At 43.1% G+C, this 66,075-nt stretch overlaps 2 protein-coding genes and 1 pseudogene across 2 annotated transcripts; 2 read left to right on the top strand and 1 right to left on the bottom strand.

The window, feature by feature from the left end:
* Positions 1–16,878: 16,878 nt before the first annotated feature.
* LOC113255454 (tripartite motif-containing protein 60-like) lies at positions 16,879–19,442 on the top strand. The gene is made up of 2 exons (XM_026499079.3): positions 16,879–17,971; positions 19,357–19,442. Exons 1-2 carry the CDS (start codon positions 16,879–16,881, stop codon positions 19,440–19,442), a joined length of 1,179 nt encoding a protein of 392 aa, XP_026354864.2.
* A 26,419-nt stretch (positions 19,443–45,861) lies between these two features.
* LOC113255508 (high mobility group protein B1-like) lies at positions 45,862–46,514 on the bottom strand (annotated as a pseudogene).
* A 15,765-nt stretch (positions 46,515–62,279) lies between these two features.
* Positions 62,280–63,692, top strand: LOC113255453 (tripartite motif-containing protein 75-like). Its single transcript, XM_026499078.3, has one exon. The coding sequence runs from the start codon at positions 62,280–62,282 to the stop codon at positions 63,690–63,692; it is 1,413 nt and encodes a 470-aa protein (XP_026354863.3).
* The last annotated feature ends 2,383 nt before the right edge of the window (positions 63,693–66,075 follow it).

Raw genomic sequence — 66,075 nt, 5'->3', positions numbered from 1 at the left:
TATAGTGCTGGTAATTGGGTTTTTTCCTCACCAAGAAGACTCCACAGTGAACTTCAGTTCATTTGAGCCAGTGAATATAGGAAGATCAGTAATTCTGTGGAGATCTGTGGCTCTTCTTGGAAGATTCCTCTGGAAATAAAGGAAGAGAGACAGAAGCAAACTTCAGGGACTGTATCTTCCTAGGTACTGATTTCTAAAAGGAGAAGACTGAGGATTCACCAGCTTCTCATTTTTCCTTAGCTCCTGGAGAACCAGCCCCCCGCCCCCCACCTTTTAGAAATCTTTTCCTTTGTTATTGAGAAATAATTGGCATACATGACTGTGTAAGTTTAAGGCGTGTGGCATGATGGATGGTTTGATTCACATATATTGTGAAGTCAGTCCTTTCTTAAGACAGAAACCTCAGAAAGAAACCCTTCCTGCACAATGGCTTATAAAACCAATCTAGCCAAGCTCCAAGCGGAGAGGCCAGCTGCCCCATCTGCCTGGATTACCTGAGAGACCCAATGACCCGTGACTGCAGGTGCGGTTTCTGTGGCTCCTGCTTTCCCCTGTGCTGGGAAGATCTAGAAGACATTTTCCCCTGTTCCAGCTGCCCTGACAGGGACTTAAAGAAGAGCACCCAGTTTTGTCTCATGAATGATATTGTAAGCAGCTTCCCACCATGAGGAACAGAGGGAATGACAGGAAGAGAAACTGTAAGCAGCAAGTTAGGGGTCCCTGGACAAAGAAAGAGGAGACAGAAGATTTTGAGACATAAGAAAAGTCATTTTAGGCCCCCAGCGATTTTATGATCTATGCCTGACTGACTCTAGTACCCTTCTTGCAGAACTTGCTAGGAGGTGTCGGAATTACAAAGAAATGCAAAAACCTCAGTAGTTAAGGATTTGAAGGGAAAAAAGAAAATGCAAAAACGAACAGTCTCTACCAGGCAAGGAAATAGCCTAACCCATCAGACACAATAAAGCAATGGTGAAATTTCCAGGGCAGTTTCAAAAGTAAAGATTTACCTAACACGCATTCGTGAGTTGTTTTTGCAGTATTTAAACCCCTTTGAACACTCAAATACCAGACTAACTGGAGCAGAGACTTGATGACACTGACTCTTGCTGGCCCTTGTCACATCTATCCACAAGGACCTGGCCTCTGTCAATTTAGGATAACTTTTGCCCCAATTCTATAGGAACTCTCCTTTGCCAAGCCCCATCATGAATATGCATGAACCCCTAGCTTAAAACTTCCCTGGTCTTGTTGTTGGGGAAGACACCGTTTTGGGAAACGTCCCTGATGTTCTCTTTTGCTTGTTGCAAGGAAAACCTCTTGTTTTTTTTTTTTTTTTTCCTATTCTTTGGCTTGTTTGTGTCTTTGGGCTCAACAGCCACCAAGAGGCAAACCCAGTTTCCAGTAACAAAACCCTTGTGTGAGAAGCACAGATTCTGGCCCTGCTCAGTGAGAAGGACCCAGAGCTATTATGTCCTTGGGGCGGGGTCTCACCTGACCTCTAGGATCACCCCCTCCCCCTGAGGCCCATTGGAGCAAGCTGCAGCTGGTCATGGGAGGTGGGTCAGAGGCTACATTAAGCCTCCAAAGAAGCAGGTGGAAAATGCTGAGAGGGGGTTAGAAATCCAAGCCTCAATTACTTGAATTAGGTGGATGATGGAAAAGCAGAAGGGGGGGGAACTCCACTGTGAATATGGAGAACTTCAGCATTTACTGGAAGAGGAACAGGATGCCCTTTTATAAAATTAATTTTTGATGGAAAAGAAAGATGTTGAGCAAAAACTAATTGAAAACAAAAGCCATATTTCAGATCATATTTCTATCTCCCCAAAAATGCTAAGTGAAATAGCAAAGAAGTTTGTACAGTCAGACTTAGATTTACTGATAAGTATTGAATATACGCATAACAGATATAAAAACCTAAAAAGTTCCAGGAGTCTTTTTTTAATCAATTAAAGAAAGAGAGATTTTTTTTTAAAGATTTTATTTATTTATTTGACAGAGATAGAGACAGCCAGCGAGAGAGGGAACACAAGCGGGGGAGTGGGAGAGGAAGAAGCAGGCTCCCAGCGGAGGAGCCCGATGTGGGACTCGATCCCACAACGCCGGGATCACGCCCTGAGCCTAAGGCAGACGCTTAACCGGTGTGCCACCCAGGTGCCCCAGAAAGAGAGATTTTTGTCCTGCAAAAAATTATCAGCACATTAAGGTGGATTTCAATCTAGATCCGAAAACTGCCCACCCCAAACTTATTCCATGCAAAGACAAAACAATTGTAAAATATGGAAAGATACAAACTTTCCATACAATCCCAAGACATTTACTTTTTACCCCGGTGTCCTGAGTTTTGGCGGGCTTGATGCTGGTGAGCAGACGGAAGGAGGCCCTGGTGGATTTTCCATAGGTTTGTGCAGACTCCTCCCCCAGAAATGCTTTTACTCCACCAACCAAAAGGTTGCTGCTGGCAAACTCAGCATTCAAATGGGTCATGGAGTACAGTCCAAAGCATATGAACTGGCATTTTCTGAATTATGAGTTGGGAGAGATTTCATTTTATAGTATGAGTAACAGATCTTTTATTTATATCTTCACTGGTACTTTCACAGAAACGCTTTGGCCTTACTTCTCTATTGGACCTACCTTAAACTGTCTCACTACCTGTAAAATCACAGATGAGTAGTGAAGTCCTTGGAAACCTGGGTATCGTTATGTTTTCTTTCTATAATAAGAAATGTCCTTAAAATAATGTATAATCTCTGTTAAGTTTCGGATAACACGATTTCAAGAGTTACAGTGTTTATGTTTTCAGTGGCAAGAGCCGCGTTTTGGCTTTCTGTAGCAGTAACTAACGAGAATACAAAATTTGTGTTGTTTCATGCAAGTGACATGGGAATCAATTAGTAATTGCAATTTTGCAGTTCTTTTTTTTTATTTAAGATTTTATTTATTTATTTGCCAGAGAGAGAGCAAGCACAAGTGGGGGGAGCCACAGGCAGAGGGAGAAGCAGGCTCCCCAACTGAGCAGGGAGCCCAATGTGGGACTCAGTCCCAGGTCCCTGGGATCATGACCTGAGCTGGAGGCAGACGCTTAACCCGCGGAGGCACACAGACGTCCCGCAGTTTTGCAGTTCTAAAAGTAAAGACTTCCAATTGAGCATGATTTATTTACCATTCCTGTTTTATCAACACCAATAAATGTGTTTTATGACTTTAGCTAATGCTATATATCAACATGTCCTGTAAATTCACCAGTTTCAAAAGTGTCTTGAAAGTCCATGTTTGACAATGGAAGAGATCTATTTAGACAGAAGTCTTCAGACTTCTGTGTTGTTGCAGAAATGGGAATCAGGAGGAGTTGAATACTTGGAAGTGTTTGGACCATTATTTAAAAACTCGCCATTTACAGAAGACTTCCAAAAAGAGATGAGGAGGGCGTAGTTCATGGAGTGGAAGTTGAATCAGTGGTATGGTAGTGCTGGCTGGGGTCCTCCAAAAAGAGCTGACAAAATTCTTTTTTCATACAATTAACTAAGACAGAACTGGGTAGCTAAGTTTAATAACTAGGACATTTACAGAGTTGGGTAACTAATCTTCCCAACCAATTCATAGGTGTCAGGCTTACATCCTAGCAAAATTTGTAAAATTCAAGTAAAAGAAAAATTATAATGCTGTATTTCTCCTGAAGTGTACTCTTTTTAAAAATGGCATACATTTTGGGGTGCCTGGATGGCTCAGTCAGTTAAGCAGCTGCCTTCGGCTTAGGTCACAGTCTCAGGGTCCTGGAATCCGGCCCCACTTCGGGCTCCCTGCTCAGCAGAGTCTGCTTCTCCCTCTCCCGCTCCTCCCTCCCCCTGTTGCTGCTCTCTCTCTTTCTCTCTCTAAAATAAATAAATATTTTTAAAACTAAATTCTTTAAAAAAAATAAAAATAAATGGCATACATTTTAGTATTCAGTCTACTTGTCTCATATTTTATGCATAAATATCCAGTGATTAACTCACAAAATGGCCAAACTATATTGCACACATTGTATTACACCTGCGTCGTTTCAATCACATCCTAAATTACAGGATAAATGTGTGCATTATTTTGCTATTCATAACTATTATTTTAAGAAAGCGTAGGGTAAAAAGGGTGTGAGAGTTCCTTTGATTTTTTTGAGAACTCATCTTATTACAATGTAGTTAATTTCTCTAGTAGTCACTGTATTAATCATGTTTTTCCCCCAGTTTCGGAGATTTAATTGACTTACAGTCTGTTTCAGTTTAAAGTGTACAGCATAATGACTTGACTTACATATATTGTGAACTGATCAGCACAGTAAGTTTAGTTAAGATCTATCATCTCATAGAAACTGATGTGGTTTTGGAATATAGGTAAGATTTGGTGGGGTGAGGTCCGGAGCCGACAACCAAGAAGGAATTCTTGAGACGTCTTTGGTGCAAATATGTGGTGTATTAGAGCTTGAGCCTTGGGCGGAAAGAGCTGCCGCACTGGGGTCGTGAGGGGTGGCTGATTATACACTATGGGGTTGGGGGAGGTAAGGGAAAGGGAGGTTTCAAAAGAGTTTTCATACGTTAAAGAAGACTCACAGGATACGAGCCCTTGCCTTTGTCACGTTAAGGTTGTTTTTCCCTCTAGCAAGGCATTAACATTAAGATAGTTGGGAACTTCCGGGAGGAACATTACACTCCAGGCACTTCAAGTATCAGTCAATGGGCTGCAGGTTATAAGGACAATTAATTGTATCTACATTTCCTTCTGAAAGCTAGGTTATTGATAGAAATGCTTTGTTCTTGTAGATCGCTAAGACATTTGTAAACCGAGGGAGACTCTTGTCATGCAGGACTGTGAGCTCTATAAGTTAGCTATTTGTTTTTCCTCTCCTTAGCTTTAGGGCAGTCAGGAGTGCATAAGGAAGGTCACATATATCCCATAGGAGGGGGGAGTTGTGGGGTGTCAGCTTTTGCTATGTCCTCAGCTTGCCTTCTGTTCCCTCATCATAAATGAGTAAGGAAAGGGTTAAGGTATAGGCAGGGAGAGGTGGGGGGCCCCTGGCGAGGCTCTGAAACTCTGGCAGGCAAAAGCACTAAGCCAGAGTGCACAAGAGATAAGGGAATAGACCAGATCACCTGGCCCCACATGTTAGGGAGTATTTTTCTTTGACAGATACAGCGCAATCTCGGAAAATGACCAAACCTCAAAGAAGTCAGTCATTCAGGGTGTTACCAATAGTCCTAGATCAAACCGAGATGGCCCAAGAATCTCAAGGCCACAAGTTCCCTGGTCAAGTGTTCAATAAAAGACTGGCCTAAAAACCTTCAGTGGCAACCCACTGGGAACCCTGCTCACTCTAGAGCTTTTTCTTTCCTTTCTGTTCTCACCTTCGCTTTATAAACTTTTACTTCACTTCACCCTGTGTCCCTGAGATTCATTCTTCGACTCTTTGAGACAAGAACCCCGAAATCCTGCAACATAAACACACCAAAAACAGAATTTAAAAAATGTTTTTCTTGTGATGAGAACTCTCAGAATCAACTCTCTTAACTACCCAATATATCATATAGCAGTTAACTACAGTCATCATTATGTACATTTCATCTCCACTACTTATGTATCTTATAATTGAAAGTTTGTACCCTTTGATCACCTTCTTCCACCTTCCTTCCTCACCGCCCCCCTTTTTCTGGTAACTACAAATCTGATCTCTTTTTCTAGAGTTTGGATTTTTTTTTTAAGATTTCACATACAAATGAGATCATACAGAATTTGTCTTTCTCTGTCTGATTTATTTCAGACATAGCATAATGCCCTCAAGTTTCATCCTTGTTGTCCCAAATCACAAGATTTCATTCTTTTTTTAGTGACTGAATAATATTCCAGTGTGTGTGTGTGTGTGTGTGTGTGTGTGTGTGTGTGTAAATCCCGGAAGAGACTGCCTCTCCTTTGGTTAGCTAATCCCTAGAAAGAGCAAACAATTTGCCTATGGCTACGGCTTTGATATGTAAAACAACCACTTCTAAGACCAGTCCAGCATCAGCCTGCTACTACTAGGGCTTTTGAAGTTCAGAACACTACCCCCTAAATCACCCCAGTTACCAGATAATAGAAACCACCTATCAGAACCCACCAATCCTAAATTTGTTCAGCTGCCGCAACCATTCATTCCCTTGAAAACCCCAATAAAGGTTTATGCCCATGCTTTTCTCTTGCCTCTTGACTAGCTCTGGTAATTCCTGCATAACTCTGCAGGACGTGGCACGCCCTCTATTCTTGAGAATGGTAAATAATAAGCTGTCTTTTCAATGGTAATTGTTTCCTGATGTGTTTGGCGTCACCATACCTAAATAAAGCCAAAATGTTGCATTTTTCTCAATGTAACAGCCCTGGGCCCAAGTCAGACGTACCCAGCACAGACTGAGGGAGGGTGGGGGCAGTCATCTCACTGATGGAGAATACCTCTTTAAGTCTGACTGGGAATGATATAGTCAATAACAGAGAGAAATGTAATCTCTAAGGGAAAGAATTGACACATTCTACCAAGTTAAATGTTTTTTTCATAAAAAGATATATAAAAAGTAAAAAGGGAAGCTATAAAAATCAGATGATATCAGCAGTGTATATAATTAAAGATTCATTTCTAGAATATATAAAAATGTCCTATTTGTCAATAAGGAAAAGAAACCCTATTGTAGATTGAACATTTGTTTCTCCCCAAAATTCATATGTTGAGCCCTGACTTGGAATATGATGGTACTTGGAGGTGGGGCCTTTGGAAGTTAATTAGGTTTAGATGAGGTCATGATGGTGAAGCCCTCACAATGCGATTAGTCTTCCTATAAGAGAGGAATCTCTCCTTCTTCAGGATCTTGTGCCTGGAAAGGCCATCTGAGCAGAGTGAGAAAGCGGCCATCCCCAAGCCAAGAAGAGGGCCCTCACTAAAGCCAGAACATGTTGGCGCCCTGATCTCAGATTTCTAGCCTCCAGAACTGTGAGAAATAAATGTTTAAGCCACCTGGTATATGGTATTTTGTTACAGCAGGCAGACTAAGCAAAACCCAATATGAAAATGGATATATTGTAGAAGGTGCGTCACAGTAGAGAAATCATGAATGGCCCATAAATATATAAAAAGATGGTGAAGTTTATCAGTAATCAAGACATTGTAGTTTCAAACTGTACACACTACACTTGTGACACCATAGCACACCATTCAGTTAAGTGGTAGTCAAGAGTGATAATCCCCTGTACTGATCACCAAGGGCAGCCACACAAAATGCCCTAACTGAGCTACTTAAACAACAGGCATTTATTTTCTTGCAGTCCTAGAGGCTAGAGGTCCAAACCAAGGTGTTGCAAGTTTGGTTTTTTTCTGAGGCTTCTCTCGCTGGCTTGCAAAGGGCCTGCTTTTCCCCTGATCCCCACATGGCTTTTTCTCCGTATGCGTGCATCCACAGCGCCTCTTCCTGTTCTCGTAAGAACACAACCAGATTGGACTTCGCATGCGTTACCCATTGCCAGCTCATTTCCCAATTCTGTATATTGAAGATAATAGCAATCACTGCTTTGTGGGTTAGCTACAGATTCAATTAGGTATTTAGATAAAACACTTGTAACAGTGCATATGACACGGTTACGAATTCGTAAAATGTAACTATGTCACCGAGTCCCAACCCCCCCCCCCCGCCCCCACTCACACTGCAAGACAGGCCAGTAAATCCAGAGGCAAGATGCTGGGGCCAGGAAAGTGACTTTATTTGAGAAGGCAGCAAATCTAGGAGACAGTGGACTATTGTCCCAAAGAACCATCTCCCCCCAGCATGAAATTTGAGGTTCTTTCCTGTTAGGAAGAGTTGGAAGGGGAGGAAACTGGAGTCAAAAGATGATTGACATCCGTAAATTTCTGAGGAAAGTATGTAACTTCTTTGTCATGGTCAGTTGATCTTATGATGCAGGAGTCTGGTCATATCATTTCGGTAAATCTTCAACATAGCATAGTCATTTCTATATGTACTTATCTCCTTGGGTGAGGTAGATTTCCGGTGAAAAGCAGAGTTTGCAAATCTTAGCTATAATGAGCCTATATCCAGGGTCAAGCAGAAGTTTCTACAGGTCACAGCCGCAGGGAATAGAAGCGATGTGGAGTCAGACATGCTAAGTTTCTCCCTGTTACAACGTCAGTGTTCCATTCCATTATCTTGTGGGATCTGGGACAAGGGGACATCATCTCTCATCTGACTACTTCCTGTTGGAGAGTTTCAAAGGGGGCAATTGTGGAATAGAACAATTTGACTAGACTTATGAAACATTCATTAGTGTCTCCTTTTGCCATTGAGGTCTTAGAAGTAACTATAGGGGGGCACCTGGGTGGCTTCGTTGTTAAGCGTCTGCCTTCAGCCCAGGGCGTGATCCCGGTGTTCTGGGATCGAGCCCCACATCAGGCTTCTCTGATGGGAGCCTGCTTCTTCCTCTCCCACTCCCCCTGCTTGTGTTCCCAATCTCGTTGGCTGTCTCTCTCTGTCAAATTAATAAATAAAATCTTAAAAAAAAAAAAAAAAGAAGAAGTAACCATAGGCATTTCTCCCCCTAAAATCGAATGAATTCTGTTAGGAATCCAGGAAAAGAGCCCCTACAAGCACTTACCCATTCTGATTCATGTTCCAAGTTTCGTTGGAGCCAAGTGGCTAATTTGTCTAATTTGGTCAATACAGGTTCTTACTTCCGAGGAAGAATTAATGTAAGTGTAGCAGGTGGTGTTAGCATTCATAGAGACTCTGCCGCCTTCAGCAATAGCATGGGTAATTAATAAGAGGCATTTCTAAGGTAACAAAAGAAAAACACAGGTTGGAGCAAATTATAAAACTAGGGTCTGAGTCCTGAGTGTTGACAATAAGTGGATTTTTTAAAAAGATTTTATTTATTTATTTGAGAGAGCGTGCGCGCGTGAGTGCGTGAGTAGTAGGGAGGGGTGGAGGGAGAGGGAGAGGGAAAAGCAGACTCCCTGCTAAGCAGGGAGCCCGATGTGGGACTCGATCCCAGGGATCCACAGGGATCATGACCTGAGCCGAAGGCAGACGCTTAACTGATTGAGCCACCCAGGTGCTCCCAATAAGAGGATTTTTAGATGTTGGGCTCAAAGCATCCTCAGATGGAGTGGGTGCAGGCAGCCATAATCTGATAGATTTTTCTGGTTTGTAGTTCAGTGTCTTTGGTGATCCCTTTGAGTGGCCCGTAGAGCAATGGGAGCTATTGTGACAATTTCTCTGACATTGCTCTCAAGTTGTCCATCTTCAGTTCACAGGGCTTTAGGAAAGACAGCAGTTTTAGTTCTCAATAATTTCAAGTCAAGAGAATGAGAGAAAATTGGAAACCTTAGTTTGGAGAATCATAGCCAGATATTGGAGGAAACCAGAAGAATTCAGGATCCAGCCCAGTTTTATAGGCAAACTACCAACACTCGAAGATAATTAATTAGAACTAGAATCTAACATCCACAAAGGTGTGTTTTTTGAAACATAATTTTTCTCTCTGAAATCACCCTCATATTTACCAAAGACAGCTAAATTAAGACTAATTTGTTTCTTAAATAAATCTAGTTTTAACACACTTGACCTAATTATTTACATAAGTGCAGCAAGAATAGCATTTTACCATATAGGTCTTTGCTGGAACTTTTTATAAGGAATTTCAGATTGAACTTTTAATAGCCTCTCAAGGCCAGAAGCCAAGCCAAAATAGTTGCCGTATTTGCCTGCAATACCTGTAGATCTGGGTGAATTCGTCCCTTCTAGAGGTTCCCAAAATATCCTGATGTTCCTGCACTTGCCAGGAAGTGACTTTCTTCACTCACCTGGTAAGGCTACTGGGAACTCTGTAAACAATGTATCAAGTCACAGTTTCCAAGGGGCTCTATCGACTCCTTAACCTCAAACTTAGTTCCTTAAAGCTGTCTGGTCATATCTGAGTCTATGCATGTCTCTCTCAAATATGACACTCCAGTCAAAGCCCTGGTTATATAACCAGTATTTTCAATGGTGTCCTATTACAAGGAGAATAGACTCTCCCTGAACTTATGCAAATAACCATATTGTCATGAAAGAATGAATACTCACTGAATGCTTCTGAATTTTGAATGGTTCAGGTAGGGAGAAAAGATAAATGTTTCAATTTGTTTATATATATATATATATATATATATATATATATACACACACACACACACACACACACACACACATATATAAATATACATATGTATACACACACACATATTTTTTTTACAAAGGAATATTTTATCAAATTTTTGCTAGTCATAGATATCTTGAGAAAACATTTCCTTAAACTACAAAAGCAAACATTAGAGAATCAGCAAGTTTTCAAATAAGAGTCATAAAAACTATAATCATCTTTCTCAATTCATTTAGTCTCGTGTTACTAATTCTTATTCTCTTTGTCTTTTCTCGTTCTGTTTGAATGTAGTTTTTCATTAGTTCTGGAAATTCTTAGTTTAGTTTCATGATCTTAAAGATATCAGAATCCGATATTTGTCAAAAGTCCTTTTTACGAATCTCCTTGAAGCTGAAACACATTTGTAAGAGTATCAGCATGAAATAATAACTATAAATGGCAAAAGCCTAAAAAATGGCCGTGGTTAAAAATCTAATGGGATATACACCAACAACAAGACAGAAGAAAGAGAAATTAAGGAGTCGATCCCTTTTACAATTGCACCCAAAACCATAAGATACCTAGAAATAAATCTAACCAAAGAGGCAAAGAATCTGTACTCAGAGAACTATAGCATACTCATGAAAGAAACTGAGAAGACACAAAAAAATGGAAAAACGTTCCATGCTCACGGATTGGAAGAACAAATGTTGTGAAAATGTCCATGCTCCTAGAACAATCTACACATTTAATGCAATCCCTATCAAAATACCATCAACTTTTTTCACAGAAATGGAAAAAATAATCCTAAAATGTGTATGGAACCAGAAAAGACCCTGAATAGCCAGAGGAATGTTGAAAAAGCAAAGCAAAGCTGGGGCATCACAATTCCAGACTTCAAGCTCTATTACAAATCTCTATTACACCATTACGGTACTGACCAAAAACAGACACATAGATCAATGAACAGAATAGAGAGCCCAGAAACAAACACAGTGAAGCCCAGAGTACTTCTGTGAGTATTCATTCCTCACCAAAAGTTGCACTTTCACGAACTGAACTCAATGGCTTCCTAGACAAGCTAAGAGAGCCAAACCCAAACCCCCTATCTGGAGGCAACCAAATGGAAGGAAGAAAGCCAAGAGTCACTAACAGTTGTGGACATCACAAAGGCCTAATTCCCAAATATCTCCCTTTTACAAAACAAATCTAACATGGCAGGTCTTGTCCAACACACCAAAAGCTGCAGCAACAAACCAACCAAATGCAAATGAACTGGTTCACCAACAAATCAGGTAAAATCCTAACGAGGATTCCCCTTTCCAACAGAGTACCCTGGACAAAGGCAAGCAAAGTGGCTTCTCCCGAGGAAAAGCCCAGACACCGGGGAAGGGAGTTCCTGGTTGTGTATGCAGGAACAACTTACCCTACTTTTGGGTCTGTGAACTCACAGAAGTTTGTTGAATTCTTGCCCTAACAGCTGGTCGAAGTGCAAGGGCAGCCGGTCAAAGAAGTCAAATCAAAGAGGAAGCCACTGGAACCAACTGTCCTGGTAGTTGCTAGGCACTTACCTGAAGCATCTCTGAGGCAGGCCGGCTGGCCATTAGCTGGCTTGCTAAATTCGTCATGTTGTCCAAGCTTGTAGAGAAGCAAGGAAAGCAAAGCAAACCAAGTTGATGGCAGACTACTGTTCCAAAGAACCATCTCCCCCAGTCCCCCAGCATGAAATTCAAGCTTCTTTTATGTTAGGAAGACGGGGAGGGAGGGGAGTTCTTCAGAAAACATTCATCATGTATTGAGGCTTTTCCTTAAAGATGCCAACACATTTTAAAATGTAATATATGTGTGGGGCATCTGGGTGGCTCAGTCGGAAAAGCATGCAGCTCTTGATGTCAGGGTCATGAGTTCGAGCCCCATATTGGGTGAAGAGATTGCTTAAATATTTTAAAAAATAAAATAAAAATGAAGTATATGTGCTCATTCATACAGGATAAAAACAAAAGAAAAACAGCTTTGAATATTACATTGCTCCCATTTGGAGATATACAAAGAGGAGTGTTCTGTACAAAAACACATTAAAAGCATTTAAACATTTGCTTTTATTATGTATTGACTATTTGGGAAGATTCATCAACCCCCCTAAAAGGCTCCCACCTCCTGAATGAGCACAAAGAAAGAAGATGCTGCTGAGAGTTTTCTTCGGCTTGTCAGCTTGTGGAAGTTGAGAATTACAGAATGAGCTTGTGCACCAGAAAACAGACACAAGGACAGTTTCTGGAAACACCTCCTTTAAAGGGCTGAAGATGGGGCGCCTGGGTGGCTCAGTGGGGTCCAGAGCTTCACATCGGGCTCCCTGCTCAGCGGGAGCCTGCTTCTCCCTCTGTCGCTCCCCCTGCTTGCGCTCTCTCTCTGTGTCAAATAAAAAATAAAATCTTTTAAAAATAAATAAAGAAAGGGCTGAAGATACTAAAATAGGCTAAGAAAGAACAGGCCAAGACTGCTCAGCAAGTCCTGCATCTCACGAATTGAGAAAAGCAAGATGAGGACTTTCCAAAGCATTCGGTGGAGCAAGAAACCAGATCACTGATGGAATTAGAGAGGAATTAGAGAGGAGGGTAAGTGCAGAGTGGAAAGAGGTGGGAACAAAGGATAACCAAATCTAGCCTGTGCCCAGAACCCGCAATCAGAGAGGAAGACGGGAAGTGTCAGGAGCCTGTCATTTCCCCCGAGGATGATTGCATCTGGAGTCTGTCCAATGGGACAAAGGAAAGAAAACTCCCTACAAGAGTATAAAATCAAACCGGGTCAGATTCTGAACGTAACAGTGAACAGAGAACGTAGCGGGGTTGTGTCTTCCCACCTGGATCAGAGAAGACTAAGGGCTCTGTGAGGAAGGAAGGAGCCTGCAGTCCCCGGTGGGTGGAGCCGACAGCGCCCCTGAGGCCTTAAGAACTCAGCGCAACTCTCCCCACCCAGCACAGAGCCGGGACTTGAGCCGACCGTGAGTAGCTGAGTGCGCCTGCGGCCACAGGTGAGCGAGAACTCAGGGAAGGGACCAGAATGAGGGGCGCAGTAAAGCAGGAGCAAGGGTGAGAGTGAGCAAGCGGTGGACTAGCAAGTGGGGTGACGGGGTGACCAGGTGACCGGCGCGGGCGCCTCTCCGCGGTGGGTGAGGGTGGCAATGCCAGAACCGACAAGAGTTGGACTGGTCTGGGAGGCTTCAGATAGGTCGGGCAGTGCCTGTTGGGTTCATTTGCAAAAGATTTTCTAGGCAGCAGAGGGGATAATTTAGTGGGCTCAGAGAAGGAGGAAGTACGGGGAGGGGAGGGTTCCAGCTGTGGGTGTGTATGTGACCCAACATCTGTTGCTCACCTGGACCACACCTGAGGGAGGTCTGCGAAAGTCCCAGGGGCTTCTGCGTGAGGACCTGCAGGGTGCCAGACCCCATGCTCATTGTTGTTCCATTTGCTTTCTCAATGAACTTTGGTGCTGGTTTTATATGTGTGTGATTTCTTAACTGAAGACCAGTTAGATATTTGCTGATATTTTCATATGCGCGCGCCCGCGCGCGCGCGCGCGCACACACACACACACACACACACACACAATTTCTTTTTATGTTGTGATCAGCCTGTATGCTGGGAGATTTCTGTGGAGTTAGAGGAGTGGGGACAGGGAAGGGGAGGATTTGGAGTGGAAAGAGAATGGGCAGATTTGGATCACAGAGAAGAGGACTGCAGGGACCAGAGGACTTTGAGATGGAGGAAAAGCTCAAAGGAGTTAGTAGAAGTTGCCCTGGCTAGAATGGGGAAGATGAGCCTTTAGGAAAAAAGCTTTAATTATAGAATGGTTCACTTACCTATAATAGTAGGAAGAAATTATAATGAATCCCCGTGTACCAGGACACCACCTTGTACAATTATACATTTATCTCCAATCTACCTATAGCCCCACCAACTCCCCGGAACTATTAATTTGAAGCAAATCCCTAGGCATCTTAAGATTTCATCTGCAGACAATTCCTTATATATCACCTAGAAGATTTTTTTTTGCTGTTTTTAAAAATATTTTTATTTAAATTCAATTAATATGTAATGGATTATTGTTTTTAGAGGTAGAGGTCAGTGATTCGTCAGTCTTATATAACACCCAGTGCTCATTGCATCACGTGCCCTCCTTGATGCCCATCACCCAATTACCCCATCCCTCCACCCACCTCCCCTCCAGCAACCCTCAGTTTGTTTCCTATGCTTAAGAGTCTCTTGTGGTTCGTCTCCCTCTGATTTCATCTTATTTTATTTTTTCTTCTCTTCCCTTATGATCCTGTTTTGTTTCTTCAGTTCTACATATGAGTGAAATCATGTGACAATTGTCTTTCACTGATTGACTTATTTCACTTAGCATAATACCCTCTAGTTCTATCCATGTCATTGCAAATGGCAAGATTTCATTTTTTGATGATTGTGTAATATTCCATTGTGTGTGTATGTGTATATATATATATATATATATATATATATATATATATACCACATCTTCTTTATCCATTCATCTGTCAATGGACATCTGGGCTCTTTCCATAGTTTGGCTATTGTGGACATTGCTGCTATAAACATTGGGGTGCAGGTGCCCCTTCAGATCACACTACGTTTGTATCATTGGGATAAATACCCAGTAGTGCAGTTGCTGGGCTATAGGGTAGCTCCATTTTCAACATTTTTAGGAACCTCCATACTGTTTTCCAGAGTGGCTGCACCAGCTTGCATTCCCACCAACAGTGTAGGAGGGTTCCCCTTTCTCTGCATCCTCTCCAACATCTGTCATTTCCTGACTTGTTAATTTTAGCCATTCTGACTGGTGTGAGGTGGTGTCTCGTTGTGGTTTTGATTTGTATTTCCCTGATGCCGAGAGATGTTGAGCATTTTTTCATGTGTCTGTTGGCCATTTGTATGTCTACCTAGAAGATATATTTAATTTTTAAAAATTTATTGTTTTTTAAATAGGCTCCATGCCGAACGTGGGACTTGAACTCATGACCCTGAGTTGCATGCTCTACTGAGTCAACCAGTCACCCCTAGAAGGTTTTTTAAGATGAAGATGTCTCATACCATTATTGCCACTTAAGATATTTAGCAGGGTTTTTAAAAAAATTAGATATCCACCTTGCCAAATTTAATTATATTTTCGTCCTGTATTTTAAATTGCAGACATATTACGTCAATAAATTGTAAATGGTTGATATGTCTTTTAAGTCTGCTTTAATCTCTTAAGTTTCCCTAGGAGACAGACCGAAGGGATTTGAAACCTTGAGACAGAGGGAGAGTAAGGATTGTGACTCAAAGAAGGAAGACAGAAGCTGGCTTGGCGATCAGGGGGCAGTAGCACCCTGAAAACAATGGTTAGCCTTTTTAAAAATGTTTTTATATAGAACATGCTAAGCTTATAAAACAGAAAAATAGTATAATAAACCCAAAGTATTAGTTTCCTGGGGCTGTCATAACCAAATACCATACACCAGCTGACTTAAACAACAAAATGTGTCTTGTCACAATTCTGGAGGCTGGAAGTTGAAGATAAAGGTGTGAGCAGGTTTGGTGTCTCCTGAGGCCTCCTTGGTTTACAGATGGCCTCCTACCTCTGTGTCCTCACATGGCTTTTCCTGTATGCCTGGCCATACCTGTATCTCCTTCTCGTACAAGGACACCAGTCATTTTGCATTAGGCCTCTCCTGAACAGCCTCATGTTAACTAAATCATCACTTTATAATCTTACCACAAAATAGGGGCACAGGGGTGCCTGGTTGGCTCAGTCAGAACGTGTGACTCTTGATTTCAGGGTCATTAGTCTGAGCCCCACATTGGGTGTAGAGATTAGTTAAAAATAAATAAATAAACTGAAATACTACATAACTTTTTTCAAAATAGGGTCACAGTCTGAGGTACTGGGAGTCAGGGCTTAACCATGAATTTGGGAGGGGGCACAATTCAACCAACAACATCTCATGTACACATCCAGGAAACTATGCCCCCGCTCTTCTACCCCTCATTATTGTGAAGCAAAGCCTAGATATCACAGGGTTTATATGTAAATATTATACTATGTGTCTTCCAAGGACAGAGTCTGTTCATTAACAAAATCATATTATTACCCTTTTAAAAAAATCATCAAATGTCCACTAACCCAAATAACTACAATTATCTTTTTTTAAAATGTATTCAAATACAGTAAATAAACCTGGTAAAATATTGTTAATGACATATATGCTCTTTATCTCTTTAATATATATTCTTTTTTCCCCTCCTCCTCATCTTCTTGAAGGAACCTGGTGAATTGTCTCAGATCTGGATTTTTGCTCCTTGTCCCTATACATCATTGATTTCTATTGCTACCTGGGGTTGTGCCTCTTTCCTAAGAAGAGGATTACAAAGGAAGCTTCAATTTCCAGCCACTGAGGAAAGGTTGCAAAAGTGCCAGAGAGCAGAGATTGACTGGGGGCTATCACTCCAGGCAGCTGCCGCAGAGCTGAAGGGAAAGGAGCAGAGACAGGCTTGAGTGGCCTCGGTTTCCTGCAGATACGGGAAACCCACCTCTACTGGCAGCTTTGGAAGGAACAGAGAGAAGGCTAAAGAATCAGCGGCTTACTTTTCCTAGCTCCCAGAGATCCAGGCCTTTCTGAAGGGAGTTTCCTCAGACAGAAACCCTCCCCGCACAATGCCCTTCACAGCCTCCCTGGCTGAGCTCCAGGTAGAGGCCAGCTGCCCCATCTGCCTGGAGTATCTGAGAGACCCAGTGACCACTGACTGTGGGCACAACTTCTGTGGCTCCTGCATCCACCAGTGCTGGGAGGACCTACAGGACATCCTTCCCTGTCCCGTCTGCCTCCACCACTGTCCTGACAGGAACTTGAAGAGGAACATCCGGTTAGGTCACATGACTGGTATCGTCAAGCAGCTTCTCGCCAGGAGGAGCAAGAGGAAACTGCGGGAAGAGAATGCCCTGTGTGAACAGCACAGTCAGGCTCTGGTCCTGTTCTGTGAGAAGGACCTGGAGCTGCTCTGTCCCCAGTGCAAGGTCTCCCCCGGCCACCGGGGCCACCCCCTGACGCCCATCGAGCAAGCTGCAGCTGGCCACAGGAAGAAGCTCAAAAGCTACATCGAGCCCCTGCAGAAGCAGGTTGAAGACACTGAAAAGGTGTTAAAAATGCAAATCTCAAATTTATTTGAATTGAGACGGAAGGTGGAAAATCGAAAACATAAACTGTACTCTGACTTTGAACAATTTAAGCATTTCTTGGGAAAGGAGCAGAGTGCAGTCCACATTAGGTTACTAACTGAAGAGAATCATGTTCAAGAAAAAATAATTGAAAGCAAAAACCAGATGTTAGACCACCACTCCACACTAAGGAGTCTGCTTAGTGAAATAACAGAGAAGTGTTTGCAGACAGACCTAGATTTACTGACAGGTATTGAAAGTATCCACAACACATATGAACACCTACAACCACCAGCAGCCTTTTCCTATGAATTACAGAAGGAGGTCTGCAGTCTCCCCCCACAGTATTTTGGCCTGCAGAAAATGATCAGCACGTTTCAGGTAGATTTGACGCTAGATCCCGAAACTGCTCACCACACTCTTCTTATCTCACAAGACAGGAAAACTGCAACATTTCAAAAGATGAAACCAAGTCATGCTTATAATCCCCAAGCATTTACTTCTTACCCAGCCGTCCTGAGTTGTGAGGGATTTGAGGCTGGCAGGCATTTTTGGCAGGTAGAAGTAACAGGCACAGGGGAATGGTCCTTAGGTGTGTGTAAGGAATCTTTCCCCAGAAATGCTCTTCTATCCCCGTCCCCAAACAATGGCTGCTGGCAAATTCAGTTCTGGACTAGGACATTGGGCACAGAGGATTCAGGAAACCTCAGACAGATTGGCATTTTTCTCGACTATGAGTTAGGAGAAGTTTCATTTTACAGCTTGAGTAATAGATCATATTTATATACATTCAATGAATTTTTTACAGAAAAACTTATGCCTTATTTCTCTATTGGGCCTTCTTCAGAATCACTTACAATAAGTATAGTCAAGGATGAATCCTGAACCACCTTGTAAACCATCCTATGTGGTCCATTTTCTTCCTACACGAATAGAAAATATTTCCAATAAATAGTCTGTGTTCATTTTTGATGTTTGAAGCTGATGTCTTTTTTTTTAAAAGATTTATTTATTTTAGAGAGAGAAAGTGGGGGGGAGGGGCAGAGAGAATCCCCATGCAGACTCCCCGCTGAGCTCAGAGCCCAACTCAGGGCTGGATTCCATGACCCTGAGTCCACAACCTGACCCAAACCAAAGAGTCAGACGCTCAACCGATGGAGCCACACAGGAGCTTCTGAAGCTGATGTCTTTTAACCCTCACCCCCTGGCTTCACCCTCTGCCCCACACCTGGATAAGTTGTTAGGACAGACTAGGTGTTCCTTCATTGGACTTGGTGGGGTGGTTCTAACCAAGCAAGGTCCCGCTGCGGAGGAACTCTTACCAACCCCCTGCGCCCCCCCCCCAGCCTCCCCTAAACCACCAAAAGACCCCTAGCTAGTCGTCTTTCTCCCTCTCAGGCCATTTTTGGATTGGTGGCCATCCTGCTGTCCACATAAAGCCTCTCAGTGAGTAATAAACCACCTGATACTCTTGCTGCATTTGTGGTGTGGGAGCCGGGACAAGCCACCCCAAAATACACCAACTGGCATATTGATTATTTCAAATTCAAGCTACTTAAAATACAGCCTACACAAGAAGGACACTCAGACCTTCCTGTTCCCCTGAAAGGAGGATATGAATCTCCTATGTGAACGATACCCTCCCTGTACCTGGAGATAAGGAGACACCCTCATCACCAGAGATGGGACATTCAGAACCGAGAAGGCTGTATAAAATAACCCTGTTACTTTCCACTAATTTTACTACCGTAGCCAAAATTCTGTTTAGAATTCCTTACTAATTGAAACTCCCAAGCATAAGTTTTCTTTGTCCTGTCAACTCCTCACACATTTATTGTCTCTTTGTGTAAAATGTATAAAAAGTGCCTGCTTTGGTCATGCCTTTGGGTTTTAATTTTAATATTGGGCCTCCGTGCACACGTAATAAAACTTTTTTTTTTCTCCTGTTAATCTGTTTCATGTCAGTTTAATTCTTAGTCCAGCTGGAAGACCCTGAGGGTAGAGAAGAGTTTTTCTTTGCCTTTAGTGGCATCAGCAGCCTTGATACCAAAGCCAAATTTTGAGGGATGGGGTGGGGTTATGTGCAGTGACTATAATAGTATTTAGAATATTATAAAATCCCAGGTGAATTCTTGGGAGACTCTGATCCCAGCGAAGGAGCCTGATGCGGGGCTCGATCCCAGAACACCGGGATCACGCCCTGAGCCGAAGGCAGATGCTTAACAACAGAGCCACCCAGGCGCCCCCAATTTGCTCTATCTTGTTCCTTGAATGGACAGTCATCCACATTGAGGAAGTCCATAAACCATATAGTTTCTGTTTTTCCATTCTCTGGACTGTCAGTTCTCTGATGGTGGGGACTCCAGACGGGATCTTTGCATTCCAGGCTTCTGGTTTAGTGCCTCACATGTAGTGAGAGCTCATAAAGTCTCATGCATGAGTTATTAAATGAGATGCTAGCTGGATTTATGAGATCAGGAAAAAGACTACTGTTAGAAATGCACATCTGATAGTTTTCAGCCTCTGTGTGAATAAAGTCACCGAGAGCAATGGGTGTAACATATCAGAGTTTCCTGTCTATCCTAACTAACTGAGAGGTTTTGCTGTTAAGCGCCTTGGGAAGCCTGGATCTGCTTCCTTCTTCATGTGGCTCTCAAGAATACCCATGCAGTGTGACAGAGGGTATAATTGTCTGTTGGAACCTGTTCTACCTGGGACCTGGGGATAAGAACCAAATGTGTCAACTAAGAAGAGAGGGAAAGAAACCTGGCAATCACCCACTTCTGAGTAACCCCTTACACTGAGAAGGTGCATTCTGAGACCAGTCAGCAAGATCAAGTAATTGAGACATCAAAAAAACTAAAGTTCAGGTAGAAACTATTTCAATGTTGGACACCAGGTTACTGATAACATTTGGAAATGCTTTCAGAGCAGTGGAAGTGGTAATGACAAATGGCTTCTTGTTGAGAAAAGACACACAAAAAAAAAAGAAGAAGAAGAAGAAGAAGAAGAAGAAGAAGAAGAAGAAGAAGAAGAAGATTCTTTAAGTCTCTTGGTCCAGAAGATATATTTGATATGGGAATAATAATAATTTTTTTGAAGACAGTGTCATGAGTAATATATTCAGGTTTCTGCATTTTGAGATAAAACCATTGCATCTTGTTTCTCTACCATATCATAAATGAAAGAATTCATCACTCAAATTAGTAATAGCTAATATGTCATTTGTTCTTTCCACATGCCAGCTGGTGTTTTAAGTACCTGGCTCATATTAAATCACTTAATTTTACTGCGTTAATATCATAGCCATCTTACAGTCAGCCCTGAACTCCATCATCTTGTAAGTGGTAGACCCAACCCCAACGATCTGGTTAAAGAGCTTAGGTCTTTTTCCATCAAGTTATGTATTTTGACTCCCTTCAGAGTGAACAAGAAATAGTGTCTTGCTTGTGTGAGGGTGTGCATGTGTGGGTATATTTACACTGTTTCGGAAAGCAACAGGAATAGGTTCACGTATAATGCATTGGTTTATTTTTCTGGCTAAGGGACAAGCAAAGCAAGACCCTTTGGCAATTGAGCAGTGTCAGAATATTTAAAAGGGCCATGTGCCTTTCTCTCTTCCTTTGTCAAAATCCTTTTGGGATTGCATCGTACTCCCTCAGTCTCCATGGGCAGTCCATCACCCATTTGTATATATCCACTTTGTAATTCACTGACGCCAGTCCAGCTCAGATCTAAGCAACTTTCATCTGCACTACTGCAGTAGCCTCTCACCACACCCTTAGGGAAAATGCCAACAGAAATGCTAAGGAGGCCAGTCTCGTAGGTTTGGAATAGGAATCCTCTGATCTTTGCTTGCGTCCTCTGCTACCCATCCTCCACAACGCTCAGCGGACAGGAAGCTAGAGTTCTTTCTGACGCATTCATATTCACCACTGGAGACACACATACAGCTTTTCTTAGTCCAGTTGCCTTTGGGGCATCTTTAGTATTCTCCTTCCTCTTCCAGTGTTTACATTTTCTTCAGACTGGGATCCAGGGAACTTGACAATTAAAAGCTTCACAAAGCTCTTCTTCTTTTATTTATTTTTGTTTTGTTTTTAATAAAATTTTTTTTATTTTTTAAGTAATCTCTATGCCCAACATGGGGCTTGAACTCACAACCCTGAGATCAAGAGTCCTATGTTCCACCAACTGAGCCAGCCAGGTGCCCCCACAAAACTCTTCTTTGTCCAGGAGCTACCCTCACTGTCGATGTACTCAGATATCCGAGGGTCCACCAATGGCTGTGTGTGCATGATAATACGTTCTACATGTGCTCGAAACTGCTTCAAACATCTGACATTCACCTCCTTCATTCTAACAATGAAAAAGAATACCCCCTATCTAAAATGAGATCTAAACAAAAAGGGAGAGATTTATGGCCAGACCAACTGTCTTCAGTTGGTTTCAGGACAGCTGGGAAATGAAATGTGTGAAGTGATTTGGGCGCTGGAGAGAGAGGGCATGGCAAGAACGCTGGAGTGTTGAGCACCTTCCGTGTGCCACGGTCATTGTCACATAGCTAGTAAGTGTTCTAACAGTGAATCAGGAGTTCGTTTTCTCTTATTTTTGTTACATTGTTTATGAGAGATTCATAAAATGGCATACAAATATTATAAAATAATTTGAAATCCAGTCATTGAAACTGGCTCCAGGGGTTCTGGTGGATTTTTTAATGTTATCACTTAAAAATCAGAAATTGATCTCTGTCTCATAAAAAAGAATGTTAATAATGCTTAATATACAAAGATGTTATGATGATTAAGTAGAAATTTAAAAAACTCTTAGACTACAGAATTATTTCTTTCTAACCAACTTTCCCCTCATTTTTCAAGATGCATTTGTGGATATTTATCAATGTCACATTTAAATAGGTATGTCAGTACTCGGGCGCCGGCTCTGATGAAGGTCAGTTTTGCCTATCTAGAGAGATTGGCCGATGGGTCAAGTGCAGATTGCAACCGCGGTTGTAGTCTCTGCACATCTGCAAGGGTTGGGACAGAAGTAAGTTGAGGAAGTGTAATATTGCAGGTACTTTGAGAATATATGCAATAAAATAAGTTATCACCAGAGGACACACCTTAGCGGAATTTGCCCCTTCAGTTTTCTTTGAGATGTTTTCATCTGTATCATTTTAGTTTTTCTGAATTTACCTCTTTGCCAAAGTGTAGAGTCATTTGTCCTTAGGGTGCTACCTTATGCAGGCTTGGAGGAGGACACAGATGACTTAGGAATTATAGAAGTATCACATTTCTACTTTAAGGATGAGAACACAAGAATCAGCTACAAGAGAATATTTGGGCAATTATTAACTATTTTTATTCAGAATTTTCTAGTTGTCCATTATCACATTTAGTAAACCCTTCTCTGTGTTGTAGGCTTTTAAAGCATTTTACAGAAAAAGAAGCTGAGGTACACAAGGAAAGCAATCTGGCTAATAAGAAAAAGCCAGTGTAGTAGAAGTGGAAACAAGGTGCTAAAACGCATGCTGTTAGCCATCATGAATAACCGTATCACGGATCAACCACAGAGGGGCTGCACGGGCCTGTAGAAAGTTACAGGCTTCGGGACTAGACTCCTTGAACTTGAGTGAGATTCCCTACTCTCTGGGGGGCCTGGGGGAAGTACTGAACATCCTCAACTTGAAGAGAATCGGGTAAATAAGGATAAAAACCCCATATTCAATCATTTAGACCTTGTGGCACCTGTCTGGCTCAGTCGGTAGAGCATACTTATCTTGATCTCGGGGCTGTAAGTTTGAGCCCACATTGGGTCTAGAACTTACTTAAAAATAAGTTATTGAAAAAAAATAATTCAAATCTTGTGAGGAACCTAAAAAACGACCAGGCACTTTCTGCTCAAGTAAGTTGCAGTAGGCACCCCTTACCTGTAGCAGCTATCATCCAGACCCCAGTGGATTCCTAAAACCACAGATAGTACTGCACCCTATACAATGTTTTTTCTTATACATGTGTACCTATGATAAACTTTAAGTAATAAATTAGGCACAGTAAGAGATCAACATTACTAATAATAAATAGAATAGTTATAATATACTGTAATGTTATGTGAATATGATCTTTCTCTCCCAAAATATCTTATTGTACTGTTGTCACCTTTCTTCTTGTCATGATGTGAGATGATAAAATGGCTACATGATGAGATGAAGTGAGGTGAGTAACTAGGCATCGTGACATGACGTCAGGCCGCTGTTGACACTCTGACCATAGGTCAGAAGGAGGGTCAGCTGCTTCCAGAGTGCAGTTGACTGTGGGTAACGGACACTGCTGAAAGCAAAACTGCAGGTGAGGGGGGTCTACTGTGTTTTTGATAGCGCTGAGTTCATATCAAGTTGACGTCTTTCCCTTAAGCTTCTCAACTGCAAGATTATATCAAACTGTATAAATAAAGTAGATGGGATTTGGACTAGAACAGATTTACCCTGAAAACCCTGCAGACTGGAAAACCTGTGATTTTCACATAACACACAGGATAAACTTGGAGATCATGGTTTCAAGGTGAAATAAAGCTGAGAAACACACGCACACACAACATGGCTCTGGGAAGTCATCGCTGAGCTACCAACTATGCAGATTTGCAGGAAGGGTTCCTAGAAAAGGAGGCTTTCCCTTAGAAGTAGTTACTGATCCAAACGGAGGCTGAGAGGCTGAGAAAGAGAGTGGAGCTTTCAGCTGACTCTCAGGATTGAGGGAATAAACCTGGACTTCAGGGCACCCCACAGAAGACGCTTCCTGATAAACATCGCAAACTTTAATTTGGATCAGTGAACGGCTACGGACTAAAAGTTAGATTAAAAAAAAGGGGGGGGAGGGAGCTACTCCTTAACAAGTCTCATTTAATCAACTCAACCCTGATAAGGTTTCAAACAATCTCTGATTGCCAGACCACAAAGTAAATTTCAAGACTTCAAAATGTAAAATTGGTGATATGTGGTGCCACTGAAATGTGCAAATACACCTTGTGAGAATATAAATTGGTACAATCACTTCAGAAAACTATTTTGCATTATCAACTAACTCAGAACATACACATATTCTGGGATTCAGTTATCTTATTTCAATTTATGCAACCAACGGAAGTATCAACATATGACCACTAGAAGACGTACAAGAAAGTTCATGGTGGGACGCCTGGGTGGCTTGGTCAGTTAAGCGTCTGCCTTCAGCTCAGGTCATGATCCCAGGGTCCTGGGATGGAGCCCCACTTCGGGGTCTCTGTTCAGTGGGGAGTCTGCTTGTCCCTGTCCCTTTGCAGCCCCCCCTGCTCGGGCTCTCTTGCTCAACCTCTCTCACTCTCTCTCTTAAATAAATAAAATCTTAAAAAAAAAAAAAAAAGAAAGAAAGAAAGATCATGGTAACATGTTTCACAGCAGGTACAAACTGGAAATAACTCTATTGTTGTATATTAGATGCCATAAATTAATTGTGGTATATTCACATAATGAAACATTAATCAGTAATGATAAGATAATTTTTTTTCAAGATTTTATTTATTTATGTGTGAGAGAGAGAGTGAGAAAGATCATGAGCAGAGGGTGGGGAGAGGGAGAAGCTGGCTCCCTGCTGAGCAGGGAGACTCATGCTGGGACTTGATCCTAGGACTCTGGGATCACGACCTGAGTCAAAGGCAGATGCTTAACTAATTGAGCCACCCAGGCGCCCCAAGACAAAGATTTACTTATGTATTTGAGAGAGAGAGCAAACACCCAGAAGCAAGCAGGAGGAGGGAAAGGGGGCAGAGGGAGAGAGAGAATCTTGAGCAGACTCTCCACCGAACGAGGGGGGGGTGCGCAACATGGGGCTTGATCTCACCACCCTGAGATCATGACCTGAGCCAAAACCAAGAGCTATCACTTAGCTGAGCCACCCCGATGCTTCAAGACAATAATACTCTTTATCCAGCAACTTGGATGAATCTCACAGATGTAGGTATGAAATAAACTCAGGCTAAAATAATACTGACTGTGTATACAGGAAAAACGACTTCATGGTATTAGATACCAGCATGATGCTCATATTTGGCAAGGTGGGACAGACCAGAGATCGGAAGGAACATGAGAAAGGCTTCCAGGGCTGCTAGTAATAATCTATTTCTTAATCTCGGTGGTGGCTGTCGGATTACAGGCTTATGCAAGTATGCGAGTTGAATAAAAGTAAAAATAATTAAATCATAAACTATAAAAATAGATTATGGAAGAACATTTTCAATCTGTTGGCAAATATTTCACATTTTTTCAGTGTTATTTCTCTTTTAGGAGTTGTTGATTCATGGTTGTTGGTCCTCCAGCTCTTTTTTGAGAAATGGCTCAATCTGTATGCACCTTTTAGAACTAGACAATGTTAACATTTGTCATGATTCCTTAGATTTTTCTTTTTCTTGTGAGTTTGTTGTAGGGGGTACGACTTCCGTGATAAGACTTTAAAAAAAACTTTTTTTTTAAAGTAAACTCTATACCCAACATGGGGCTCAAACTCACAACCCAGAGATCAAGAGATGCTTGCTCTAGCGACTGAGCCAGCCAGGCACCCTCCCTGAGATAAGACTTTTGATCATTTCCTTTGCGATTTTTTTCTCTTCAGAGAAGATCAGGAAATGACGTTTAAAGGCACCTCTAGGCCCTCAAGCCTCTGCTCACGGTTGAGTCCTCTCCCTCTCTGTCACATCCACCCTTTTCAATGAGAGAACGGCCAGAGGTGGTCTCCATCTTATCACGGCCTTCAGCTCCAGGTCTCTGAGATTCTCTGGAAGTGCAACTTTCCTCAGGAGTGCCAGAGCTCCAGATGGGAACGGCTTCTCTGCTGGGCTGGAAGGGGCCTTTGGCAGAGAAGCCAAGCATTGGACAATAACGTGTTTCTGCACCAAACAGACAGAGTGGAAATAGCAAATAAAGTGTTGGAGTGATTACATGGGTGTAACTTTTAGAACTGGTTTCTTCTTGGGGCGCCTGGGTAGCGCAGTCATTAAGCGTCTGCCTTGGGCTCAGGGCGTGATCCCGGCGTTTCGGGATCGAGCCCCACATCGGGCTCCTCCGCTAGGAGCCTGCTTCTTCCTCTCCTGCTCCCCCTGCTTGTGTTCCCTCTCTCGCTGGCTGTCTCTATCTCTGTTGAATAAATAAATAAAATATTTAAAAAAAAAAAAGAAAGAACTGGTTTCTTCTTGTTAAGATAACTTTCCTCTCCCATAGAGTTGTTGTAATTTGAAACCCCAACGTCCAACCACATTCCCCATCATCAAGCTTCAGGGCTAGCCTTCCCTCTCCATTTCGCTGCCAAAAAAAAAAAAAAAAAAATCCCAGCAATTGTGGCTCATTGGATTTCTCCTAAGCAGTGACAGAGAAACAGTATTTATCCTTTCTGTCTAACCTTTATTTCCAGTAAAAATACACATGAAGATAAGCCTTCCGTGTTTCTGGGAGGCTTACTCCTGTCTGTGACTGCTGTAATCACTGCTAGTTTCTAAGAAGCCACCACTTACCACTCTCCTGATCTTCTTTTCTTCTCCCCTTCCCCTTCTTTCCTTCCTTCTTTTTTTTTTTTTTTTAAAGATTTTATTTATTTATTCGACAGAGAGAGAGACAGCCAGCGAGAGAGGGAACACAAGCAGGGGGAGTGGGAGAGGAAGAAGCAGGCTCATAGCAGAGGAGCCTGATGTGGGGCTCGATCCCATAACGCCGGGATCACGCCCTGAGCCGAAGGCAGACGCTTAACCACTGTGCCACCCAGGCGCCCCCATAATAATTATTTTTGAAGTAGACTGAAAGGTATACTAAGTTCACCTGCATGAGGCAGTGAGAATGAAGAATGGTTTGGGGGTACTTCAAGATTATCTTAATACTTAATTTTTTCTTAATATAAAGGTAGTGAATCAAATATAACAACATTTTAATAGGTATTATTTCCACATGGATTACTTACACATGAATTTGGTAAGAAAGCCTTTATGAAGGGAAAATCAAGAATACTGACCCTGTCTTTATATAATATCTTGACATTTTTGTTCATCATGCATTTTTTGTATTACTTTTGCTTTTTAAAAATATTGCCTTAAAATAGTATCTATCTTCATTACTGAGCTTTTTAATGCCCCTTTAAATTTTTACCTAATTTGCAACTAAGGTGATAGTGGCCTGTCCCTCCCCCTGGTCCCAGCCTTGGCACTCAGCACAGAGATCAGAGCTGGAACTTGGCTTGAGAGCAGTGATTCTGGGCACATCAGAATCCTTTTTAACCACGTGCCCACCTCCCGCAGTCCCTCCCACTACCACGAGGGAAGCCTGCTTCCGCCCTCTCTTCCCACAAGGTCTACCTCTCCTCTACCCTGTCAACACACTCGATCCAAACGGTGCAGGAACACACTTGCATTTGAGTGGGTTGGTTTATCACCCTCGGTGAGGAACACACAGCATGGAGAACCTCCCGAGAGCTTCAGTGAGGTGGTGGTGGAAAGGACTTATTTTAGGATTTGGGCTGTGTTAGGTGATTTGGGGGATCTAAGGGAATAGGACAGTGCTCTGATAGGATGCTGGGAGGAAGAGGAGTAATTCTACGACTGGAGTCTTGAACCATGTGGGGCTGAAGCTGTAATGGGCGAAGTATCAGCAGTCACTCACATCCGCCAGGAGATGTGGGTGTTTGGTCATTTCTGGTCATGTGTGTTCCTGATGTGCGTGTTTTGTCTATATTCAGATCCAGTAAGAGTAGTCGTGTTTTTGTCTTGATCCATCAGAGTCACAGAGTGGCCCTGTCTGATGTTGCTAATCTGTGAAGCTGTTTCTGTCTAACAGGAAGCAGCCGGACCTCGCTGAGAGTGCCAGACCAGCTCCCATAATGGGGGTGGGGGTGGGGGGGTTTGGGGGGCATTTCCCTGTCCGGTGACCACACTCCTGAAGCTCACACAGCAGGGAAGGAGAAGTATATATCCTCTGCTGAATACCAGCCTGTGGGGACAGAAAACTGTTGGAGAGCCACTGATAGTGAAAAGAGTGTTGAGGGGGAGCCCCAGGGTCCACAGGCACAGAAGGCAGGAAAAGGACAGCAGATGTGATGAGCCATTGAGCGAGCATTGAGACAGGAGGACAAAGTTCAGTTCTCGAGTCCGCGGGTAATAAAGCAGGCCATGGATTTGGAAAGAGAACCATCATGAAGAATCATTCAAGTAGAACAGCAGGATTGAAACTTGATGATGCTTAAACATTATTATTATTATTATTATTATTATTTATGTAGGCTCCACACCCAGCATGGGGCTTCAGTTCATGACCCTGAGATCAAGAGTTACGGGCTCTACCGACTGAGCCCGCCAGCGGCTCCTGAATGCTTGATGATGGAGATGGGGGGATTGATTGTAGCGAGTTAGACTGAGAGCTGGAACTCTCAGAGTCTTTATTCCAGAAACTGCATCAAAGTCGAACAACTGACTCTTTATGTGAATTCTCTGAGGACGGGTGGCCACCCCTCCCGGCCTGGAATTCTGGATTGTGCCCTCCAAATGTCCCAGGGAATGAACTGCCGGCAGGGATTTAGAGATCAATTAAGTGAGGGATCTGATCTTGAAAAATGAACTAGAAATGTATTTCTCATTGTGTGAACACTGGGAGGGAACGACTCACCTGCTGCGTTCAACATGTAACACTGATCTGTTGCTTCGGTGAAAGACAAGAAACTGGAAGAAATGGAAAATGAAGCACTTAGAGAACTCAAAAGGTTATAGGTGACCCCCTGTTATGCACACCAATGGTTCTGGAAGTAAGGTCTCCGGACCGACAACATTAGCACCACTGGGGTGCTTGTTAAAAATGCAGCTTCTTAGAAAAAAAGAAAAGAAAGAAAAGAAAGAGAAAGAAAGGAAGACATGCAGCTTCTTACTCCTTCTCCCCTTGAAACTACTAAATCAGAAACCCTGGGGGTGGGCCCAACTCCCATTAATTCTGAAGCATGCTGAATTTTAAACGTGCTCTACTTTCTACTCCATCTCCCTCACCTGTGAGGCCACAGTTAGCACTGTGACGATTCTGAACTCTGCAGCTCTAGTTCAGATGGTTCTCTCAAGCCCTAAGCCAGGATGTCCAATTGCCTTTTGGTATTTCCAGATGCCTCTTCCCAAATCACCAGTACTTAGCTTTGCCTTTCACTGAGTTCAGTTTCTCCCAAGTGTGTTAAATGTACACCGTTCCCTATTTTAGTGAGTGGTTCCTCCAACCACAGTGGTCCAAACTACTTTTCCTCAATTCTATTTCCATCTCCAGATCCCGGCAGCTCTGTTTTCCTAACTGGCCCGTTCATTGTTCCCCGGTCCCTCTCCCACCATCATTCTGTTCTCTGGAATGCACTTTTCTTTTATTAAGAAAATATTTTTTTTTTAACATTTATTTATTTGTGAGAGAGAGGCCATCTGTGCACAAGCACCAGAGGGCAGGGGCGGAGGGAGAGGGGAAGCAGACTCCAGGCCGAGTGTGGAGCCCAATACCAGGCCTGGGTTCCATGTCACCACCCAGAGCTCATGACCTGAGCCAAACCAAGAGTCTGATGCTTAACCTAGCGAGCCACCCAGGTACGCCTGGAATGCACTTTTCAAAGAAAAAAAAAAAAAAAGATTGATCTCATTACCCCTCTGCTCAAAAAAACTCCTCTGTTTTCCTTGCTCTTAGGAGAAGTATCCTATCCTAAGCCTGGGGGCTGGTGAGGAGAGATTGCTGGTATGTCTTTTTTAAATCTAGTTGGTGATTTCAGAGCCGTGTTCTCTTTGTGATAATAGATCAAGCTGTACAGAAATTTTGCATCTTTCTGTATATATGTTAGACTCCAGGAAACAAGTTTATTTTAAGAGACACACACCAATGTCAGACCCCAGTCACCCCTACATATTGTCTTCTTAGATAAAGACCAGGAACGTCTATTTTTATAAGCTGCTAGATCAGGAGAAAGCCCTTTCTCTCCCGAGCAGCTGAAAATCACTATAGTCACCAGTAAGGCACACTGAAATTGAGATCCCTGGCCTCGTCACAGCTGCGGGAACGTGGGTCTGGCACCCACTAGGGGCACAGCTGATAAGCGGTGGGGCCAGTTCCAGAATCCACCATCGGGGTAACCACACAGTCCAGATCTGAGATGCACAGCATGGACTGACTTTTAATGGCTTCCGGTGCCATTAATACTTCCGATCATCACAGCAAACATTTGCATAGCACCTTCTCTGTTCCGGTGCTTGCTTCACACTCCTCTCATCTCCTCAGTGAGGGGGCTCATCTCATTGCATGGTGGAGGAAACTGAGGCACACGGCAGCTAGCTAACCCATGCTGCCATGCTTACAGCCAATAGCTGGCAGAGCCAGGATTCAAACTCAGAGTCTTGGTCCAGAGTCCACCCTCACCATGACCCCACTCTGTGGTCTCTGGGGTAGAGCGAAGGCCAAGGGAGGTCTTGCAGCATAGAGGTTTGGCAGGCAGGAAAGCTTGGTGAGGCCCTACCCTGCGGCACGTCAGTGGTCATGCAGCCAGCCAGTGAGTGACCAGGAATCTGTACTCAGCTTTGTCTTGCTATGCACTGAAGCCAGTCTTTTTACCATGACTTCCAGTTGCTGATGCAATGAGGGGCTTTATTACCATCACCAAAATCTTGTTGCAAATACAGATTCCCTGGCACATCTGTGGAGACAAAATAGCAGCTTTAAAAAAAAAAAAAAAAAACAAACTTTGATTAATGTAGGCCACACAGACATAAAAACACAAACATGCATTATTTTGCCTGGCTTGATCAATGATTACAAAGAGAACAAAGCCTTGTAACCACTGCCCAGGTCCAAAAATAGAAACATTATCTGCTCCCTTTTGCCCCCTCCTGGCCACTCTCCATCATTACCTCCACTCTCCCAAAACTGCCCCTAAACCACAGACGGATCTTCCATGTTTTATCTTCATATAAGGGGAGTCGTACACTGTCTTTTATTTTATTTTTAGGCTCTTTAGCTCAAGATTATATGTGGGAAATAAATCCATTTCTTTTTTCCTATTTTTCAAAACCTTTTTACTGGTGGACTATATTTCTTTTCAGGAACATAGTACAATTATATTAATCCGTTCTATTGTTGAAAAACACTGTGCTGTTTCCCCATTGTCTGTATTAGGAATAGTGCTGCTATGAGCATTCTTGTACATGTGTACACAGTTCTGCAAAGTCAGTAACAGGAGAGCAATTGCGGAGCCATAGGGAATGTGAGTGCTCAGCTCAAGCAGAAAGAGTCACACAGGTTCTGAAGGCTGTTGCACCCATTTCCATTTTTATTTTTCTCTGTGTCAGCTGCATTATCTGACACTTGATGTTTGTAATGTGTCAGACGTTAGAAACCATGTTAAAATGTTTTGTTAAGGGGCACCTGGACGGCTCAATTGATTAAGCATCTGACTTTGGCTCAGGTCATGATCTCAGGGTTCTGGGATCCAGCCCCGAGTCAGGCTCCTCTCTGAGTAGGGAGTCTGCTTCTCCCTCTTCCTCCGCCCTTCCCCCCCGTTTGTGCTCTTTCTTTCTTAAATAAATAAATAAAATCTTTAAAAAAATAAAGTAAAATGTTTTGTTAAAATACCTATAGAGGCACCTGGGTGGGGAAGTTGGGTAAGCGTCAGACTCTTGGTTTTGGCTCAGGTTGTGATCCCCGGGTCCTGACAGAGAGCCCTACATCGGGCTCTGCGCTCGGTGGAGAGTCTGCTTGAGATTGTCTCTCTCCCTCTCCCTCTCCCTTTGTCCCCCCTCCCCCCCGCTCGCTCTCTACAATAAATAAATCAATCTTTAAGAAAATAACGTAAAATAAAATACCTAAAGGCAGGAATTTTCTCTGTTTGTCTCTGTCACTCCAGGGGAGCGGGGACTTCTGGATCCCTGTAGTTTCCCAAATACCGGGACTAGTGCCTGACACTTAGTTGCCATTCAATTCTCATGTGACTTACATGTAAATAGACAAATAATTATGTTGTGAGTATATGGTATATATAGTACAAAAAGGTTTACATTAAAAGCCTAGTACAACAACAGGATCAGAAATTACACGCAATAAGTATTTGTCAGTTAAATTCAGTGTTTAAAAAAAGGTTCTGGATGTCATTTGCAAATTATTCTCTAGTATTTTTAAATATCTTTAGTATAATCATGAAAAACACTGGGTTGTTTTGAGGATTAAAGAAGTTTACTTACGTTGCCATTGGGGTGCCCGCAAGAGCTATTTTTATCCTTCTACCCGCCCGCCACCCATAGGCCGGCAGCGAGGCATGTGGCCGGGGAAGCCCGCCCCTGTCTTCGGATTTGAGTGTGCTAGGGAATTTTGTCGAGAGCAGCTTCACTATACGCTGCCCGGACTCTCTCTCTTTGCAGCCACCAGTGATTAGATGCAGCTGTACCCAAGAGAGTTCTAACTGTGGGCATGGTGGCTTCCAACACGCAGGGCGGTCGGGAGAATGAATGAACGGCATCCACTACAACTGGCCAACCGAAAATATAGAAGGTGGAAGAAAAAAACACACACTGAGGGCATTATATATTAAAGTCGTCATCGTAGGAGGAACGCAAGCTTCATTAACATAGCATATGATTCACTAATAGACATACTTTCTAAGTACACCTGTGCAAACTTATGCCTGCCCTTCCAAAACTTCCCTTTCTAAACCCTAAATAAGAAAAACTTGCTCACCCCTTTTGAATAGTTAGGCTTTGGAAATTATTCCGCATGATCTCCTTATTTGCTGCAAATAAAGATTCATCTGTGCGACAACTCTAATGGTGTAGTCTCTATCGGTGACTCAGTAAGGAGTAGACTCACGTTAGTCCCGTTACACTAGCAACTTCCTCTCTTAACCCAGTAGGTTAAGGTTAGAAGTAAATTCAGAGGTCAGAGATCTACCTTCAAACGCCCGCGTACTTTGGTCAACGGAAGTTACCTGGAATGGTGGCACAGAGAATGAGCTTCCAGGAAGCAAGTGAGTGAAGCAGGGGATAGTTAGCATAACTAGAATAGAATTTGTGTCTTTGGAGTGCCTGGGTGGCATGGTCGGTTAAGCATCCAACTTTTGGTTTTGGCTCAGGTCATGATCTCAGGGTTATGAGATCAAGCCCCAGGTCGGGCCTGGTGCTCCTGATGGGGCCTGCTTGAGATTCTCTCTCTCCTTCCGCCTCGGCCCCACACATGCACTCTCTCTAATAATTAAATAAATCTTAAAAGAAAAAAAAAAGGAATTTGGGGTTTTGACCCGAGAACAACGGGAACTGGCAGATTTTAAGCGTTAAGACACATGGTTTTGAAAGATCTCTGTATTTGAGAGATCAGGTTGTGGAGCTGGGTGGGTGAGGTGGGGGGAGACACAGCTGTCAGATGGGATGGTGAGGAGGCTCTTGTTAGAAATCATGGCGTCCTGAAGCAGGGTGTTGGAGTGAGTTTGGAAGTGGACGTACGGGGTGGGGAAATGATGGGATCTGGGGGGAAGGGAAGGAGCCCCTGTTGCCCCGTCACTGAAATAAGAAGCACGGGGCGAGAGCAGGACTGAACAGCGAGGGAGCTTCAGTTTTCGAACCTAAAGAGTGTTCGGTGCCATTAAGAAAGGGAAATGTCTAATTTACAACTGGATTTACTGATGTGACATTTGGGAAAGAAGTTTAAAGTAAAAGCACCGACTTGAGACTCTTAGAGGTAAAGTGGTTGAAGTCTCGAGTGGCTGACATTTGACAGAGAATACGGCCTCTGAGTTCTTTGATGTGCGTTTATTTCCTTGCTCTTAACTCTGAAAAATAACTCCACTCTCGAATACTCAATTTTCAGAGTTTTCTTTCTGGGTGTGCAACCAGTGTCCTGGGGGTGGGGGTGGGGTGGGGTAGGGGTGGGGAGGGACTTAGTTTCTCTTTTAGCACGGGATTCTCCTCCCTCTTTTGTGATGTAATCATTTCCTTTATCATTGTGTGGGGCTTCTTCAGATGGAATCATTCAATAGGGTGGGGAAAGAATTGTTTGCTTTGAATTTATAGTGGGAGGCAAAACTTATCCTCCACCCAACTTTGTTTTCAGCTGGGAGTTTCAAACAAAGAGAGAGGGGGTGTCTCGGTGGCTGGGTCAGTTAAGAATCAGACTGCGGGCTCAGGTCCTGGGATTGAGCCTGGAGTCAGGCTCCCTGCTCAGCGGGGAGTCTGCTTCTCCCTCTGCCCCTCCCTATTCCTCCCCCTGCTCTTGCTCTCCCTCAAATAAATAAATAAAATCTTAAAAGTTTTTATTTATTTATTCATTTGAGAGAGAGAGAGAGAGAGAGAACACGATCGGGGGGTAGGGTGGGGGGGAGACAGAGGGAGAGGGAGAAGCAGACTTTCCCGCTGAGCAGGGAGCCAGATGACCTGGGGCCGGAGATCCCGGGACCCGGAGATCATGACCCAAACTACAGGCAAACGCTTAACTGTCTGAGCCACCCAGGCGCCTCAATAAATAAAATGTTTTAAAAAAATAAATAAAAAGATTAGTGAGAGAAAAACAGTTTATGAAGGCAGGCTGCGTCCTGCTAGCTGGAAAACCCTAAAGGAAAAGTAAGCATGGTGGCTTAAATTCCAACTGACGCAGTATCTTCAACAAAGAAGAAGACATGTGTAGAGAAACAAGAGGACAAAAGAAAGTAGTTTTAGGTTTCCTAGGGTTGCAAAATGTGGGAAGTCAAATATATGGAAGGGAATTAGTGGAGTAGAGCTTGTTTGCAGATTCCTCTAGTGTCCTCTTGGAGCTGATAAGCATCGGTCCCCAGTAAAAGAATTTGCATACCGTCTTTAGGCAGAGAAAAGGAGCCTTTCTGGGTTTGTGGCTTTTAATTGCCCTCAGCTCAAAATAACTTTTATGTCAAAGAGATATATTTTGGGGTGACGGATTCTAGCTTCCTTCAAATGCAATTTCTGGATGAAAGATTCTTGCACTTCAGGATGCACCCGAATCACCTGATAGGCTTTTAATAACACAGGCTGATTTCTGTAGAGGCCACTTTCAGGCCAACTGGCTTCGGTGATGGACTGCAGAAAGAGCCCACAGCAACCCACAGGCCATCAGGTGACCCACCTCAAAATAGCCATAGGCCCTAAGTGACCAATGGGCTACTTACAACTGGGGAGTTACCAAAAAAAGGAAGATTCCATTCTTTCCCTTACCTGTTCATCTTCCCCCTTTAAAAACAGCCCCACCCAGTGCCTCTTAACAGACAGCCTCTCCTCTGCTGTCCTGCCCACAGCTCCCTAGCGGTGTATTCAATCAACCTCTCCTTTGTTCTGCCTCAGATGGATTCTTTCACCTCCCACCACCAGCATCCACCTGATCATGGCCCCGCATCAGGGGGCCCTCACCTGACTGGGAGAGATACCCTATTTATTTATTTATTTATTTATTTATTTATTTATTTATTTATAAAGATTTATTTATTTATTTATTTGACAGTGAGAGAGACAGCCAGTGAGAGAGGGAGCAGAGACAGCCAGGGGGAGTGGGAGAGGAAGAAGCAGGCTCCCAGCGGAGCACGGAGCCTGATGTGGGGCTTGATCCCAGGACTCTGGGATCACGCCCCAAACCGAAGGCAGACGCTTAACAACTAAGACACCTAGGCGCCCCTAGAGACACCCCATTTAGACATCACAATTCCTGTGCTCCACCACCCATACCCTCTGATTTTCTGATTCATTAGGTTTGAGGTGGGGCTCAAGAATTTATATTTTTAATAAATTCCTTTGTGGTCCTGATGGTGTTGTTCCAGAGAGCACACATTGAGAATCAGTGCCGCGGACCACTGCTTGAAGATCCACATTGTATTTTCTTCACACCTTCCTCCCCCACTCCACTAGGATTTTTTTTAGAGGGAGGAGGGGCAAAGGGAGAGGGTGAGAGAGAGTCCCAAGCAGATTCCCTGCTGAGTGTGGAGCCCACGGGGCCCTATCCCACAATCCCGAGATTACCACCTGATCCAAAATCAAGAGCTGGGCACTCAACCAACTGAGCCACCCAGGCACCCTGAGTGAGAGAGAGAATCTTAAGCAGGCTCTACCCCCAGCACCAAGCCTGACTCAGGGCTTGATCTCATGACCCTGAGATCACGACCTGAGCTGAAATCAAGTCAGAAGCTTAACTGACTGAGCCACCCAGGCACCCCCAGATTGTTCTTAATACTTTCATCAAAGATCCAGGTGTCCAAGCCAACAGAAGAATCTTAATTCCTGTTTTACTGCTTCTTCTTGGTCTGCTTAATGTTAGGAGATAATTCTCTGGGCATCTCTTGGGTTTCTGCACATCTTGTGAGCAGAGGCACTGACTGCTTTTTGGTTCTGGACTATCTTTTCAAGGGTGTGTGCAGGAGAAAGTGCTTAGGAAGATAGATATAGAATCACCCTTCAGAGAGGGAGGTATGATTGCTGTACAGTATAATAAAGATGATGCTTTCCTGTAGGGCAAAGTTTGGGCATGTTTGCTTGCAGCCTATTAGAGAAGACTGGGAGGTTTCTTGAGGTTGAACTTGAGGTTCCTTGACTGCATGCAAATTCACTGTGTGGACATCATTCATCTAGGTCCGCCCCATGGGATGGGGGAATAAGGGGCTAAGGAGCACCAGTGCTAATGTAAAGCTTAGCATGAGTAAGAATGTTCTTTGTGTCTGATCCAAGGTGATGTGTCTTCTGTGGGCATCCATGAAAGAGGGGCAAGCTAACTTGTTAGCTCAAAAATAAGGTGAAATCTCAGATCCTTCAGAGTTCGTTCTTTCTTTCTTTCTTTCTTTCTTTCCTCATAGATCTTAAAATGTACACCCTCAAAGGCTTTACATCAAACATTTTTTAAAAAAGATTTTATTTATTTATTCGACAGAGATAGAGACAGCCAGCGAGAGAGGGAACACAAGCAGGGGGAGCGGGAGAGGAAGAAGCAGGCTCATAGCAGAGGAGCCTGATGTGGGGCTCGATCCCAGAACGCCGGGATCACGCCCTGAGCCGAAGGCAGATGCTTAACCACTGTGCCACCCAGATGCCCCTACATCAAACATTTAAAAGGGTTTACTCCCAGGGCTCCTGGCTGGCTTAGTCAGTAGAGAGTGCAACTCTTGATATTGGGATCATGAGTTCGAGCCTCACACTGGGCAGTTTACTCCTCTGGCTCTTGATTTTTAAATGTCCTTCACCAATCAAAGGAGTCACGGTGTCATGGAGAAACAGCTAATTCTAGATGGGTATCAGGTGAGGGCAAATGAGACTGAAATCTCTTGTGGCAGAGCAAGACCGTTGTCAAAGGCTAGTGAGGACTCGTTATAAGGACACAGAAGGCAGTGTAAAGGGGCTCCACTGGCCAAATGTGAAAGACTTTGAGCTTCAGGAAGAAAAGTAATGGATTATAACACATTAGATAGAAAAAGAATTCATGAGTCCAAAGGGTGACTTTAAAGAGGTAGGGGGAGGGAGGTAAAACTCTTCTTTAGAGAAGAATGCCGGCAAGTAAATGTAGAGGCACAGAAATTAGAGGACAACCATTTTGCTGTGCACAGTGTGATCACTGATCCAAGCAAGAATCATCACTGGTTAAAGCCTTTGAGGAAACTTTATTAGGGAACAGGGTATCCACTCCACAAACTACCTTTAATTACGAAGGGAAAGGGACCTTCATCATGGAGACATTTGCAGACACCACTTGAACCAAGTGATCAAACTGACCTTATGTGTCCACTAGTGAGATGAAGTGGCAAGAATACCACACAAGCTATGTTATATTCTGTTCAACCCTGAATCTAATCATGAGGCAACAACTAGGCTAATCTGGAATGTGGAACACTCAACAGGACAACTGGCCTGAGTCTTCATAAAAGTCATGAGAAAAGGAGGCGCCTGGATGGCTCAGTCTGTTAAGTGTCTGACCCTTGATTTCAGCTCAGGTCATGATCTCAGGGTCATGAGCTCAAGCCCCGTGTCCAGCTCGGCGCTGGGCATGGAGTCTGCTTAAGATTCTCACTCTCTCCCTCAGCCCCTTTGCTTTAGCAAAACAAATTAACAGATGCAATAGTTATATAGAGAGAAATAAAGCAATGCGGCAAACATGTTCATTGGACGATCTGGGATAGGTATATTGGTATTAATTGCACTATTCTTTTAATTTTTCTGTAGGTTTGAAATTTAAAAAAAAGGAGAGTGTAGAAAAATGTGTCTGCACTTAGAGAGACGGATTGGTGGAATTAAGTGAAATAGTGAGTTGGAACAGGCTCAGAGACAGCCACTTAAAAACAATGACACCCTTTCGTATTGTATGTAAATTACCTTCTACAAAAAACTAATGAAGAAATCTTTTTAAATTACATAGAACAATCTCCTTCCTATATTCGCTTGCACTCTTCTCAAAATCAGAGTATCAGAAAAGTGTTTACATCATGTCATGTCTGTGGATTGAGTAAAAATATGCCTAAGTTCTAGGCACTTCCATCAGTCTATAAAGGATAACATACTTAAAAAAAAAAAGGAAGTATGATTTTGGGGTCCATAATTGCTAAGTTCTCTTTATGCTTTTGAGTTTGTTTATAATCTACTTTCCTAACCTATTTGCTTGTTGTGGGACACTGATCTAATGCTGATACCATTTACGCTGTAACTATATTGCACCGATTACCAGAGTAATATATACGCTCTTTTGTTGTGAACATCACTGCGACTTTTGTCTTACATTTAGTTGGTGAAAGAGGAAACTGAGGTTCAGAGAAATTAAGTAACTTCTCCTGAGACACCTGGTTGGTAACTAACAGAGTCAAGATCACATAGATGCAGGCTGTCTGGGTCCGAGGAGCCGGAAGGCTGTCTGGTAGGACCAGCCAAGAGGATCCTTAGCTTCACACAGGCGAGAAATCAAAGGCAAGCAGAGAGGAAGTGAGAGCAGAGTTTATGAAAGACATAGAGGGGGGCTCAGCTGGTTGAGCGTCTGCCTTCGGCTCAGGTCATGATCCCCGGGTCCTGGGATCAAGTCCCGCATTGGGCTTCTTGCTCAGAGGGGAGTCTTCTTCTCCCTCTCCCTTTGCCATGCTCCCTCTCTCTCAAATATATAAATAAAATCTTAAAAAAAAAAAAAAAAAGACATAGAGTGTAGATACCGACAGAGTTTCCGAGAGACTTGGAAAGAGAGAGTCATTTTTTGCTTGGAACCTGGGGTTTTTATTGAGGGCAGTGGTCTGGTGCACGCGTCCTCTCAGTAACCCAGGAACCAAAACAATTGTTTAGGTGCCCTCTATAAATCACTTATGCCCTGGAGCCTGCGGTCTCGATGAGTCAGGGGTCTGGGAAAACATTCATGACGGCCCTGCTGGGCCACCCCTTAGATGTTATCTCTTGTGCTAGAAGATGCCACAGAATCATTAAGTCCTTCACCTTTACAAGAAGGACATACACTATCTGTTCTCTAAGGTGCGTGTAAGGCCTGGGGTGTGGGTCCTAGCAAAAACTGAAGCAGGAAAAGGAGCAAAAAAGACAATTTTTCATGGGGTCCCTGTAGTTTCCCTGTCCCAACACCAAGGCTCAAGCTCACTCTGTTTCTCCTGTCTGTGGCTTATTTCTAATCTTTCCTTCCATTTGATAAATACTGCTTGCATGGAAATCTTATCAATCATGATTTTCTTCTTCTTTGACTTTCTTTGGGGAAAGTATTCTCAAATCAGGAATTGCCAGGTCAAGGGGTAAAAAAAAGTTACAGATTTGTAAGCATTTTGAAAGACAGAGACTGTGGTGGCAGCACAGAGAAGTGAGGTGCATCCCTGTGGCCCCAAGTGGCCATATTGAGTCTCCCTTTCCCCTTTTGTTTATGAGACACAGTTCTTTCTACAGTACAGAATTCTTGTGAAGCTTCCATGGTATGTCTGAGTAAAGCATAGAGCACAGGGTCCCTAATATAGTAAAGTGTCCAGTACATGGTGGTTTTTACTTGAAAACGAAAAGGTAGAAAAAGAGTAGAAGAAATACGGATCTAGCAGGAAGGATATCCTTTCTCCAAAAAACTATGAATACATTTTTCATTTAGGCTTTTGCTCAAAGTCGACTCAAAAGAGTGAAATATCAGTACTGATATGGGAAAGTTTCTTTTTTTTTTTTTTTGATTTATTTATGTATTTATTTGAGAGAGATAGAGAGAGAGCACACATGTGAAGAACTGGGGATTGGTGGGTGGGCAGAGGGAGAGGGACTAGTGGACTCCCCCAGCTGAGCAGGGAGCCTGACTTGGGGATCGATTCCAGGACCCTGACATCATGACCTGAGGCGAAATCAAGAGTCGTAGGAGGCTTAACCAAGTGAGCCACCCAGGTGCCCCAGTACGGGAACATTTTTAAGACCGTATGTTAAGTGAACAAAAGAGGCGGGGGGAAGTTACAGAACGCTCGTGCTCTCCTTGGTGGTTTAAAAGAAGGAATGCACATATACCTAAATGTGCCCAGGCCACTTCCAGGAAAGACCGAGGGCTGGAAGCTTCACAGCTCTACGATCTTGGGCACCTGCTGCAGTGGCCACTAGAGGACTGAATATCCCACGTTGTTTTTGATGTATGTGATGTTTTAAGAACTGTATGTCGGTGTGATTGTTCAAGCTTTCCAGCAGATGGTGGTAGAGCCATTCAGTGCACAGTTCTGAAGGGCCGGATTCGGGTTCCAGGTGAAAAGAAAAGCCTTATCCTGGCTCCTGAATGAATGGTGATCCACACAGAAACAGGGCAAAATCTGCATTGCTTTTCTTCTCCCGGGATGGTCAGATGTCTGGTTTCCACACTGGCTATTGTCTCCATGTTCTAGAATTGTAATGATTAAGCAAAGCAGCAGTTCATAGAGGGCCAAATGAATGGGCGGATAAAGGGATGACTTGGGTCTATTAAGAAGATGGAAGCAAAGCACGGGCCTGAAGGTCAACTACTCCGCGGTTACCAGTCAGGTGTCAACTAAAAGGAGTAGTTTTTGTTTGAGATTACCCCATCTCAACACATCTGAATGTTTTTGAAAACCACACGCCGTGCTTCCCCCAGTACAAAACTGGTATATATTCCCCAAACAAATCGGGTTATACCCCTCCTTTTCCATTCCTGCCAGGGCTTCCCTCCTTCCTCCGACCCCCTACCAATGCCCCAGGAAAGGACACTCCCTACAGCATTTTGAAGGGGAATTGGACGGACTCCAACCTTTACAGTGACTGGAGGTTGGTTCTTCTCACGAGCAAGAGAAAACAGGTCAGCGCTGCAGGGAAGTGAGGGGTCCTCCATCCTGGGCGGGTTGTCGCGCGGCAGCACCGGGGCGGGTCACAAAGATGTAAGAGTCGCTCTTCGTGAGCAGAGCTGAAACTGGAGGAGAACCTGCCAGGTGAGCACGGCGGCCACAGGGGAGCAGGGCCTCGGGAAGGTTTCCGGCCCTGCACAGATGCCAGCGGGGAGGACTGTGCCAGCCGCAGGGCTGGAAGTGGGGTGTCCTGGCAAGGGCACTTCACCACAGTCTCAGGGTGCAGCGGAGCGTACCTCAGTCACCTGAGGAACAGGGAGTGCAGGTCCCCGGGCCCCCACCCTCCGCGGGTTCTGGGATTCCTCCTCCATGGACCAGAAATGCTGTGCTGGGACCTCATAGGCCAGACCCGACTCAGCCTCACCCTGGGTGGGAGCTGGGGTCACGGGGATCCAGACGTCATCCGAAGACTCAGATAGAAATGCCTCATTCCGCTGCATTCTTTCTAGGAAGGAAGGAACTCGGCTCTGACAGCCTCTGATGATTGAAGCGACCTAATCAGGGGGATCTGGGAGGCTTTATGTGCATATTGAGGGTTTGGGGAGATATGGACTAGACTGACCTTTAAAAAACCACTTGGCTTGCAGGGTAGATACTTTGGTCTGATCCAGACGGGATGCAGTTCTGGAAAAGCAGGGAAGGGTTATTCCATCTGTGGGTGTGGCCACGACCCCACATCTCTGTGTCCCCTGCTAGACTGGGCTAGGAGTGAGGGGGATATGAGGAAGGGGGGGTAGTGTGAGCTGCTCCTGAATGGTGACTCCCCCACTTTGGGCTCTTTTCCTTGTTGCTAAATACTGTACCTGAAGATAGCTATAGAGAAAAATGTATTATTATGTAAACATCCTTTTTATTACTTTACAGTATTTCAATCATGTTGTGAGACCGTGGGAAAATTATAACCACCTAGAATCTTGTTTTCTCTTCTTTACAACAGAGACAATAATAGTCCTACTTCCTAGATCATTTTATCTCCTAAGTAGGTACCATATAGTAGTGAACTATCAAATACTTAATCAGTGAATTAAGTATTTGATAAGAATGCATGGGAAATGTTCAGGGAATGGCAAGGAGGCCAGAATGTAGGAGCAGAGAGAACCAGAGATAGAGAATTTAGGAGGTGAAGACAAAAATGGGGAGGGAGAATACATGTTGGGTCCCACAGGTCAACTTTCCTGAGTCAAGTGGAAAACTACTGGAGGGTTTGGAGCAGAGGGATGACATGATCCATTAATAGTTTACCAGGAGCATCAGCTACTGTGTTGAAAATAGATGGAAAATAGAAAAATGGAAGGGGCGCGTGGGTGGCTCAGTCGGTTGTCTGCCTTCAGCTTAGGTCATGATCCCAGGGTCCTGAGACCAAGCCCCGGGTCAGGCTCCCTGCTCAGAGGGGAGTCTGCTTCTCCCTCTCCTTCTGCCTCTGCCCTTGCTCATGCTCTCTCTCTCTCAAGTAAATAAATAAAAAATCTTAAAAAAAAAAAAAGAAAGAAAAGAAAGGAAAAATGGAAGAAGCAGGGGAATCGTAAGAAGTTACTTCAATAATTCGGGCAAGAAATGATGATGGTGGCTCAGAGCATGTGGGTGGTTATGCGAGTGATGAGAAGTGGGTGACTTCTGGGTCCATTTTGGCAAGAAAGTCCACATGACTTGGTGATCCTGGGACATAAAAGAAGGATCACGGATAGCATAAATGTGTTTAGCCTGAGTAACTGCTAAAATGGAGGAAGCATTAACAGAAAGGAAGGCTGCATCAGGAGATGGGTTGCATAGGAATACCAGGAGCTCTGTTGAACGGATTTAAGGTGGCAATGCCTATTTGATGTGTGAGTGGAGTGATGAGTGAGTCAAGGAATGGTTGGGTACATGGATCTAAAGCTAGGGAAGAGATCCAAGCTAGAGGTAAAATAACAAATGACTTTTTAGGATAAGTATATCCTATGCAATATTTCTAATGTAACAGTTTGTCCTGCATTTTCATTTGCTAAATCTGACGACCCTAGTTGTTGTATACTTGAGAGGTAGTGATTAGGTGTCTCTAGCAAAAGAAACCCGAAGAAATGGCCAGAAAGGAAAGACAGTTGGTGGTCTGAAAACCAGGACAAGAAAGAGTTTCAGGAAGACAGTCACCAGCTATGTCAAATGGTGCTGATAGATCAAGTGTGTTAAGGACAGAAAATGACAATTGATTTGAGCCAAGTAGATATCATTGGTCAATTTTTAAAAAGGGGTATTCATGGAATTGGGACTAGGTAAAATTGCTTTCTACTTTCTAGTGGGTTCAATAGAGAAATGGAAAATAGAGAAAACTTTCACAAGGTTTTTTTTTTTTTTTTTTTTTTTTTTTTTTTTTAGTAGGCTCCACGCTGGGTGTGGACCCCAACATGGGGCTCAGACTCATGACTGTGAGATCAAGACCTGAGGTGAGGTCAAGAGTTAGACACTTAACCAACTGAGCCACTCAGGCACCCCACACAAGGAGTTTTATTGTCAAAGACCAGAGGAATGAGATGGGACTGGGAGGAGTGAAATCTAGAGAGGATTTCATTTGGGGATGGGAGCAATGACCCCTCATTTGTATGCTGATAGGATGTTGTAGCAGAGACAGAATTTGATACAAGAGGAGAGGGAACAACTGAAGGTAGTGAGTGAATAGAGAGGGGATGCACAGATGAGAATGTTTTACATACTACGTATACACATTATGTATAAAAATAGAAACCTACTCCCCATGCAGACAGTGCCCTCATTCCTTGAGAGAAGGCCAATATGGGCTACTTTTGCTGTAGGATTTTGGCCTCTCAGGTCCTGACAGACTTGTTTGCTCTCCAGTGCATTCCATCGGTAGTTTTCTGTATTCTATCCACATTCTCAGTGGAAGAGTTAGAACAAAAAATTTCAAACATATTCAAAAATACATGGATTAGGGGCGCCTGCATGGCACAGCGGTTGGGCATCTGCCTTCGGCTCAGGGCGTGATCCCGGCGTTGTGGGATCGAGCCCCACATCAGGCTCCTCTGCTATGAGCCTGCTTCTTCCTTTCCCACTCCCCCTGCTTGTGTTCCCTCTCTCGCTGGCTGTCTCTGTCTCTGTCGAATAAATAAATTAAAAAAAAATCTTTTAAAAAAAAATACATGGATTAGTAAATGAACCCCCATGTACCCATCATTTAGTTTCAATAATTGCCAACTCTTGGGTGATCTTCTGTCATCTATATCCCATCCTCTTTCCTCCTTTTCCTCCAAATTATATTAAACAAATTCTAGACAGCATTCCCCATATGTCACTTCACATGTATATATTTGAGCTTTATCTTTAAAGGACAGGAACTGTCTTTTTAAAAAAAATTACATCATCATCATCGTCTTTACACACATACAAAATTAATTAATTCTTTATTTTAATCACATATTCAGTCAGTGTTTTCATATTTGCATGGTTTTCTTGTCACATCAGGCAATTTAAAAAAATTTTTAAGGATTATTTATTTGAGAGAGCAAACACTATACAACCACTCCACCCATCCCCAAACAACCGCCCACTTGTACTACCATAGATTAGCTTGCATTTTCTACAATTCATATAAAATAATACAATATATACTGTTTTGGAGGGAAGAGGAGGGTCCAGATGGAGGGTCTCACTCAGCATAATCAGAAATCCTCTGTGTGTGACAATTAATAGGTCATTCCTTTTCATTGATCAATACTATTCCATTTTGAGGATATACCACAATTTTTGAACCATTCACCCATTTGTTGGCCATCTGAGTTATTTTTAATTGTGGCTGTTACTTTTATTGTTGTTACTGTTTGATCATACCATGAATTGCTTGAAGCAAAAGGCAAATAATATCAATACGTACTTCTATATTTCCTACTGCATTTCTTTTTTTTTCTCAATTAAAAAATTGTAATTACTTAGACGCATTCAGAATTTACCACCCCTACAGTGCACCAGGCAAGGTTAGTGGTTGTTGAAAATGCCATCAGGACAGGGCTATCTAAAGACACTTGGTAGTGTGTTAACTATACAAAAAGACACAGTATAGCAAACCAATCTTACACAGCCTTACATTTCAGTTTTTTTCTTTAAAAGGAGCGAGTTGTGTACAGGGGATTAAATGCTTGATAGACAATAAAAAAACTGCACTAGAACCAACTTACTCATCCTCATCATCTTCATCTTCCTCCTCCTCATCTTCTTTGTCTTCCTCATTTCCCTGGTCTTCCTTTGTCTTGTTTTTTTCCGCCTGGATGACTCCCTTTTTTGCTGCATCAGACTTCCCTTGAGCAGGGTGTGCAGCGATATCCTTTTCATTTTCCTCTCAGCTGAGTGGACTTCCTTTCATGAGGCTGCTTGTCATCTGCAGCAGTGTTGTTCCACATCTCTCCCGGTCTCTTTGCAACACTGCCAGTTAATAAGGCAGGATGTTCTCCTTTGAGTTTTGACCAATACTCAGAACCAAACAAGGAAAAGGTGGTAGGAGGCCTTTTGAGTGCATTGGGATCCTTGAACTTCTTTTTTGTTTCTCCTGTTATAGGGAGCATATAAGTTTTCATTTCTCTTTCTTAACGGGCCTTGTCTCCTTTTGCCACATCTTCAAATTTTCCTTTCTTTTTCGCAGACATGGTCTTCCACCTCTTAGAAAACTCTGAGAGGCTGACTGAAGCATCTGGGTGCTTGTTCTCATGCTCCTCTCTGCAAGTTTGCACAAAAGAATGCATATGATGACATGTTGCCTCTCGGCTTCTTAGGACCTCCTCTGCCCGTGTTTATTTTCCTCAGCGAAGCCCAGAGTTGCCCCGTGCCCATCTGCCTCTCACTTGCCCCGGCGCTCTGTGGAGCTCAGTGTACTGCAGTGGCCATCCTACTGCATTTCTTAACTAGAATATACCTATGGGGGAAATTCCACCTCATCAACATTTCAATTATACTTGATGAAGGAGTGTACTGGGAGGATGGCGTTTGTGTTCGGTGAACTTCAGTTTCAAATGAGAGTATCTTCTTGCCCGTAGGAAGGACTTGGTGACATGGATTATGGTTCTTTCCCAGCCGGTAGAATTCCATAGCTCTGCTTCAGTTGGGCTGGGCACCAGAGGCGAGAGGAGGATGTGCCGGGTCATCTCTGCTTACTGTGTGCTGTGACTTCTCATGGTAGCTCCCCCTGGGACTGAAGGGAATGAAGCAGTAGTTACACCAGCGGCTGTGGCTTGCTAGATGCTGTCTGCCAGGAAAGAGGGTGAGGGAGCCATCAGCCTCTCACTCTTCCTACTTCCAGGGGGACCAAAGATTACTACGGGAGTTTCCCCACACAGAAACCCTGACTGTAAAATGCCCTTTGCAGCCTCCCTGGCCGAGCTCCAGGTAGGGGCCAGCTGTCCCACCTGCCTGGATTACCTGAGAGACCCAGTGACCACTGACTGTGGGCACAACTTCTGTGGCTCCTGCATCCACCAGTGCTGGGAAGACCTACAGGACATCCTCGCCCGTCCCGTCTGCCTCCACCACTGTCCCGACAGGAACTTGAAGAGGAACATGCATTAGGTCACATGACTGGTATCCTCAAGCAGCTTCCCGCCAGGAGGAGCAAGAGAAGGCTGCAGGAAGAGAAAGCCCTGTGTGAGCAGCACAGTCAGGCTCTGGCCCTGTTCTGTGAGAAGGACCTGGAGCTGCTATGTCCCCAGTGCAATGTCTCCCCCGGCCTCCTCCTCCTCCAGGGGCCACCCCCTGACGCCCATTGAGCAAGCTGCGCTGGCCACGGGAAAAAGCTCCAAAGATACATCGAGCCCCCGCAGAAGCAGGTTGAAGACACTGAAAGGGGGTTAGAAATGCTAGTCTCAAATTTATTTGAATTTCGAATGAATATAAAAATTCAAAGGGGGGAATTACACTATGATTTTAAAACAGTCTAAGAGTTTTCTTAAAGAGAAGGAATTCTTTTCAAATTACCAATTGAAGAGAAAGCCATTCAAGAGAAATTGAATGAGAACAAAGTAAAATTCTCAGAGCATGTAACCACACTAAAAAGGCTCTTATTTGAAATAGCAGAAAGGTGTGTACAGTCAGAACAAGAGTTGCTCACAGGTATTGAAAGTATCTATAATTGGGGCGTCTGGGTGGCTCAGTCGGCTAAATCTACCTTCAGCTCAGGTCATGATCTCAGGGTCCTGGGATCAAGCCCAGCATTGGGCTCCTGCTCAGCGGAAAGTCTGCTGCTCCCTCTGCCCCTCCTCCTCCCCTCCCTTGAGCTCCCGCCCTCTCTCTCTCAAATAAATAATCTCTAAAGAAAGAAAGAAAGAAAGAAAGAAAAAAAGTACCTATAACAGGCATGAAAACCTAAAACACCCCAGCCTTCTTTTCATATAAATTCAAGAAAAAATATATTGGTTCTCCTGAACAGTATTTTAACCTACAGAAAATAATTGATCTATTTAAGGTCAATTTGACACTAGATATTGAAACTGCTCACCCCAGTCTTATTATCTCAGAAGACAGAAAAAGGGCAATATTTGGAAAGGTGAGAACAAACTTTTCATACAATCTCAGCAACTTTAATTTTTTAGCAGTGGTCCTGAGTCTCCAGAGGGTTGTTTCTGGCAGGCATTATTGGCAGGTGGAAGTAAGAGGCAATGGTCAACGGGCCATAGCTGTTTGTAAGGAATATTTTCCCAGAAATGCAGTGACTCCCCCATCCCAAAAGATGGATGTCAGCAAATCCAGTTCTGTCTGGTCTAATAAAGTGCAGGTGGATTGACATTTTTCTGGACTATGAGTTGGGGAAGGTTTCATTTGAATAACAGGTCTCATATCTATACTTACACTGATATATTTAGAGAAAGACTTAGGGCTCATTTCTTTTTTTTTTCTTTTTAATTTAGGGCTTATTTCTATATTGGACCTACTTCAGACCTTACAATATAGTAACTCATGAAAAGAGAACTACCTGGAGACTTTTGCAGGTTGATGTTTTTCTCTCTGTTATTCATGCATGCCACTTGGAATGTTAACTATATAATTAATTGTTGGGATGGTACGATCTCAAGAAATATGGTAATTTGGGCTTTGGTTGTGTGTGGTTTTTACCTTTTTTTAGTGATTCTATATTCACAGGAAATTGTGAAGACAGTGCAATGTGTTGTGTTAACACCTAGAAGACAGTCATCTCACTGAGAGATAGTGCCTCTCTTTCACTAACTATAACATATCACTTAGCAGGACTACTTCACAGAAATGGTGCAAGAAACAAATGCAAAGTGCTTTTGTAATTCCAAAATAAAACATATAAAAATTACAGGTCTTGGGGTGCCTGGCTGGCTCAGTCTGGAGAGCATGTGACTTGATCTCGGGGTTGTGAGTTTGAGGCTCACATTGAGGGTAGAGTTTATGTAATAAAAAAAATTTTGTTTTAATTACAAGTCTTTTCCTTACATCTTTTCAAATTTTCATAAATGCATTTGCAACATTTATAATTTTCCTATGTATTCTCCATTTCTAGAAATTTACCAGTTGATTAAATCAGTTGTAAATTCTATGCTTTATAATATATTGAAGAAAATGGTCTTTTACTTTCCAAATTGTTAGATTTGGAAAAGCCATTTTATTTTATTTATTTTATTTTATTTTATTTATTTTATTTCATTTCATTTCATTTCATTTCATTTCATTTCATTTCATTTCATTTCATGTTTTTTGAGAAACCCATTTAATGCCAGAAAATTTTAGAGCACGTGTGCAGAAACCAGTGTGTACAGACCCTATCTTATTAACTAGTGGCTAGGATTACAGCCTAAGCAAATTTATAATACTCTAAGGTACAGAAAGTACCACAATAGATTTTTCATTTTGTCTTTGTTTATACAAGGTATTTACAGAATTCTATTTGTTTTGCTTTTGTCTTTCATTTTTGAAAACCATGTTCATACATAACCTCAAAACACCACATACTTTTGTTATATTACATTATGTTAAACTGTCATTTTAGAAAATTTTTGTATTTGGAAGCCTATATGTGTATTGTTTACAATTCTTGGTAATAAAGAGTTTTATTTCGTGGGGTGCCCGGGTGGCTCAGTCCGTTGGGCGTGGGACTCGATTTAGGCTTGGGTAGTAATCTCAGGTCGTGGAATCGAGCCCCCTTTCTGGCTCTGCTCTCAGCATGGAGTCTGCTTGCCCTGCTTGTCCCTCGCCACTCCCCCCCATGCTCTCTGTCTCTAAAATAAATAAATAAAATCTTCATGGGGAATTTCCTTTTGTATATCTGTAAATTTTGTCTACAATGTGAGGAAGATGCTCAGGAGAGTTTTTGAGAACCCCTTTTATTGAGGTCGGAGGAACCCCTTCATTGATCAGGACAGCCTGCAGTGGTTATTTCAGCTGCTAAACACAAACCTAGTACTTTTTCTTGTCAAGTGCAGTGGGGGTCAGCAGGGCACCCCTCCATTACTCCACCCAGCAACCTAACTCCATTATACATGGGATATCTCGGTGCTGGGTCATTGCAACTAGAAAGGGAGCATAAAAATGGCACACTGAGGCTGAAAAACCAAGAGCAGGAAGTGACACACATTTTCATTTATTCCATTTTCTAAAAATAATTGCAAGGCTCCACTTCTCTGCAAGGTGGCTGGAAAGAATACATTAATATGAGGTGAAAAGCTATCGTTTGCCACAATTTTTGAATCCAATTAGACATTAGTGAAATTCACATTAATAGTGAGTGCTAGAATTTGCTAGAATTAAAACTCTCCAATTAGAACTTGTAAATAGATTGACATAGAACTTGATAACAGTTTTGGCTCAATTTGACAGCAGTTATTCAATAACTTCACCCACATCAGAGATATTTCCTTTTAAGTAAAATAAGCATTAAAACGCTCTTCAGTGGGAGAATAATAAAGCATTATTATTATGAAATCCTGGTGAGTCATTAGAAGCGTTATTGAGAGTAATGTCTAAACAGATTGGAATGAAAGGGGGAAAAAAAATCTCTTAATTGGGCAAGGCTTCTGTAGATAAGAAGCCCAGAAGCTACAGAAGTGAGATGATGAAGGCCAGGGGTAAGGTTGAAGTAAAGTTAGAGCAAAAATACAGAGATCTTCTTTGCCTCATTTTGATAAGCACAAAATTCATTCACCATGGTTAGTTAAATAACACAATATAAAGTTACCACAGTGTATGTATTTTTTAATGATTTTGAGAGAGAGAGAGCATGAGCAGGGGAGGGGGAGGCAAAAGGAGCTGGACAAGCAGACTCCCTGCTGAGCAGGGAGACCCATGTGGGGCTGGGTCCCAGGACCCTGAGATCATGACCTGAGCCAAAGGCAGTTGCTTAAAGGACTGACCTATCCAGGCGTCCCCACAGCACAATATATTAACTGTAATTCTGTAAAGTTCAAACTATATGGACCCAGAGGGCAGAGTCTCCAGCCACAGAGGATTACTCTCAAGCCTTGAAACTGAAAGGAATTTGCTCACTGGGTTTCAGAATTGCCTGGGGCTGGTGACTCCTAATAACTTCAGCACAAATGTGTGCAGCCACAACCCTGGTCTTCTGTCCAGCACATCCTCTCAGCAGTGAAGAGCCTAATGTAACTGTTTTTGCAGTCGGGATAGGCCGAGGCCCTCCCAAATCATCAAATCCTGGTTCCTTTTTTTCCTCCCTCAATTTATTTTTTTCCGCTCCATTTTTCTGTAAGCAGTTTAAGGAACCATGTTGTACCTTCAATACATTGCTTGGAAATCTCAGCTAAGTATCCAAGTTCATCACTTCCAAGTTCTGCTTTCCACACAACTGTAGGACACGTTCAGCCACGTTTTCTTCTGCTGTATGACAAGAATTAACTTTCCTCCAGTTTCAAATAACATGTTCCTCAAATCCTTTTTTAAAAAACTTTAACTTAATTTTTATTTTATTATTATTATTTTTTTTTAAATAAACTCCACACTCAGCATGGAGCCCAACATGGGTTTGAACTCAGAGCCCTGAGATCAAGACCTGAGCGAGGTCAAGAGTTGGATGCTAAACCCAAGTGCCCCTTTTTAAATTTTATTTTTAAGTAATCTCCACACCCAACATGGGGCTCAAACTTACAACCCCAAGATCAAGAGTCCCATGCTCTACCGACTGAGCCATCCAGGTGCCCCTCCTCAAATACTTCTGAACTCTCACTGAAGCTTCTTTAACTCTTGTATTCCCACTAATATTCCCTTTATGACCATATATATATATATATATATATATATATATATATATATATATATTCTCTAAATATATATATTTACTTGTCATGGGCTCCCTGTTGGGTTGGCTAATCCCATTGTCTGTAATATGAGTTACTGTACAGATTTATACCCCAGTGAAAAACAAACCTGACGAAATTGACTTAGACAATTGTTCCACATTGAATTTCCTAGAATAGGTGATTTGAAGAATTGATATCTTTGTCTCCTCTTCAAACTGCAACTCAAAGCAAACTGCCACCAGGATTTATTACTTGGTTGACACTTTTTCAGTGATTTCATAAGTGATCTGGCAGCAAAGTCACTTGAATTCTAGTCTGTGTTTATTTACTTTTCTTTGCTTATTCACTCTGTTCTTGGCATTGAGATTGACAAGAATCAACTGTGACTCTACACCAGTTTTCTGCTTGCTGGGACTCATGAATAGGGACAGTCCCCCATTAAAATTCCATGGTTTTAAAAAGGGGCGGGAAGGAGAAGGAAGGCATAAAAGCAGGGGCCCTAAGCAAGGGAGGTGGGAAGGCAGTGACACAGTTTCAAGCTAATGCCCACAGGACTTGCTGTTGGCTTGATTGGTTGCGGTTAAGGAATTAGAGAATTCAAACATGCTTCCAGGGATTTCTACATTTGCTATTAGTCAAATGGAGGGTCCATGACTATTATGCGGAGATGAATAATTTTCTGATGTGGCAGAGGAGGTTGGTGGTAAATCAAGTGACATTTTTTTCATGTTTGAGGGAAAATATTTTCAAAGACCCTGAGGCAGGACAGAATGTGAATGGTTGGAGCCAAGGCAGTGGAGAATTGCTGCTTTTCAGTCTTGTATTTTAGCTCTTATGATGGTGCCTGGTTACTAGTAATTGCTCGATAAATATTTGTGGTATTTGTTTTGATTTCGAATGATCTCTATGGCCAATGCGGAGCTCAAACTCGTGACCTGAGATCAAGACTCACATGCTCGACCAACTGAGCAGGAGCCCCTATTTGTGGTATTTGTTAAGTAATGAGTTAATTATGAATATACAAATCTTACACACCCAAATCATGGTACATTGCAGACCTTGCTAATTGATTTTTTCTTCCTGGTATGGCTTATTAGTCTGACACTCCCTCCTCTTTACTATAAGGGTTGACTGAGCTCTCAGCTGTCTTTACAGCAAAGAAACAGTAAAATCATCACTTCTCTGCCAATCACTGCCACGTCCCATCTCCAGTGTAGATCTTATTGATCCAAAGAAGAATGTATTTACCATGTGAGGAAAAAAAAAAAAAACCAACAAACTGCATTCATAAACCCATATAAAAACATAATTCTTGGGAGTAATATGTAAACTCCAGATGATGCACTGAGGAGAACTGACATCACATATTTAGTATTCCTGCCTAAAATGCTTACCCTGCATCTAAAGAAGATTTCATTAGACAGTTCTAATTGCGGGACAGTTTGCAAAATAAGTAGCTTGAATTCTTTAAAAATGTCAATGTTACAGAAGATAAAGAAAGGCTGAAGAACTCTTCTCAATTAAAGGAGAAAAAAAGGGCAACTAAATACAACTTGTGATCCTATATAGGATCCTGGATCAGGAAAAAAAAATCTATACAGAGCATTATTGGGACAACTCAGGAAATGTGAACAGGGACTCTATATTCAATTATAATATATTGCATCAAGGCTAAATTTCCTCATATGGTAACTGCATTGTGGTTAGGCAGGAGCACGTGATGATATCTATTGAAGCATTTATCCTCTCTAGTGGTTCACGAAAGAAAAATAAAGCTCTGTATAAACAGAGTGATTAAAAAATGGGGCAAAAAAAAAGCAGGCCCATCTAAATGAAGAATATACTATGCTCACTAGACTCCCCCTGTAACATTTCTGTGGGTGGAAATCATCCAAAGTGAAAAATATTGGGATGCCAGGGTCCTGGGATCGAGTCCAGCACTAGGCTCCTTGCTCAGCGGGAAGGCTGCTTCTGCCTCTGACGGCCCCTCCCTCTGCTTGTACTCTCTCTCTCTCCCTCTGACAAATAAATAAATAAAATCTTAAAAAACAACAAAGACAAAACAAAAAATATTTTAGGAGGAGTGAAAAAATCCCAATCTTTCCTTTAACATGGGAAGTACTTTCTTTTCAAAGACAATTGTAAAAGACAGGATATTAGGAATTAGCCTTGTGGCATATATAATACCTGTGCATTGCTAGATCTTCTTGAAAACAATATGCCATATGCCTTCTTATTTCTTCTGTGTTCATGCTGAGATTTCTGCCTTAATGACAAGTAACAAGTTGGTTTCCATAATACCTAAAATGGTTGGTTTTCCTTTTTTTTTTTTTTTTTTTTTAGAGATAGAGACAGCCAGCGAGAGAGGGAACACAAGCAGGGGGAGTGGGAGAGGAAGAAGCAGGCTTATAGTGGAGGAGCCTGATGTGGGGCTCGATCCCATAACGCCAGGATCATGCCCTGAGCCGAAGGCAGACGCTTAACCGCTGTGCCACCCAGGTGCCCCGGTTTTCCATTTCTTGCTTATCGTTTTGAATATTCTGTTGGTGTGCAAAATTGGTAGTAATTTAGAAAATTTCCATGAAATAGTTTTTGGCTATGCCAGGTATGCATGAGTGCCATAAATAAGCATGCATAATATTTAATACTTTACAAAAGCAAAAATAAACAAGTGGGACTACATCAAACTAAAAAAAAGCTTCTGAATGAGAGAAAACATTTGCAAATCATGTATCTGATAAGGGTTAATATCTAAAATACATAATGAAGTCACACAACTCAATCTGATTTAAAAAATGGGCAGAGGAACAGAATAGACATTTTTCGAAGAAGATATACAAATGGCCAACAGGTACATGAAAAAATGCTCAACATCAGTAATCATCAGGGAAATGCAAATTGAAACCACAATGAGATGGGGGCACCTGGGTAGCTCAGTTGGTTAGTGTCCAACTCTTGGTTTCCGCTCAGATCGAGATCTTAGGGTGGTGAGATTGAGCCCTGAGATAGGCTCCACACTCGGTGCAGAGTCTGCTTAAGACTTTCTCTCCCTCTCCTCCCTCCCCCCTCCCCACTCTCAAATAAATAAATAAATCTTTAAAAATACACCAAATAAACCACAATGAGGTATTACCTCACACTTGTTAGCATGGTTATCAAAAAGACAAGAGGTAACAAATGTTGGTGAGGATGTGCAGTAAAGAGAACCATGTGCACTACTGGTGGGCATGTAAATTGCTGCAGCCACCATGGAAAACACTATGGAGGTTCCTCCCCAAATTAAAAATAGATCTTCCATGTGATCTAGTAATTATACTTCTGGGTATTTATTTAACTGAAAGAAATGAAATCACAATCTTGAGGAGATGTCTGCACTCCCACTTTCATTGTAGCATGATTTACAATAGCCAACACATGGAAACAACCTAATTGTCCATCAACAGGTAAATGGATAAAGAAAATGTGATATGTGTGTGTGTGTGTATATATATATATATATATATATACACACACACACACATATATACATATAAATACACACACACACAATGAAATATTCAGCCAAAAAAAGAGGAAGGAAATCCTGCCATTTGCAACAATATGGATAGATTTTGAGGGTGTTATGCTTAATGAAATATGTCAGACGGGGGCACCTGGGTGGCTCAGTAGGTTAAGCGTCTGCCTTTGGCTCAGGTCATGATCCCAGGGTCCTGGGATAGAGCCCCACATCAGCTCCCTGCTCAGCGGGGGAGCCTGCTTCTCCCTATCCCTCTACCCCTCCCGCCCCCCAATTGTGCTCTCTCTCTCTGTCAAATAAATAAAAAATGAAATATGTTGGGCAAAGACAAATACTGTATGATCTCACTTATTTGTGGAATCTAAGCAAAGCAAAACAAAACAAAAAACAAAAACCCTCTACATACAGAGAATAGATTGGCAGTTGTCAGAGGTGGGAGGGAGGGAATGGGCAAAACAGATAAATGTGATCAAAAGGTACAAACTTCCAGTTATAGGATAAATAAGTCCTGGGAATGTAATATACAGTATGATGACAATAGTTAGCTGTATTGTATATTTGAAGGTTACTAAAGCAGTAAATCTTAAAAGTTCTCATTTCACACACACACATTTGTAACTGTGTGTACTGATGGATGTTGACTAAAAGTTACTGTGGTAATCACTTTGCAATATATAAATATATCAAATTACATTGTACACCTAAAACGAGTACAATGATATACCAATTATATCTCTATAAAAAATAAACATAAAAAGGATAAGCCTAAGTTAAGTTGTAAAAAAAAAAAGAAAGCAAACCCATGAAATAATGTATATAAGGTCATCCCATCTCATATATACATATATATATTTCTATATGTATAATATAGAAATAATATAGAAATATAAAATAGAAATATGTATAAAACATATATAATATAGAAATATAGCTACATATTTTAATGTATAAAAACAAAAAATAGGGGGCCTGGCTGGCTCAGACAGAGGAGCATGGGACTCTTGATCTTGAAATTGTGAATTCCATCCGCACTTTGGGTTTAGAGTTTACTAAAAAAAAAATAATATAAGTAAAAAAAAATGATGAAGATACATGAAACAGTAACAGGAGCTAACACTGGAGAAGATGACACAATAGTGTTTTGATCTAATACATTTCTATATCATTTGATTTTTAAAATATGCATACTTCAATCCATGGTAAATGAAAAAAATTTTTTTAAAGATATGAGGTTAACAAACTAACTTACTACTCTGTATGTATAGGATATCATTTCCATAGTTTTTGCTGCTCAGGGGGAAGTTACTGATACTCATTTAATTTTCTTGCTTGTTTATTTTTATTTGGTTGGTTTTGGGGGGGACCTTGACAGCTCATTATATAATGTAATTCATGGAAGGCTGATCTCTTAACTTTTAGTTTTCCCCTTTATCTTCATTCTCTACTCCCAATCTCTCCCACCCAGGTGCTCACATCAATATACATGATAAACTATTTTAATATGCACGCATCCTGGCAAAATATGAAGTGTTACTTCTTGTCACTATGGCTGCTTGGTGGCTACTGATTTTTACTGCTATGCTTGGTTTATCTATACATATCATTTAGGAGTCATCCAAGTATATTGTGGGGAGGACCTTTTTTTAAAATTACTGAAATACAGGCCTGTTAATGATTATTTTTTTAGAGATTTTATTTTTAAGTAGTCTCTACACCCAAGGTGGGGCTTGAACCCACAACCCTGAGATCAAGTGTTGCATGCTCCACCAACTGAGTCAGCCAGGCCACCCGAGTCCTGTTATTTGTTTTTCTAGTACAAAACATAAAATATATTTGGTTGTCTACGATATATCAGTATTCACCAATAACAGTATGTTTCATTTTAAGTGACTGATTTAATCATTTTCCTGGGTTACCAGCATAATACTGTTAAACCACAAGCAATGAATTCCTGCTGATTTCTAATGTACAGAATCCTGTGTTCACATGAAGAAAATGATCTATTTTCCCTACAAAATTATTTTAAAAGCACTTTCTTTTAATTTTCCATACATGAGAGATATAGTCAAATGTGGAATGCTTGTATGGGTAGTGATGGAGTGAGTGTTAAGAAAGGACATAGGTCAGGGGCAACTGCGTGGCTCAGTTGGTTGAATATCTGCCTTCAGCTCAAGAAATGGTCCCAAAGTCCTGGGATGGAACCCCGCCTGGAGCCCCGCATCAGGCTCCCTGCTCAGTGGGGAGCCTGCTTCTCCCTCTCCCTCTGCCCCTCCCCCTGCGTGTGCTCTTTCTCTCTCTTTCAAATAAATAAAATCTTTGAAAAAAGGAAAAGAAAAGAAAGGACACAGGTCTCTGGAAGCAGGAGGCAGGGGGAGGGTACAGGCTGTAACCTCATGCTTACGCTCCTTAGGAAAGAAGTGCCCCCAGGGGGCTCCACCGGAAGGGCTCTTCATTGCCCCTGTGGGTGGGAGTGGGCGGCAGGATACGTGGTAGCGGTACTTTTGGATTCTGAGTAAGATTTACCCGTGCTATAACCCCTCTCCATCTCTTAACCTCTCAGGTCCTCAATTTTCCCATCTCTGAATTGGGAACCATAATCGCCGTGAGGGTTATGTGAGATGAAGAAACGTATTTAGTTGAGCAAGGACACATGTCATTTATTTCAGGCCACAGGCTGAGCCTCCTCCAGCACCCGGTATTTCTGGAGCAGGTTCTTTCCCTGCCTTTGCCTGATGGTCCACTATGGGGAACCACAGTCACTGTGTGGATGAAGGCCCTAAGATTCCATCTACTTCAGGTGAGGGCCAGTCACCCACCACCCAGCGAAGACCCATGACCTTCAGGAGTTCCTCCCCCAGGCAGCTCTGAAAGACGCAGTGGGGCTGAGCGCCGAGTGGGAAGTGCTGAGTGGAAGTGCTGGCCTCGGAATAGGCATGCGCATGTGGCAAAAGAAGGACTTGGTTGTTGACTCCAACAACGTTAAGGAATTACGGACAGAGGGACTAATGGGCCTGGGTTTCTCACCTTGGCTCCACTTAAGAAAAAGGCAGTTTCGGCGACATGAGCGTCCATGGCCCAGGCTCAGCCTCTGAGGGTTCTCAGGAGCTGCAGACCTGAAACCTCCTGCCTGCAGAACGCTCCACAATCCTTGTGCTGCATAGTGCTGGACGGGACAAACTGCGAGGACAGGGTGTCACTCGGGACCTAAGCTACATCCCTGGGGAGGGAATGAACTGGCCTCATTTAGCCTTTCAGGTTTCAGTCTCCTCATCAGCAAAAATGGGATTAGGGAGGACTGCAAAGGCACAAGTGAGATTATGCGTATTAAGCCCTCTCCACCTGATCTGATTGAATCACAGGAGATCCCTCCCCACCAAACATCAAATTCGAACTTCCTCATGGGTAGCCCGGCTCTGCCTTACCTCTGCGAGGGAGGAGCCACCAGCCTGGTGGGCGGGGTCCTGATAGCTCCACCCTCCAAGTGGCATATATGCAGTGGTCACACTCTGATATGCGCAGTGGCTTCAGGCACCCCGCAGTGAGACCTGTGTTAGCGGCAAGCCTCACAGACGGGCCTCACAGACAAGTCCAGAGTCTCCTGCCCCAGGTAAGCAGGGAGTTGGGACGATGTGGGGATGGGGAGAGGCGGCTGGAGAGTGGTACCAGCTGTGGTCTCCTGAGCTCCTGCTCCCTGCAGGGCCGAAAATCGCATCCTGCAAGGCAGTCTCTTCTTTTAAAAGACATGCTGTTCTTATGGTTACCAGTCCTTAATGAGCCTTGTCCTAAGTCACCTAAAAATACAAATAGGCAGTTCTTGTTCTGTCCTATCCTGCGGGTCAGAAAACAGGAGACGAATCTCTGTGTGTGACAAAGCTCCCAGAGGTGCTGATCTGAAGTCGTATATAGAATCCCCTTCCTGGATGTCTCAGTGAGGGGTAGTTTATGTATAGGTGGGGAGTGGAGGGATTTGAGCTATGAGGCCAGGATCTCTGGTGCTCAGGTCCTGTGTAAACTTGATCTTCCTTAATCTAACCATCTGCCTGCTTACAGATGCTCAGAGAGTATAAGCAGGTTGCCCAAAGTCACTCAGTTTTTAAGGGAGACCCAGAAACCTGGCCAAGTTTAGTCTTTCAACAGCTTTAGCCAAGGATTGAGGAGATACTTGGTAATACAGTCACAGTGGGCATAACATGGACGTTATGGTTCCATATGGAATGCAAATCTCCAGAACCTATGTAAATTTATAGTAGTCATGGAGTTAAAGGGTAAATTCATGATACTGTCCTTACTGTTCTGTGACATTGTGTTAGAAGAGTGACCCATCACAGAGTCAGGAAGGTTGGATCAGGAGGAAGTGACAAATGAATGGAGAACTGGTGGCAGGGTGGCAGCACAGGAGACAACTAAGGGATATGTGTGTACAAAGGTGCTGGGGCCAGAGGGAGTTCAACCTGCTAGAAAAGGGAAGGCGGGTGACAGCTGTGGAGAGCTTGGTGGTAGGAGAAGCTGGAGCTGAGGGAAGGATGTGGCCCTCCAGGTGGGAGCAGCAGTCCTGTAGGAGAGGGTCATGATTAGATCCGAGGGCGTGGAGAGCAGATGGGTGGAGGCCCAAATGGGTGCTAATGGACTCAGCAGTCAGACACAGAGGTTTTCAGGGTCCCGAGTATGGAAAGTCTGAGGTATTATTAGTTACCATTGGGCACATTCTATGTGCCAGGCCTGCTGCTAGGAACATTTTCTCCTTCTCTATAAATGCTCTCTGACTTGTAAAAGGTTTCATGGTCTTCTGGCTCCACCACCCTCTATTTGCAGTCTTTCAAATCTCTGCCAATCTCATGAGATGTAAAGAAGAATCTCTCTTGTTTTTCAACCTCATTTCTCTGCATTATTAAAATGATCTGCTTCAATTTCCTGATTGGCCATTTATTATCTCCTTTACCTATTTTTTATATCCAGATTACTCATGTTTAGATTACTTGGTATAAGAGCTATTTATATGTTTGAAAAAAAAAAAAGATTATTACCAGCACCCCCAGAAACATTTCTAATGTTTTTCCTAATTGCTAGTCTGTTCCTCCTCCCCAAATATGTGCATTGTGCTGAGGTCTAACATCAAGAAGTCATTTTTCCTACACATATTCTGTATTATTTTGTGCCTGGCTTTTCTTCATACAACATATCTCTGAGATTCATCCAAGTTTTGGGGTGAAGAGTAGTTAGCACCTTTCCATTGCTGATTAATGTTCCATGGTATGAATACACCACAATTCATTCATGCATTCTAATGTCAGACACTGGAATTATTTCAAGTCTGGACTTGTGAAAAATGTTGTCTTGAACCTCCATGTATGTCTTTTGGTGCACATATTTTGAAGCCCTTCTGGTTCATATTTCTGGTGGTTATACAGCCTGAATAGAATAACTGGGTCCTAAGATGGTTGGTTGCAACTGTTCCTAGTTGGTTGATAATGCAAAAACAGTTTTCTAAAGTGGTTGTACCAATTTATACACTCACCACCTGTGTATGGGTGTTTCAATGACAGCACAGATCACCAAGACTTTATATCTTAATACTTTGAAATTCATTTTGGGGTCTCTGGCAATCAAGCAGAGATTGTCTTAAATCCATCAGGGTTTGAGGTGACTAAATCAGTGGGCTTTTTAAGGGGTATCCCATTCATGACTCTTCTAGTATCTAATACTTCACTGGTACCAATTTAAAGTGTGGAGTATTCACCAGGACACACCCTCTACTGGGTGCCCTTAAGTCCATGTTTGTCTCCTCAACCCTGAGAGTTGGCCTCAGCCTTTCAGCCTGTCTTTCAGAATCAATAACTGCTACTAAGGGAAAACTCTGTGCTGTCTTCTGGGGATCTTGTCCCCACCTATCCTCACCAGTTGGTATCTCATCAGTGACTTTGGAGAGTAATTATGTATATATGTGTGTGTTTCTTAGTATTTTCTCACATCGAATTCCTGATCTCCAATTTCATTCTATCCATCTTGTCAAAATCACAGCTTTCTGACTTGGCGGGGTCCTCAGGGTAAATCTAATCTAGTCCAAACCACTTATGTACACAGTTGGATGTATCCTGCAGTTGAGATGCTTAAGTGAAAAGTAAATTTTGACATACTATTAATTCAGTGCTGTGGTTTAAGAAATATCTGTGGTTTAAACCAAAAAATACCAGGTTCTTTTATTGGCTCTTTGACAAGATTGAAATGATTGAAGTCGGGATTTCTATCCTTATTTACTTGATTCTCTTAGAGATGAGGATGCTATGTACTTCCCCCAGATCCCCCAGAAATGAGTTAAGGGAAATCCTACCCAGGGTGGAGGCTCAATTTGCAAAGCCTTTAACTTTCTGCAGTATCATGAGGCCCCCTGTGGTTGATGTGGGTGTAGGTAGAATCCTGGGGGGTGGAGAGAAGAATTGGTGGCTGTCTCAAATGTGGTGGTGAGCAGGGCCACAAAACAAATGGTAAATTTTTTTACATAAAACAATATTTTCTCCTCTCCAGGGATGAAGAGGCACTTTAAAGTTGTGTCTGCATTCTGACCAAGAGATTGCATCACTTGACTTCACATCCTCTGAGCTGCCAAGGGCAGCTGGTTGCCCAAATAACCTGTGATTGATGCAGCTTCACCAGGCACCTATCTTTGTCCTTGAGGCCATTTGCCTCATAGGAATGAAACGTTCAAGATAGGAAGAACAGTGAGATCTGAGGGTGTGTCTGAGGCTTCTCAGTGGAAAGAGCCTTCAGAGCCTCAGCTCCTGAAGAAAACCCACCTCAGTGCAGTCCTTCATTCACAGCTTAATGGCGGTCCCAGCAGCCCTGGCAGGACTCCAGGCAGAAGCCAACTGTCCCGTCTGTCTGGATTACCTGAGAGACCCCGTCACCACCGAATGTGGGCACAACTTCTGTCGCTGCTGCATCCAGCAGTCCTGGGCCGATCTGAAGGACAGGTTCCCGTGCCCTGTCTGCCGTCACTCGTGCCAAGAGAGGCACTTGAGGAGCAACACCCAGCTGGGAAGGATGATTGACGTTGCCAGGCTCCTCCACGTCACCAGGAGCAAGAAGAGGAGGCGGGAAGAGAAACACTTGTGTGAGAAGCATCACCAGGTCCTGACCCTCTTCTGTGAGGAGGACCTCGAGGTGTTGTGTCCCGAGTGCACACGGCCCCCTGACCACCGGGGCCACCAGGTGAGGCCCACGCAGGAGGCCGCCTCTCATCACAGGCAAAGGCTCAGCCGCTACATTGAGCCGCTGAAGAAGCAGGTGGAAGATGTTCAGAGACTAGTCGGCACCCAGGAGAGAAAACTCCTAGAACTGAGAGAGAAGCTGCAGGACCAGAGACAGAAACTAACCTCAGAGTTTGAGCAGCTGAACGCGTGCGTGGACCGGGAGCAAGGGGCCGTCCTCTCCAGGCTCGCTGAGGAGGAGAGAGACATTCAGCGGAGGCTCTGCGCCAACATCACCGCGTTCGCGGAGCACGTGTCCACTCTGCGCCGCCGGCTGAGCGAGGTGGCGGCCAGGAGTGTGCTGTCGGACGTGCAGCTGCTGGCGGGCGTCAGGAGCAGCCGGGGCAGGTGTGAAGGCCTGCGGCCGCCGGCGCTCTACTCTTTCCGGTTAAGGCTGGAAGCGTGCAGGCTTCCCCCGCAGCACTCGGCGCTGCGGAAAATCATACAGAAGTTCCGACAAGAAGTTACTCTGGATCCCGAGACCGCGCATCCTCATCTGCTCGTGTCCGAGGATAGAAAGTCTGTGACATTCGTGCGGAAAAGGCCGGGCGTTCCTCAGAATGCGAAGAGCTTTCGGACGGATCCGGTGGTCCTGGGCTCCGAGGGCTTCGACGGTGGCCGCCATTACTGGGAAGTGCGGGTGGGCGACAAGCGGGCGTGGGCCGTGGGGCTGTGCGCGGACGGCCCTTCCGGGCAGGGCGGGCGGCCCCCGGCAGGACGGCGCAGGCGCTGGACCATTCAGCGGCGGGCGGGCGGCTGCGTCGCGCACGGGGCTGCTCGTGTGGCTCTGGCGCCCACGGAGAAGCCCACGGGGCTCGGCGTGTACCTGGACTACGAGCTGGGGGAGATTTCCTTCTACCGTTTGAATGACCGGGCTCACATCCATTCCTTCACCGACGCGTTTTCGGAAGTCCTGAGGCCTTACTTCTGGGTGGGGCGCGACTCCAAACCTCTCACCATCTGCGCGGCCAGAGACGAGGAAGGATGAGCTGTGACGTGGCTGCATTTTCTAGCTGCAGTTTATGGACGGTGGGTAGAATATTGTACAACTATCAGTGCATCTAGCACCAATTTTAACACTTCTATGACTTAAACACATTTTCTCAGGGAATTTTGTTTTCTCTCTTTTTTGATTTTGTTTCAATAGCAGAAGAGATGTGGGAAGTAACAGAGATGTGGAGATTAACTGTTTCTGGAATTCTAAGATCAGAGTGTGTTATGATTTTACGACTCCAATAGATTTTTTGGTAAATTTACATATTTACATTTACATATATTACAGATATTACAAGTTTTGTACATTTATGATGTAGGCCTATCCGTAAGTACCTTTTATACTCCAGGTAGGAGAGAAGGCATAATTGTAGGGAGATGAATCTCAGTGGGTCCGTCCTGTTTATGCATGGGAATAAGGCACTGATTGCTCCACATTATGTGTTCAAGGATGTTTTTGTGGGGAACAGCCTTGGAAGACAGATGGTGTCTCCATCCGACTATATGAGTAATAAATCCCTTTATATCCTTCTGGTGTGTGTGGTGTCATCATTCCTTACAGTGAAAAAATTCTGGGTGAGGGTCCACCCTGGCTATACAACCTGGTCTTAACAATGGTGTTCTGAGCAGGCTTATGGAAATGTTGACTAACAACTTCAGGGGGATTTTTCCTTTCTTTCTTTCTTTGCCTCTGCTGCCCAAACCAATTATGCACTTTTGAGCATTTATGCCTTTACTTGCAAATCAGCCCACCTTTAATGGGGTCTCCTCCAAGAAAAGGCTCTAGAATCCAAGTCAGAAAGAAGGAAGGAAACATTGGAATCAGGGGAAGGAACCGAAACAGAACAGAGGTCCACAATTTGACCTAATTGTCAAGTCAAAATTTACTGAAAGAATCTATAGAACAGGTGCCTGGTGGCTCAGTCAGTTAAGTGTCCGCCTTCAGCTAGTGTCATGATCCCAAGGTCCTGGGGTGGAGCCCACATCAGACTCTGGAGTCTGCTTCTCCCTCTGCCCCTCCCCACCCCTCCGTGCTCTCTCTCTCTGTCTGAAATAAATGAATAAAATCATAAAAAAAAAAAAGAACCTACAGAACAAACAAGATAAAAGGATGAGATTCTATTTTGTGCCTCCATAACCTAGATGCTGGTTTAGCGGGATCCCACTAAATTCAAAGATAGTACCCCCTATAATGTTAATGTTGCTACTGAACATAAAATAGACATCAAAGAGGTATGCCTCATGTTAGCTATCAGAATAGTTGCCTTGCCTAAATTCCCCGTGGTCACACCACACATTCTCCTAAAATGCCCAAGAGAAGGCATGGATGAGCTGACCCAATGAGTAATAAATTAAAATTAAATCATTGACACAAATTGGCTTCACAAAATGGGCCCCAATGAATGCCCCACCCCCCCAAAATAATATGAATAAAATTTAGTTAAAACAGGGCATTCAAGAATTGAAATATATTATTGAAGATCTGCATAGAGTAGAGGTTATCCCTACTGCTTCTCTGTTTAACAGGAAAATTTTGCCTATCTTTAACTTGAAAAGAATGGATAGCATCTTACAGTGAATTACTACAGCCTTAATGCTGTGGTCCCACCCAATGTTGTCATAATTGCTAATTCCATCCAATCAACAACTGGTAAATATCTGGCTATTATAGATTTGGCCGGTATATTAGATTCAGGGTTTATTTCAACAGCGTCCCAGCAATAACTTTCCTTCGCCTCCACAGGGATATCACACACCGCTACCCAGCAATTCTAGCTACCTCAACAGTTTTGTCTTGGCATATAATCTTTGAGGCAAGATTTTTTACTACATTCAACTCTCTCTAAATCATAAATGATTTACATTATGACATACTCCTCCAGAGATCTCTGACTACGATCTTAGTTAATTTCCTGAAAGTTACTTGGTAACCTGAGGGTACCTCTATCTCTAACACTGTCAAGAAATAGCTATTGACAGCAGACGGTTGGGCATCCAACTGTTGGTTTTGGCTGAGGTCCTGGTCTCAGGGTCATGGGATCCAGCCCTGCACTGGGCTCTGTGCTCAGCCCAAGTCTGCTCGAGATTCTCTCCTTTCCCTGTGTCTCTCCTGCTCATGCTCTCTCTCTCTCTAAAATAATAAAAGCTTAAAATAAATAAATAGCTATTGACCCTCTCAAAAACCTGCAACATAAAAACAAGCCCAACATCTTTTACGCCTTTTTGGGTTCTGGAGGCAACTTATTCCTCATTTATAAATTTTGCTCAAGGCTATTTTTACTGTTATTTGCAAATTAGCCCACCTTTAAGGAGGCTACTTCCAAGGAAGGGCTCTAGAATCTGTCTAAATAGGAATATATCAGGCATTCGTATTAGTG

Source organism: Ursus arctos, unplaced genomic scaffold (assembly GCF_023065955.2).
Source record: "Ursus arctos isolate Adak ecotype North America unplaced genomic scaffold, UrsArc2.0 scaffold_11, whole genome shotgun sequence".
Classification (NCBI taxonomy): domain Eukaryota; kingdom Metazoa; phylum Chordata; class Mammalia; order Carnivora; family Ursidae; genus Ursus; species Ursus arctos.
Note: the sequence above shows the minus strand (reverse complement) of the source record. Positions and strands in the feature narration are given on the sequence as shown.

Excerpts from the sequence above, each read along its gene's own strand:
- LOC113255454 (XM_026499079.3), top strand. The coding sequence starts at position 16,879 with ATGCCCTTCACAGCCTCCCTGGCTGAGCTCCAGGTAGAGGCCAGCTGC. Across the intron at positions 17,972-19,356 it reads CACAGGGGAATGGTCCTTAG|TCCAGCTGGAAGACCCTGAG; the intron begins GTGTGTGTAAGG and ends TTTAATTCTTAG.
- LOC113255453 (XM_026499078.3), top strand. The coding sequence starts at position 62,280 with ATGGCGGTCCCAGCAGCCCTGGCAGGACTCCAGGCAGAAGCCAACTGT.